The sequence below is a fragment of the Lupinus angustifolius genome, chromosome LG16 (assembly GCF_001865875.1).
Source record: "Lupinus angustifolius cultivar Tanjil chromosome LG16, LupAngTanjil_v1.0, whole genome shotgun sequence".
NCBI lineage: Eukaryota > Viridiplantae > Streptophyta > Magnoliopsida > Fabales > Fabaceae > Lupinus > Lupinus angustifolius.
This window is the reverse complement of record NC_032024.1, coordinates 15,340,690-15,412,778: the sequence shown is the minus strand read 5'-3', so window position 1 is coordinate 15,412,778 and position 72,089 is coordinate 15,340,690. Positions and strand designations below refer to the sequence as shown.

The window sequence follows — 72,089 nt, the reverse complement described above, 5'->3', positions numbered from 1 at the left end:
CACTGTCCCTTATAGCAGCCGGAGAAGGTAAAAGTGCCAGCTAGGTTTGTTTTCTTGTGGATTATTTTAGTTTGCTGGTCTGTGTGTACCATAACAATTTGGGATGTTTTTGTTTCTGATTATGCCTTCTGTAACTAATTAGTAATGTTTATGTAATTTTAAAATTAAGTGTTGAAATAAATAAAAAATCTTAAAATTGAGTATCACTATAAACAGTGGTGGGCATAAAAAATTACCCATTCTTCTTTACTTGCATTATGTAACCATTTTCTTTTGGGAAGCAGGTTATGCTTATGGTTTAAAATACCAGGATATTAATTGACAAATTTTAACATGGTACTCTCACAAAGTAGCTGGTTATGGTTGGGATGTTATTAAAAAATTAAAAATGAATAAATTTGTTTTGCTGGTTTTGCGAATGATCATGAGAATTGGGTTCTTCTAAAGTTCTACTAGGTGTTCTCCCTTGTTTTTTTTAATGTGTCTCTTTCTTGATTCTTGACTAAATTTGATTTGATAACAGAGCACAGGCATGTTGGGTCCACAAACTTCAACCTACTCAGTAGCAGGAGCCATACAATATTTACCCTGGTGGGTTTGTACTATCATAAAAGACAATTGATATTGTTCTAATCGATTAACATGTTTCTTTTATTTATTTTATGTTCTAACACCAAACCGCATCAAACATTTGTATCTATTGTGTTTATCTTAACACTTACTTTTTAGCATTTATATGTAATAAGCAGTAATTGTAGCTATGTAATTGTCAAATCAGTCCTGTAACTACCAAATGAGTTTACCTTCACTAAACTCCAAAAGAAATACTTCTTATTATTACAACAACAACCAAGACTTACTCCCACTAGTTGAAAATCAAACTATACTATAATACAAAAACCAAGCCTTAACCCAACTAGGTGGAGTTGGCTATATGGATTGAACGACGCCTTAATGCTTTATAATAAATCATGTTCATTGACAAAACATTGATCTCTAAACATTTCTTAATTGTTTCACTTACGGTTTTTCTTGGTCTCCCTTTTTTTCTCTAGAAATTGGACTAACCTCTAACCTTCTCCATAATGTATTTATTTCTAATTCTATCTTGTATAGTGTATCTACTAACTCATCCATCATAACATTCTCATCTTTGTTACATGGACTTTATTATGTTGTTGACATTTCACTGCCCAACATAATATGTTGGCCTTATGTGAAGGTTGTGTTAGATAGTCAACAACCAACATAAAACTTTGTCGAATCTGTATGAGATAGATCAATGATGAAACAATGTCTTAATGCTATATCATATATTATGATCTCTAAATCCTTCTTAATTGTTTAACCTGTGGCTTTATTGACCTCTAGAAATTGGACTAACCTACATTTGATCTACTCTCCTTAATGGGGCTCCTACTGGTTTGCTCCATGTATGCCCAAACCACCTAAGAGAAGAGTCTGCCATCTTTTCTATAATAGGAGCTACCCTTCTATCTAATGCATTCATTCCTAATCCCTAAACCTCTTATTATTAATATTCATATTTTTCATTCTAAAGATAAAAAGACCCACTAGTGATTTGGATGATTACTAAATATATCCAAAATATTTAGCTAGATCATCAATGACACAACCTCTAACTTCTTAGCAGGTTCTGGAACAAAAAATGGAACATCAGAATATAACCTATTTCTTTAAATTGCTTTTTATGCATACAATATTACTTTTACTCTTTTTAACTGCTCACTATTATGTATCAGATCATAGAGAGTAGTCCATGTGGTGAAAATAGTGAAGGAGAAGCAGTAACACTGTCACAACTGGTAGATATTTTAAACATATTTATTGCTCTTCATTTGCTTTGTACTTTAGATCTCTACGTCTAAGCTTGAAAATGTGTAATGATTTCATGTTCCTGCTTTATATTTTTCAATCGTTTCTTACATTTTTTCAATATTTTACTTATACACGCAGAATCTCATCGATCTAGCAGGTTCTGAGAGCTCCAAAGCGGGAACAACTGGAATAAGAAGGAGAGAAGGGTCATATATCAATAAAAGTCTTCTAACTCTTGGAACTGTGAGGTTTCAAACCTTTTTTATTTTATTTTAAGTACATAGGACTCTAAAGCCTAGGGTGGGGACTGGGGAGGATTTTTCTTGGGGTGGGGGTGGGAGTTTAACATTGGAATTAAGTGGTCTTCATAGGGACCAAGTGCACTGAACAGCCGATGGTCTTTATCATCGGAATTAAGTGGTCTTTATCTCAAGGCTTCAACAGCCAGTTGTGCTTTATGCTGTTATTATAATGTCCTCTCTGTTATTGATGGAATGCTTATGCATTCAGAAGATCTATGTGCAGTAGTCTTCAAGCTTAGTTTATTCAATGTGTGCTGTTGCATTCAATGGACATATGTTTCTGCCTGTTTAAGTTGGGTTATCTTTGTATGCAGGTTATTTCGAAATTGACTGAAGAGAAACCTAGTCACATACCTTATAGGGACTCCAAATTGACTAGACTACTTCAGTCTTCCCTCAGTGGTCATGGGCGTGTATCCGTAAGGCTTCACTTCTGTAGATATTTTCACGTAAATGCATTTAAAGTGAACCTGGTGCCGGGTCTGGGAAGGGTCGGACCTACATCCATGCATTTATTTGTGAAAAATAAATTTCATTTACAGATCTCTAAATTAGAAGTATCTTTAACTGGACCCTCTGGTCCCAACTAGAAACCGGAACCCTGTCCAGTTGGTCAAATAGACCATATATGCTATAGAACTGTGAGAAACCATAATGAAAACAATTGAAACTGTTGAAAACCAGCCTCAACTGCCATGAACTGGACCGGCTTAACGGCTTGCTGTTGTACTTTGCATTATTTAAAATTCTTCATTTTTACCAAAATGTTTAACCTGAGGGAGTGAGCCTAGGTTTCTAATGCACTTATGGATATAGTCACCACTAAACTACTGTGCTTTTTATGTCATGTTGCTTAATTTATTAACTAATTATCTAGTTTTTCAATTTTTATAGTATTGCTCAATCCTAATGCATTTAAAATAATGCCTATCATCTTAATATATTCATTACCTAATAATATATTTATATTATATATATTTGGCCGGTACACAGTTTAACTAGTGACCTACCAGTTGGACCAGTATCCCAGCACCCTGGTTCCACTTCGATGACCGGTCCAAGTTGAATAAAAATGGTTTGAAATGCTAAATCATAAATTAGCTGTTCTGAACTTCTGATAGTTTATTGTCATTTAATTTACAGCTCATTTGCACAGTAACTCCTTCATCTAGTAGTACTGAAGAGACACATAATACATTGAAGTTTGCTCACCGGGCAAAGCACATTGAAATACAAGCAGCACAAAACAAGGTAGGCTAAACTTTAAGACTTTGTAATTTTAATTGCAAGCTTGTTATCTGATCTTGGTAGTGGCTGGTTCCACTTTCAGCTGCCATTTGTTAAATTGCTACTTAGCTGTGTAGCTGCCTTTTTGCCTGTGAATAAATTTTTGTCCAAAGATATGCACGCACTTATGTGCAATCTTCATTCTTGGACAATGTTTATCCTTCAAATTTTAAATGAAAGAAACTTTCAAATAGTTTTCTTTTGTGTTTTGACCAAACCAGGAAGACATTGTATGAACCTCCAGATTTTAGAGGGGAAGGTGTTTTGGGAGATTATCTCGGTTTGCACAGCTAGTGATTGAAATGAGATGCTTGGATCTTTAAAGTTCACATTATATTTTTGTTGTGCACATTGAAAGCACATTGGTTTCTTGACTTCTCTTCATTCTAGTGCTCTGCCTCTTCTGTTTCTGGAGGAGCTCTACCTGTAGATATTTAGCATGACATGTTTTTCATTTTTTTGGAACCCCTTTTCTTTGAGATGTATGATCCTTTGATCTTGTAGTCTCTCCTATCCCTTCATATTATTATATTTTAATTAAAAAGTTAAATTGAAACTGCAGATAATTGATGAGAAGTCACTTATCAAGAAATACCAACAAGAGATTCAATGCTTAAAGGAAGAATTGAACCAATTGAAGAGGGGTATTGTCACAGTTCAATCAAAAGATACCGGAGAAGATGACATTGTGCTCTTAAAACAAAAGGTTTGTATTTATATATATATATATACATATATATAATAATATATGTGTGTGTGTGCCTTTTGTTTTTTGTTTTATTTGTTGGCCTTTTTTAAATGTGAATATTTCTACCATGTTTTCCTAGAGGATGGGGAAAAATTACTGAGGGCAAATGATTATAGACCTATGTATCAATTCTACTTTCATCTCTTGGTTCCTAAAAGATAGATGTATTAGAGTTAGTGATCATAGACCCATCAATAGTTTGTACAAAGTCATCACAGGTTGTCTCAGTTTAAATAAGGGGATGTGGGAAACCTTTGATGCATGGGTACCCTTAAAATGGTTGCGGTACTTTGTACTGGGTACATATCCAGTATTTGTACTGATTGGGTACAAACAGGTATTTTCCAATACTGACTTGATGAATAGGTAACCGTGTCACTCATTTACAAGTCATTTGTGTATTCATTCTCTTCAAATCATACACATCTTCTTCATATGTTTTTGTTTGGAACACTTTATAGTGTCCTGTTGAAGTCTAGTAGTTAGAATATTATGAAATTGTATTTATATTATGGGTAAATAATTTTATTGTTTACATTTTTATATTTTTATGATATATCTGCAGTACCTGTATCCTAACTTTATAAATTGCCTTATCCCTTAAAGTTAGGCCTTGGGTATCTATGTGGTGCAGAACTAGTGGCCTTTGGGGTTTCTCTAACCATATGTCAAGGGATTGGGAAGCTGTTACATCGAGTTCCTTTTTTCCTTCATGTTTGTTATATATTTTTGTTCTTTTGTTTAGGAGACTTCCTCATATTGTTCATTGTTTGAATCCAGTCATCTATATTATTCTTTTATAAAAATAAAAAATCGAAGTTAATTTTTTTAACCTCCTAAAGGCATAATGTGTGGACTCAGAAATGAGGGTAATTATTTATTGTGAATTAAGTTTACTGAACATTGAGTTTATTGTTTTTCTATGAAATTGGCATTCTGATTTTGAATGTTTGTCAATTGTTGTGATTATGTGAAGTTAGAAGATCGTCAAGTTAGGTTGCAATCCAGATTGGAACAGGAAGAAGAAGCCAAAGCTGCTTTGTTAGGCAGAATTCAACGATTGACTAAGTTGATTTTAGTCTCCACAAAAGCATCACATTCAACAAGATTTCCTGATAGGCCGGGTCCTCGTAGAAGACATTCCTTTGGGGAAGAAGAGGTATTTCTCATTTTCTATTAGCCTTCACCTAATCTCTGCCACTTCCCCTCCCCACATTTCATGGATTTTAAATTACTTGTACATATTTTGTCTCAATATAGAGTAAAGGGTTGAGGGTAAGTCTCGGCGCAATGGTAAGGTTGATGTTTCGTGACCAAGAGGTCACGAGTTCAAACCCTTGCCACATCCTTTCTACTTGTGGGGGTAAGCTTGGGTACATTTACTATTCCCAGACCCTACTAGGTGGGAACGTCGTTCATTGGGCCACCCTTTTATAGAGTGAAAGGTTAATTTTTTCTTTGCTCAACATATTTTTTAATTATAAATTCTTTTTGAAGCTCGCATATCTTCCATACAAAAGGCGGGACTTGATCTTAGACGAGGAAAATGTGGATTTATATGTTAATTTGGAGGGAAATTCTGTAACAACTAATGATTCTCTTAAGGAGGAGAAAAAGGCAAAGAAGCACGGACTACTAAATTGGTTGAAGTTACGTGTAAGTTGACCGTTGCTGTTTGCTGATGCTTAGAAATTAGGATAACATGATTGAAATGCTATATTTCAAGATATATATAGTTTACATCTACTAATTAAGATGAGGTGTTATTTAAAATGCTGTGCCTGACCATGTATGCAATCCAACAAGTAGGTTTGGGGCAATGTCCTTTTATGCATTCCTTGGTATTATGATATTATCCCTTAACTCTTGTTCTAGACTTGTGGCTTTAGAAATTAGTATACATTTTGCTTCTTCACAATAACAATCAAAGCCTTTTTCCCACTAGGTCATGTTGACTATATAGTTCAACCGACATTATGTTCTATAAAAAACTAAATGCTCCGACATGGCTTTGGGTCTAATTCCTTTTGGTTGGTTTCATCTAGTGTTTTTCTTGGTTCAGCTCTCCCTCTATTCATGCGGCTTTCTTTCATTTGATCAACTCTAATTATTCCTACATTTTAGTTTGTTAGTATATATTTAAAGTTCATTTTAATAGGAAATACTTGATACTGGAGAGTTTTAATCATCAGTCGAATAGTTAATTGACTGCATTTAACTAGACCAAAATTCAAGCTTTGTCTGGACCATGCATTTGTCACCTGATTATACTTTGTTGCACGTTTACAATCATCTTGCTCAAATAACATTTATTTTGAAGCATGCTCTGGTTGTGTTGGCTTAGGAACCTTGTCAAACATCTTATGTTTCCCAAGCTGTATAATGGCTTTTTTCATTTTGGGTATTCTTCACAGTTTAAACTCTATTTGTTTAAGATTGACTTTTTCTATTTTTATCAGAAACGAGATAATGCCTCGTCAGGCATTAGTGATAAGTCCAGCAGCACAAAATCTACTAGCATACCTTCTACACCTCATGGAGAAAGTGGTAATCATGCAGAGTCAAGATTTTCCCATTCTCTACCTGCTGAAAGCTCTCCATGTGCTGATCCTATATCAGATGCAAGGGATGATAAAGATATTCACGACGATAGTTTTTTGGGACAAGAGACATATTTGGTATGTAGTTGACTGCTTATGTTGTTTCCTTGCTAAAATGTCAAATTGTAGTTTTAGGAAAATCACATATTCATTCCCCACACTACATATATTCTATGTCAAAAGTCTCAAATGAATTGAAAATCACTATCAACAACATCAATTGTGCTAGTACTAAATATATGATTTAGTATCCAGATTTGCACTGAAGTGCAGTTTAGTGCATAAATGTCCTTGTGTCACCAGGATAGATAAAATTGAATAGAGGTGTTTTTCTGCCACTGTCTTACATTTTTTTATTCGGTTTGCTGCTAGTTATCATTTCTCTTCTGTTCTAAAATATTGCCATTACTTTTTCACCCAGTGATCAGTTTACCTGTCTGTTCAACTGTTAGGCCTAAATAGCTTTCGTGTATTACCTTTCGCTTTCAGTTTGAGAAATATCTGTTAGATTGCTGTTATTTGTGGCAAGATATCCCTGTTTTCATCTTAAAACAGAGAATATGGTGGTTAGTGGCCATTGGGCTCTAGCAAAGATGTGTGACTGATGACTCTATTTTTTGTGGACATCTATATTTCTACATTTTTTTTATCGGCATCTATATTTCTACCTTATGTCACTTTTAATTTAAATTTCGTAGACAAGCATCAAATCAGTTGACCAGATTGATCTTTTGAGAGAGCAGCATAAGATTTTATCTGGAGAAGTAGCACTTCATTCAAGTGCTTTGAAGAGGCTGTCTGAGGAAACAGCAAGAAATCCTCAGAATGGTCAGATTCATGTATGACTATTTTCTTTTTTTGATGTTTTTGTCTGTATGGTTAGAATAATAACTGTCACTGTTTTACCTGAAAGTTGCATTTTTAATTCATTCAAAGGCGGAGATAACAAGGTTGAAAGATGAAATTAAGGCGAAGAGTGAACAAATAGATTTGCTGGAGAAGCAAATTTCTCGTTCTTTAACTGCTTCAGATAACATGGATCAATCAGGAGTATCCCAGGTATGTTCACTTTACAACATTCTTGTTTTGTTTCACTTGTTAGGAGTCTTACGTAATGCTGATTGTTTTGTACAGGAGATTGTTGCTGAGATGATAGCGCAATTAAATGAGAAATCCTTTGAACTTGAGGTGATAACTGTTTACATCTTTCCAATGTTTTCCATCATATCATTGCATTAGACAGAGTCCTAATAGGATATAATTGACAAGTAGCACTCAACAGATCTTCTTGTGGAACATGTAGGAGGTTATATCCATATTTCTTCTTAAACACTATTGTATTTTTGTAGTATTTTCAAATCACAGCTTGAATAGTCAATGATTTAATATGATCGATTTTTGAAACCAATGCTTCTGTTCTGATAATGCAAGTCAATGATATTCTTATCATGTAGCGGAGACATTTCAACTGCCAAAAGTGATAGCATGAACATGTGGTCTTTCTGATGCTTGTTTTCTAATGAAGCCAGTGTTAACTATTAATGTTATTGTGCTAATTCAGGTCAAATCAGCTGATAACCGAATAATCCAAGAAAAGCTTAATCAGAAGGTAAAAAGTCTAGCTTATATTACTTTTCTGAAATTCCTATTTTTCTTATCTAAGTGAGTGATTTGGCATTATCAGGTATGTGAATGTGAAAGCCTTCAAGAAACAATTGCTTCTCTGAAACAGCAACTTGCAGATGCATTAGAGTTAAAATATTGCAGCGATGTAGTCAATCCTTCACAACCTTTCTCTCTAACCAAAGATTATAGTGGTGAACTTTACCTCGACAAAGGAAATTCGAACTTTACTAATGAAGGGACCCTTCTGCAAGCACAGGTATAATACACTGAGTGCTACTACAGTTCTTAGTATTTAATTTATCTCTACGGGTGGTTATGCTTTGTCGTTATTTCCCGCAGTTATTCTCAAGAGGGTGCCTACAATGTGCTTATAATACAGCACTTGTTTCAAACTACCTGCATTACTTTGTTATTGCTGTGCATAAGTTCTTATGAAGTGAGTGCTATCTTATTATGAGGCAAGAAAAATTTAACTACTCCATCTTACATGGATGATCAAGATTGGAAATTACTTAAAAGCCACAAATCTTTATTTTCTAATCTTAGCACACTTGCATGATGCAGTGGTCAAGATTTGCTTCCTTCTCATGATTGGACAATGTTCTCTCTCTCTCTCTCTCTCTCTCTCTCTCTCTCTCTCTCTCTCTCTCTCTCTCTCTCTCTCTCTCTCTCTCTCTCTCTCTCTCTCTCTCTCTCTCTCTCTCTCTCTCTCTCTCTCTCTCTCTCTCTCTCTCTCTCTCTCTCTCTCTCTCTCTCTCTCTCTCTCTCTCTCTCTCTCTCTCTCTCTCTCTCTCTCTCTCTCTCTCTCTCTCTCTATATATATATATATATATATATATATATATGTTGGGGATGACTCAAGTGAGAACTGAGAACATTATAAAAATTGCGAGAACAATAAATCTAGGTCATACAACTATACATGAATGAAGCTAGTTAATGGTCATCTTATCACTTATAAAAAAGTCACATGTATTTATCTTTTATTCTTGACCATTCAAATAAGAGTCAATGATCTATGTTAATTGTTTTCATTTCACACAATCACAATTTTCTCACTTGAGTCACTTATAGATGTGTATATATATATTTGCATGAAGCAATGGTCAAGTTGTTTGCTCTTTGATTGCATGCATCCAATTTTGATTCTGGAAAGCATTTATTCTCTTATTTTGATCGAGGAATAGTTCTATGCCTGCCTCATTTGGGGTTATTTTCTGTTTCTTTGTGAGCTTTTAATTTATGAAAGAAACCTTTTAAGTGGAGCGTGAGTTGTAGATATCATATGTAATGGCATCAATTTTGTATTTAGTGAAATCATTTGCACTTATTTTCTGCACTTCTTAATTAGATAAATGAGATAGAACAGCTGAAGCAGAAGGTGGCAGAAGTAACAGAATCAAAGGAGCAGCTAGAACTTCGGAATCAGAAACTGGCAGAAGAGAGTTCATATGCTAAAGGGCTAGCTTCAGCTGCTGCTGTCGAGCTTAAGGCATTATCCGAAGAAGTTGCTAAACTCATGAACCACAATGAGAGGCTTGCTGCTGAACTCGCTGCATCCAAGAATTCACCCACCCAACGTAGATCCGGTGGAACGGTCCAAAATGGACGAAGGGAAAGTCAATCTAGACTTAGACGAAATGACCAAGTTGGATCAAACTTAGATATCAAGAGAGAATTAGCTTTGAGTAAAGAAAGGGAGCTATCATATGAAGCTGTTCTTTCAGAGAAAGATCAGAAAGAGGTTGAGCTTCAAAGAAAGATTGAGGAATCTAAGCAAAGAGAAGCATACCTGGAAAATGAACTTGCTAACATGTGGGTTCTTGTAGCGAAGCTAAAAAAGAAACACGCAGCTGAAATTGATGTTTCTACTTCGACAAGAGAGAGTTCCCAATTGGATGGTTTTTAAAATTGATGTGAACTTGTAATAGTGGCATTTGAGTTGATGATTACAATTTGCCTTTAACAGGAGCAGCTTGAGAGAGAGAGGTTTGTAAAGATTGTTTTTTTTAAATAGGTGTGCTTTTCTCTTCCTCTCATCTCTGTCCTTTTTAGTGCATATTAAGGTTTTCCCATTTGTATATATCCAAATAATGGTTACTTCCTTCTCCCATCTTTCCATTCATTTGTGAGATGGCTCAGAAACCTTAATTTATGTTTAAAACCCAACTCACAAATGAATTCAAAGAGTGTTTTTTATTTGCTAAGTGATGAGTTATCAAGGGGTAGCACAAAACAATTGTAGTGCACAGGACAAAAATTTGTTCCCAGGTTTAGTGGGGGACAAAAACAAGACTTATGTGTTGTCACAGGTGACAAACATTTTTTATCAGTGTTGTGTTGCTTATTTCTTAGCAAATTAAATCTGCCCGAAGTGTTTGGTTTGGTAGAGTACTCCCTTCAATAAATTTAGAGTACTGGAGAAGTAATCCTTCTATTCATGTATTAGATGCTTTCTTAATTTAGGAAATTGATATTCAATAAGCATCAAAATTGTCTGATATACATTGAAGGCCTGATATAGATTATAAAATTATAAAAAAAAATAATTAATTCTATCAAAGGGTTAATATTGAGCTTGGTTATGGATATGTTTAAGCAAGTTATCCAATAACAGATGTCATAATTATGTTTATTATATACGATATTGGATTAACTCCGGAGAAGAATTAAATGAGAAGTTAAAGATGTAGAGACAAACTTTAGAAACACAACTTTGGTAGTCAAAGATGAAGTATATTTAGTGTAAGGTTAGTAAAAAACAAACAAATCTTGTTATATAGTTAAATATTATAGATCATATCATTCCATAATTGTAGATTATATATCTTGAGTCAATCAAATAACATGATGTAACATATGAGAATGTTAAAAGTCTAGTAAGGAGAGTTTGTCAAATGAAAGTTAGTTCATTTTTAGAGGAAGAGTGAAACTAATATGCATATGCAACCCAATTAGTAAAAATTTAGAGATTAATGTTTTGTCAATAAACATAATTTATGATAAAATATTATTTATATCATTCGATTTATTTACCAATCCCACATAATAGGGTTAAAACTTAATTATTGTTGTTGAATTAGTTAATCTAACAAATAATAAAATGTGTAAATAGTGAAATAATCTGAAATTAAAAACTAACTATGAAGTCTTCATAGTCATCTCACAAATGTATCTCATACTCTGAAACCTTCTCTCTTCCTTTCTCTCTAAAATCTAACTCACAAATAAACAAATCAGAAAGTATTCATAAATTTATCCAAGAAACAAATCAGCTGCGTGATTTGAAAAAGAATATTTTAGTTTTCTTTTTAAAATGGAGTTTATTGTGTATCCTGGATTTTTTTGGTATAATAGGGTGTCCCTCACCCTCCTATAAAACTAATCTATTTTGAAATGTGTCACTCTCTTACAATGGTGTGGCTTGGAGAAATTGAATCAACCTTTAGATAATACGATAGAGGATCTAGGATCCTAAGGAAATGAACCAGAACAATGGGACAGGTCCATTTCAAGTTCAAAACGGGGAGAGCTATTCTCATCAATTGGGATGGTCCAAAACAATGAGGGCAAACTAAGCAAAGATGAGAAAAACAAGGTGGAAGAACTAGTGATTCAAAACATTCACAAAGGGAAATAAGAAACACCATTGATCATTTTAGAAGATGAATATGAATTAGTAAAATGAAGATATGGATAGATGGATGAAGATACAAAAGTGGATTAATGCAAGAGTCACATATGAATATCAACAATCTAATATAGAGACACCATTTGAAGAATGTTATAAGTTTGCTAAGCAAATATGAGAAACGTGGAAGATATTGGAAATAATATATGATAGAGATGAAGAGGAGTTAATTGGAATGAATGATAATGATGTTCTTAATTTTCTTGAGAAATCAATGAGGATGTTCTTTCCATAAGGCTTGGTGAATTGTTAGGGGTACAATGAATGTTTTGACATGGTAGAGAATCTCAATTTTGAAGAAGATTCCTACATGTTTGGTAGAAGATCTAGAAAAAAATGTTAAGGGAAAATAACATTAACATGAATGTTAATTTGTGAAGGAAATAAGAATGTTGGATTTAAATGTGTTGAAATACAATGACACTAACCACACAATAGAAGATTGGAAGGGAAACTTTGTTATTCGTCTGGAATAAAACATGTGGCTTTTATAGCCATTACAAGATAAAAAAGGAAATGCAAAAAAAAAATACACACCTTTTGTTTTTTCATCCAACTTGCTTCTCTTTTGGTTTGGTATATAAGTATGAGCTACACATCCAAATATTGGAAAATGACCTATCAAAGGAACTTAATCAATTATAGTTATACCACGAACTTAATCAATTGAACCATGCATGACCTAGATGTATTGTCAATTTGATATTCAGTTCCATTTTCAAAAGATTGACTGAATTAAAATGTTTTAACCAGAGTGTGGAAATGTATATTGCTCGAGATTTTCACCTAGATAATCAAAATTTTATCATACAGACGAACAACTAAACAAACGTTTCATTACTTGAGATTAATCAATGATAATATTGCATTGAAATCTAGATGATCAAACTAAATGTAAGTATATCCCTAACCAGACCAAACAATACCAACATAAGTGTGACTCTATCCTAGATGCAATTATGGTGATCAATGAGGTTATTCATTTAGCTAAGAAGGACAAGAGTGATTATCTTCTCTTTAAAGTAGATTTTGAAAAGGTGTATGATTCAGTTAGCTGGGAGTTTCTCGATTATATGCTTAGGCGGTTCGGGTTTTCTGATAGGTGGAGGAGGTTTGATGTCTATCCTAATTAATGGTGCTCCTTTTGATTAGTTCTAGGTGTTTAGAGGAATCAGATAGAGAGATCCTATGGCTCCTTTCTTCTTCTTGTTGGCGGTAGAAGGTTTTGCTTGGCTGGTTAGAAAAGCTAGAGGTTGTGGTTTATTGGAAGGTTATAAAGTTGGAAGACATAGTGTGGAAATTATCGATCTTCAGTTTGCATATGATACTATTCTTGTTTGCACACCAAAATATTACCATATATAGTGTGTAAAGAGTTTTCTCAGGTGCTTTGAGATGGTTTTTAGGTTGAAGACTAATTTCAACAAAATATCTCTGATTAGTATCCAAGTGACAAATAGTCATCTATCAGTTGCAGTTACTTTCTTGTCTTGTAGAATTGGTTCAATCCCGTTTCTTTATTTCGGAATTCTGGTGGGGGCTAATCCGAGCAACTATTCCTCGTGGCAGAATATTATTGAGAATGTGTCAAATAGATTAGCAGGTTGGAAGTGCAAGCATATCTCGTTCGGTGATACAGTTGTCCTCATTAATTCAGTATTTGCCAATATGTCCATCTATATGTTCTCTCTGTTTAAGGCTCCAAAGAAGGTTATTTCTAAATTGATTTATATTTAGAGAAACTTTCTTTGGAGCAGGAAGCGTGGAGGTAGATGTATTCCTTGGGTTGCTTGGTCTGATGTGTGCAAGCCTAAAAAGCTTGGGGGCTTAGGGGTTAAGGACTTGTTCAGGTTTAATGATGATCTCTTGGGTAAATGGAAATGGAGAAGGTTTGTGGATTCTGATGCTTTGTGGGTTAGGGTGATTGATTCTAAGTATGGAACTCATGGAGTTTTTCACTCTACACCCTCGATGTCAAAATGGTGGAGAGGGATTTGGTTAAAGTTGGTTCTTCTGTGAATGATGGTTCCAACTGGTTCGATGGTAATCTTTGGAAGGGAATTGGTGATGACCTTCACACTTGTTTCTGGAAGAATATTTGGTTTGGTCAACAAAGTCTTAGAGACATTTTTCTGAGATTATTCTCTTGCTCTGGAGAATGATGCTTTAGTTTTTCAATGTGGGGCTTGGATCAATGGGAAATGGAATTGGAACATTTTGTGGAGGAGGAGGTCGTTTGACTGGGAAGAAGATGATGAGACAAGCCTTTGTGACCTTATTCAAAACCACCAGTGTACTTTTGGGGTTAGTGATAGATGGAGATGGTATCTTGACAAGTGAGGAAGCTATATGGTGAGAATGGCGTACTTGGCTCAATTACATTCCATTGCCTTGGATCCAGGTAATATTCTTAACTTATGTTGGATTAACTGTGCTCTATCAAAGGTTTGTTGTTTAATGTGGAAGGTTATGAAAGAAAGAGTTGCCACAAAAGATGAAATTCACAAAAAGAAATATAATAGGAGTGGATGATGTGAAATGTGCTTTGTGTATGGTTCATGACAAATAATTAGAGCATTTGTTTCTTTCTTACCCTTTTGTTGCTAGTGTGTGAAAATAATTTTATTCTTGGCTACAAATTCATGTTTTGATACCAAATACGATTGTGGAGGCCTTAAAGATGCATGAATCTTTTTGTTGTTTTGGTAAAGAGAACCATTTTTGGAGATTGTTATGGTTTGTGGTTATTTGGTCTATTTGGAGTATGAGAAACAATGTTATTTTTAATGGGGGAAATTCAAGCTTTATTCAGATCATGGATTCGATCAAAATTAGATCTTTGTTGTGGTTCACAAAAATTTGGGTTCCAGTTCTTACACTTTTGCACAGTGGTGTATCGATCCATTTACTTGTATTAAGCTTTTGTGTAAGTTGTAACTAGGTTGGTACCCCTTGTGCCTTATTAATACATTTGCTTATCAAAAAAATAAGTATGACTCTATCCTTAATGTTTTAAATTACACTCTACAAGTGCTATATTGTAATTTGGAGAATGTTTTTGTAATGTCATCAAGATTACAATTGTAGTGCAATGGTCACTTTTTCCCACAAGTTAAAACATTTGTGGTACACTTAATGTATTTGCAACCACGAACAACAACAACAAAGCCTTAATCATATTAGTTGAGGTCGACTATATGGATTGATCGATAGAACGATCTCATAATGCTCTAGATCATGTGCAATTACAAAACATTAATCTCTACATATTTCATAATCATTTGAGTTATGGTTTTTGTTTTGTCTCCCTCTTTATCTAAAAAGTTACACTAACCATCATTTGATTTATTCTCATTATTAGAGCTTCTAATGTTCTTCCTTGAAATCGCAACCATGACTCTAGTTTAAAATATCATTTAGGACCATATTATGATTATAGTGGACAAAGATTTGATGTTCCAGACTGTATCGTAAACCATGGCTCAAACTAATGAAATTGAAACAATAACATAAAAAATAATAAATATTTAATTTTTTTAATTCAGATGTCATGTTTTCATTTGTGTGAGTACTTCCAATCATAGTATAATGATAAGAAAGCAATAATAGAAACTCAAAGTACATACAAACAGTAGAGACCATGAGAGAGAGGTAACACTCATTGAATCCCCGTTCCTAATTGACTCAATATTAAAACCCTAGAGATACAGCTTGCTTCTTCTCTTACTTTCCTGTGAAGGACGTGGCACTATATTCACATTTTTTCCATTTAGTTTTGCTAATTGATTCTCAAGTAGACTCACAAATTAAAAGTTTTGTATGGTCCAACTGTGAAATTAGATATAAGTTTTTTTTTTTTGTGTGGAGAAGCTCCATTATTAATAGATTCGCACCAATTGACATGTTTTCCTACCCCTGGTAGGGGTGGTAATGCTTGGAGGTAACCCTTCCAACATGTTACATTCATACGTGCATAGTGTTTTAAGTTTTGGTTGAGTTCACAATATTGGTTACGTTGTATTTATTACAATTGCTGAAAATTACGACCAAATGCTGCCATAATGTCATTATAGAGACTTCCAACACCATAATATATTGCACTCACAAATTATAATTGTGGATAATAATTTAAAATACTATTATACTAGTGGTGCAGGCACAAGGCTTAGGAATCTATTTTATATGATGGTAACAACATTAGTTTGTAGTTGCTGGGTGACTACAAAAGCTAGAATGTTGCAAATCAACAAAAGCTTGAAAGTGGTAAAGAATGTTATGGTTTGCTTCTGTGTGGTCGATTTGGCTCATGAGAAATGATATAATCTTTTCTAATAAGGAGGGTTTAGTTACGTTAATATCATAGATTTGATTCATGTTAGATCTTGGACTTTGTTCTATTCTATTATTAGTCCAAACTCATTCATTTTTGGGTAGTGGAGTATAGACCCTTCAAGCTATTAGTGGAGTAGGAGGAGGAATATCTATGACTGGAAGTTTTGATGCTTGCAGTAGGTCTAGAAATGCCCAGTACCCTTATTATCAGAGGTCATTTCTTGTGCGGGCTGGGATGGGGATCACAAGTCTTCATTCATGCTTCACTTTGTATTTCAAGTCAATTAGAGAGTTACATTTAATTAAAATAAAAATAAAAAAACAGAAATTAATATTTTAAATATTATTTTGTAAAGTGCGATTAGCTAGGAACATAAAGATACGAAAATTCTGAGATGGAGAATCTTTGTTAAGGGTTGGAAATGTTTTCATAAGGACAAGGATATTGTGTCCCAAAATGATTATGTTCTCATGTGGTTAATCAACTTTCTCCAAATAACATAAAAATGTGATTTTATATTTTATAATTTTTATTTTTAATCAAATGATATTTTTCATTAGATCGAGGTAGGAAATTGAGACAGAAATGAGAACATATATTTAATTATCTATGTTCTAAAGGTGTTAGATGGACAAAGGAGAATGTGAGAAAATGAGGTAATTATAGTGACTTTGGAAATTGGAATTGCCACCATGGTTTTGATCTCAATTTTTTAAATAGATATTTTTAAATTTAATATTTTTTTTCCGTGTGTAATGAAGCTATATCTTCCTTGTAGAATTTTACCGTTCAACATGTAATCATTTCCAGAGAAATTATTCAACGATGTTATTAAATGGTATGTAATCTTGGACTATATCTATTGTAGAATTCATTAGTAAAAAATTCAATGGGAGGAGTACGAATTTAAGGGTCTAATCTTACATGAAAAAGTAGTTTTTTTTTACTCATTTAGTAATATTTTAAAAAGTAATAAAAGCGAATTAGAATAAAGAATTGATTTAATCCTTGAAAAAATATAAGGATGCATATTTTCGTGTGATTCATAGAATTACAACATATAAAGCATTCAATTCAATTTTCAGACCCTAAATTGAACGTAAATAAATAAGATGAAGCAAATAACCCCACTATATATACATGCAATTTAATGATAATGCAGCATTAGATACATTATCTATACTACTATATAAAGCTACAATATGTCTAAGATGTGTTTAGGTAATTAACCAGATGTAGTTTCTATGTTCCAATTTTGTCTTTACAATCTATACTATTATATAAAGCCAAAACATGCCTAAAGAGTGTTTAGATAATTAAACAAACATAATTTCTATATTCCAACTTTACCCTTATTATTACTAGTGTGTACAGGCATTTCATGTCTGCCGACGAATATTGTGTGATAGTACATATTCAATTTTTATATATTTCATTTTTTTGAATTAAAATATATTTGTTGTGTTCAGTGTACTTTATCTTATATTTTTTGTGTGCTTATGATAATGTTTAATTTAAGGTAAGATAAATGATTAATTAATATATGAGTAAATTACACTAACACCCTTGAATTTTAGTGAAATTACACAAACTACCCCTCACTTTTTTACACCTACACAAACCTCCCCTAATTTTGATATTTTTCATTACATTGACCACTCTTGCATAAGAAATAAGTGTAATCTTTTAAACAAAAAAAATGTGATTAATGCAATTAAGTTAAACAAAACATGATATATTGTAGAGAAAGTACACTTATTTCTTATGCAGGGGTGATCAGTATAACAAAAGTATAAAAACGATGGGAGGTTTGTGCAGGTGCAGAAAAGTGATGGGTGGTTTGTGTAATTTTACTAAAACTCAGGAGGTCTCAGTGTAATTTACTCTTAATGTATTGGTGGTAGTTGCTTAGGATTATATAGTTTTTTTGTAAAGTTAAATAATGTTAAGGGCAATATAAAAAATAAAAATTACATCATGAAGGAAATTATTTCAAATTTTGGCAAGTATAAATATAATGCAAAATATGCTTAAAGTACTTCAGTAATTAATCCTGTATAATTTCACTCAGTTGCATTTATATACTTAAATAATAATAACTGAAAACCTTTACGAAATTTTCTCCTCATTTAATTTTTATATTCCACCTGATAGATTTATGATATATTGCATTTTGAAGAAGTTATGATATATCCCCTTATACTTCCATTATAATAAAAACAAAAACACTATACTATAAAGTACAATAAAAAAACACATTCTAATCACTATAAAAATATTTAGGGTAGACGTTATGAGATCTTAATTGGCTTGGACCAATAACACTAGCTAATTAATTATACAATCTATTATGGGGAAGATTTTGAACATCCAGTATTACTAATATCATATCAGTTATCTCAACTGTAGTCTAAGTACTCATGTGATAATATAGTGGTGGTAAAATTATTCACATACACGATCCATCTGAATTCAAGAAAATTAAATTAATTCACTAGAGTTAATAAATTTAAATGAATATAATTCAATGTATAATTTTAATAATAAATTCATTCATTATATCTAATAAATATCCATAGATATATCCATTTGGCTGAATATATGATCTATCCACAAAACAAACATTCACACATAGTATTCTTTGTTTTTCAATTTTATCTCAACTTCAATTTTTTGTAATGCTTCTCACTTTGATTTATTTTATTAAGATGAAATCAATTATAAGACATGTAGATGTGATTAATATTACAAGTTTGTTCTTAAATACATACCATATATAAATATATGTTAAACAATTTACACATAAAACTGTCGTATATTTGTAGAATATTGTAAAAAATTATTAAAAGTTTAAAAAATCACTTTTAAAAAAAAATGTTTTTAATCAAATAAACACTTTTTTATTTATAGAAAATGATATTTAAAAGTGCTTTTTCTAATAAAATGGATTTAAATTTTTTATTTTTAAAAGTTTTTTTTATAAAAATAATTTAAATATGATTTATTGAAATAATGATTTTTAAAAGAATGATTTTCTTTGTGTTTCTAGTTCCAATAAAAAAATCAATTGAATTGAATATTCAATCTATTTAAATGGATGCATGAATGATTAGAAGAATTGAAATGCATCCATTAAGTTTATATATGGATGAATTATATTATTTCAAATATGATTAAATGAATTTATAGGAATTAGTAGATGACTTTCCCTTTATCCATTAGGATCTAAATCCATCCACTTATCAACCATAATATATTATACTAAACATTATACATTTATTAATATAAACTTTATTATTTGTAAGATTTATTTCAATTATTGAAATAAATCAATGACCAATTATGTTATAAAAAATATCAAATTCAAAGTTTGAATCCTTAGTTTAATTATGAAAAATAATATTCTTTTCATATACATACCGATTTAGACGTATAAGGTATGACGGACTTAAATGCATGACTGATATAATTGTAGGCATTATAATGGTATATTTTTTAGTTTATCAAATTTTTAATTGAACTAGTCAATACAATTTGATTTTTATCAATGTGAGTGATACTAATCTAACTACACCAAGGATATGTATGACATTTGAGAGGGAAAAGAAGGAGAAGGGGAATAAAAAATTGGAATGGGACTCTGTAAGGTTAAATAATAAATTTTATTTTTCTTGTCATATATATATGTATATATATATATATATATATATTAAAATTACTAAATGAATATTATTAGATTTGTTTTTTATTTTCTATCATTTTAAATTTTATTTCAAAATTAGTATTCTGGCAAACATGGTCTAAGTTTTTTACTTCAATATACCCACAATAAATATAATATATAAATTAATACTTTTATAAATCAAAATTATATTGACTAAAATTAAAACATAAAAGATATAAAAGTTATATTAATGACAATGACTGATAATAGAATGCAAATTCGAAATATAAATATAAATTATATATAAATTAATATATATAAATATTCAAGTCAGATTCTCGAATTAGTTTTTTCTCAAAAATAGGTAAACTAGGTCCAACTTCCTTGATGTTTACTAATTAATGTAATATTCCTATTTTTTTTTCTTATTAGATTAACACTCATTGTGTTGCATGAAATACATTTTGCTTATAAAAAAAATAGGAGTAATACAATTGAAATATTTTTAAACAATATAGTACATTTAAGTTTTTGTCTATTTAACTTTTTAGAAGGAGTAAAAAAAAATTTAAAATCAATGGTAAAATAGGAAAAAAATTGTTGTAGAAGTTTTTCATTTATATTGGTATAAAGATATAGACTAAAAATTTTAGAAAATGAAAATATAATGTTTATTATTAGTGATAATGTTTTAGAGAGATTATGAAAATAATATGTAAATAAATAAATTCTCAATAAAATTAAAATAGATCAAGACAAAATTACAATATTCAACTATCAATTTTAATTTTCTTATAGTTTTGATATACATAGATATATATATCTCCCTTTCAGAGTTCCCTTTATTTTTATATCTTCTCCAATGAGTTATCTAATTACAAGGTATATAGGCAATAAATAAAAATTTATAAATTTTATGAAATACAAAAAGTACATGAAATGTGTAGGTCAACTATGATAGTATATAGAGAAAAAATATATACATTAAAAATATAAGATTTTTATATATTTTTAGTTTATCATGTAGTATTTATTTGTAATTCTCATTGACTCTTAAAAAATATAAAACAAATGAATAATGGATACTGTGTAAAAATCTTTACAATGATAATGTAGAGATATTACACTATATATATATATATATATTAAAAAATAAAACTAAGCCTAGAAACATAAGTATACCTTATCATGTAGTATTTATTTGTAATTCTCATTAACTCTTAAAAAATATAAAACAAATGAATAATGGATACTGTGTAAAGATTTTTACAATGATAATGTAGAGATATTACACTCTAGTATATATATATATATATATATATTAAAAAATAAAACTAAGCCTAGAAACATAAGTATACCTTATCATAATTATTAAGTTTGTTGGGCTTCCACCCTATTATCAGAATTAAATCGAACGGGTAAATTAAACACATGAATTCCACAACAACCAGAAAATACATGAATTCCACACCAATCATAAAATACATGAATTCCACAAGAACCATAGATATTTTTTTTAATAAGGTTTGGGTGTCAAAGTACACCCAATTTCATTTATTATAGAAACAAATTACAAAAAGAAATAAAAAGGAAATTAAATTTTACACTTTTGCTCAACAAGACAAGAATGATGGTGAGCAAGAACCACTTACTAATCACTCCTTGGACAAGAAACTAAAGTGAAATTTCCATTTTCCTATTATCCAAGCTCGTTGAGCAAGGCACTCTCGATATACATATCATAATTCATATAGTTGATCCATCCAATATCCAATAATGTAAATAAATATAATTGTGATCATTAATATGAACTACCTAAACTATACAACAATTTCTCTCTTTGATACATATCATCAACAAATTGAAAGGAATTAATTACTTTTTAATACATTATTTTAAATTATGATTACTGTTATGTTGCAATTGCACTTGTGGTTCTATTGGGGGACTTCTGAAAACACAATATTATAGCCACAATTATCATTCCAAAATGCAACTTAAGACAATGTTTCATGGGAAGGAGGACTACCATACTTCATGATGAATTTCTAAGTTCTTGTTTTCTTATTCCAATGCTAATAAAACGAAAATAAAGTCCGCAATATAACACTTAAACGACAACATAAAATAACATAAAAGATAGAACCCAATGAAACTTCCCCCTTCCCATTTGACACAAAATCAAACCCTAAATCAGACTAGATTTTGAAGTCCAAGTCCATGTCCAATGGCTCCATCTCCACAGAAGGACCTGGTGCTGCATCACCACCATTCACATTGTTTCCACTTTGCTGTTCAGATTGTTGATCAATCAGGCATAGAAAATTCCGGGTTGGGTCCAATTGGGAAATCAAGTCCAAGGTTCTATTGTCAGGAGAAAAGCAATTATCATCTTCACCATAAGCAGCAGCAGCAGCAGCATCAATTGACATGATTTCCTGCATTAGGTAGGCATGGTGGTAATTTGTTGGATTCGCAGCATCACATGGTGGTGATGGCAATGGTGCTAATGCAGGTGCTAATGCAGGTGCAAAGCTTGATATGTAAGACTTAACATTTGGCAGAGATGGTTGTGGCAATGTTGGAGATGGTGCAAGGATTGATGTGTTAAGCTCAACAATTGATGGGGATAGTGGTGGAAAAGTTGGATATAGTGCAAGGTTTGTTGCGTTAGGTTCAACAGGTGATGGTGGTGGTAGTGATGATGATGGCAACATTGATGATAGTAGTTCAAGGGTTGATATGTTACGCTTGGGAATCGATGGTGGTGATGATGGTGATGGTAGCGATTGCAAAGTAGGTTGAGAAAAAGATAGTGAATTGAGAGTGTTTTTGCTTATGGCTTTGATCATTTGTGAGCTGCGACAAGCTTCATCTTCTCTTTGATGTTGGATCAACATGACACGAGTAGGGAAGGGTTTGAAACATTCAATACATTTGTAAGTTTTGGTGTTGGTTTTGCTGCTTCCAGCAGAACCAGAATCACCACTGCTTTCAGCAGGATCAGCTATTTGGAGATTCTTTGAAGCCATCTCTAGGAAGAGAATGTGTTGTATCAGAATAAAAGTGAAGAGAATAGAGAGAGATTGTGTGAAAAAGCTAAGTGATGTGTGTGGATTTATAGCGAGGGCATGGAATTAGGACACGGTTTTGATCTTAATTTTGGAAATATAAAATATAAAGAAAGATATTTTCATATATAATATGCATTTTTCTTGAAGATCTTACAATTTAACTTATAACCAAAACTTGAAAAATTAAGATAGGATTTTATTAAATGTTATTTACCTTAGACTATATAAATACATAATATTGTGATCATATTTATGAAGGAAAAAATGTATTGCTTATTTAAGTTACTAATCTCTCAAAATTACCTTTTACCTGTTGAATGAGATGATATTTCACTGCTAGCAAGGCCAAAAAGAGACACATTTAAGATAAGTTTTAGTGTATAATTCGAATATGAAAAGAAATTTACATAACCAGATGAAATCGAAAAGACCCAAAGGTTTTAATTTTATTCAATGTGAGTTTTCATTGGTAAAGTAATTTCGAAGTACTAATGTAAAGAGAAGGTGAAAAAAACAGCTGTAGGATTGAAAGAAATATATTAATTAAAGTTTAATATTTATACAAGTGAAAAGTTTATTACTCGTATATGATTCATTATTATATATATTACTTTCATTAAAGAGTTAATTATTATTATCAACACTTAAGAGATGAAATATATATTACTTGCATTGGCTGTATAAAAAACTGTGCTGTCACTGTACAAACTAATTTCTCTGTATCTACATTCACATTCATAGGTTTAGCTTAAAACATTAATTGTCTAAAACATTATATTAATTACAATAACCTCTTATATGGGTACCAGATATAATTTGAGTGATTTGTGTAGATGTGAAAAATGGAAAATACTTTAAATTATTTTATTAAATCTCATAGGTGTCAGTATAATTTAGACTTCTATTATAATATATGATATATAATATGGAAAGTTAGTATAGAAATGTTAAGTAATAAATTTCATTTTCCTTATATTGTATCCAAATTTCATTTTCCTTATCTGATTATTTAAAATCTGAATTTCCATAAGTGAGACAACTTTAAATATTTTTTTAAAAAATTAATTATTTTGGAGGTACAATTCTTTCCTTATTTTCTAATTTTTTTCAAAAAACTTCCCCTCCCAGCCTCCATTAAATCTGTTCTTTTACCCAAAATATAGAACTATCTTTTGTTTGGTGTAATAAGGATATCTCCTCAAGTAAAGAACTAATATTTTTAGTGGTGTATAATATTGTTCATATCAAAAAGTGTCACTCTAAGAAATTGAACTCTTGAGCTTTTAGTCTATCCAAAGATCAAATGAGATCTTACACGACTAGAGTTTTTAATCTCTTTCAACTTACGTACTCATATTGTTAATTGTACAAAAACAAATGATACATGCAATATTTTGTATTAAGGTGGTGTCTCCTTGTAAAAAAATACATGAAATCTAATTCAGCTTAGATTGATTTATCAGTAATAACAAAATCTGCTATAGAAACTTAGAAACAGAAATACCTTAATTACCAAAGAATGGTATTGCTCGCAATGAGAGATGGCCAATAAAAGTTTAGGAGTTATTTAGACAAGGAGACTTGTTACTTTAGGGCTTGTTTCATGTAGATGATAAGAAACACACCATAGATAGTTTGTCGGCAATATAGGATAAGGTTGTTATGTTTCTTATGTTATTATGTTTCAGTAGCTATATTTTCAATCATAGTAGTTAAGTTACAAATGCAGGATATGATAGTACAAGTTTTCACTTCATATCCTGAACACCACCAGAATATGATACTGCAACTTTTCGCTTCACATCCTGGACACAATTACACAAACAAACTCGTGAGTACCCACCGGTGAAACCTATAACAGGTTAGATTCAGGTTAATTTTTTTGAACATGTAGGTAATTGAGATGGAAGACTAACCCATTATTGAGTGGATTTAGGTATAGACAATCAGTTACCCAAACTCACATGTATCCAAACCCTCCGATTCCTAAATAAATAAATATATATATATATATATAATTAAACATATTTTCCGTGTTATAAATGTGATGTAATGTTTCTTAATCTTTAACTATGATGCAAAATTATGTTGATAGAGAGATTTGATATGTTTGATATGTTTTATTGGTGTTGTTTTAAATTATCTATTTTAGCAAAAAAATAGTTAAATTTAAGTAACAATTTAAAGTTGTGCACTTATATTTTAATTAATTTTTTGTAAGTGTTATTATAATTTTTATTCTTCTTTTGATTGCCTAAATTAACTCACATAATTATAAGAAACATGTAAACAAATGTATAAATTGTTTACAATTTTTTAAATATTTTATGAATTTCTAAGTACCATGTATTTACGTATATTTAAGAACCCACAAGTAAGAGACTCATTGAATACGTGCATAAGTGTGGAGTGGGTTCAGATTCCAAAATAGCATAATGGAGTAAGTCCTAATAACACTGAATAGAATAGTATCCAAACTTATCATCCCTAGACACTATTACTACTGTCATCACCACGCTAGTACGTCCATTACCACCATCACAAATGCCACTAATGCAAATCAAACACTAATTCAAATAAGAGCCTTTAATTTAGAATGCTACTGTGTGTGTGACTTGAAGGAATTTGTTCTAAACTTGATATTTGTATTATTATATATTTTGAAGTAATTTTTTTCATTACTAATAAATTATAATAATCCATGAACCAACCTCTCTTGGCTAAGGATTCATTGTTGTTGGTGTCTTTGTTGTGACATTTGTCGTGAAATTATCAACCTCACACTCAACATTAATGTATGAACATATTTTATTTTAAGTTCTAGATTTAATATTCATTGCTATTATTTTCATGATAATATATAATAATGTAGTATTAATCTCTAAATCTTTCATAATTCTTTCACTTATGATTTTTTTGATTTCTCATTTTTTTTAGAAATTGGACTAATATTCATATGATCTATAAGACTTCTAATATTCCTCTCCACATATATCAAATTACTTAAAGCTTGATATTACCATATTTTCCAATCTCTATGATATGAAATGTCATAAAACTAGAAAGGATGATAAAATATAGTCCTAATAATTAAGTCATCATGTTGATCATTTACTTCAATTCCACAAAATTGCAAGAAAATTTGATCATAATAGCAGTTACAATCTCATTTTATAGACTCCTAAGTAATATTGTGGTGATAATAACAATTTTGAAATACAATTTAAAATTTGTTCAAGTAGTTGCTGATCACCCTATTTTTGTGGTTATGGAAGATGTGGGGGTAAATCAGATAACATGGTCGGGGATGGACCACGTAAGGGCATCCTATAATAAGTCACGTTGTACTGTCACTATAATCAACTATAAGACTTGCATAAGTATGATATTGTGATTTTTTTGTACTACCAAAAATATCTCCTACTATTTGATCGTTCGAGGGATCTAATTAGTATGATTTTACACTTTTAAGTTGAAATATAAAATTTTATTGATTAAAATATAAAAAAGATTAATAATGGTATTAAAATTATATATACATTAATCTATTAATACTTCTTTATATATTTATTAGATATTAATTTATTACTAAAATGTCTAATAAATATTTATGAGCATACTTTATGAAATGGTTCAGGCTATTTGTTACCTTCTACAACAAGATCGAGTCGGTAAAGATAAAAAATAAGAGTAAATTACACTGACACTCCCTGAGTTTTAGTGAAATTATACAAACTACTCCTCACTTTTTTACATCTACATAAACCTCCCCTAATTTTTATACTTTCATTACATTGAACCACCCTGCATAAGAAATAAGTGTAATTTTTTAAACAAAAATGTGATAAATGCAATAAAGTTAAACAAAACATGATTTATTGTGTAGACAAGTCTAAATAATATACAAATCAATGTATCTTTATTATTTGGACTTATCTCCACAATATATCATGTTTTTTTAATTTAATTGCGTTTATCACATTTTTTGTTTAAAATATTACACTTATTTCTTATGCAGTGGTGGTCAGTGTAATGAAAGTATAAAAATTAGGGGAGATTTATGCAGATGTAAAAAAGTGAGAGTAGTTTATGTAATTTCACTAAAATTCAAGGGGTGTCAGTGTAATTTACTCTCAAAATAATTGTCATCATTCTTATAATCATCCAATGATTGAGTTTAAATTGAATTCCCTAACAACAATTGCAACAATATTATATCGCTTTGGAAATCTCTGCTAGCATCTTCACTTGTGAAAGTATTTTTCCTCAATTAAACACAGCATAACTACATCCACAACCTCAATTTAGAACATCGGATAACATGTACAATATGTGCAGTGCATTATCTGCCATTGTAAATCCACCTCTGGCAACTGTTGCCTATGCCTCAACCTGAAGTCGAACTTGATCTTCGTTAGTTGCCCTTGCACCATAACCTGATGCAGAAGAGTTGGGTGATGCAACTTTCCGAGAGATGTGGAGGGAGATTGAGATTACCGAGATTGAAAACTTTTTATAAAACATGCATGTCAAACATTGTTCAACTGATGCAAAAAGACCTAAATCTATTATTTGGATTGTCGGGTTTATTCAAGTGTGAAGTCTCACATTGGATATGAATGGATGAGTGAAAAAGTTTTTCACTTATGACTATCTACTCTTCCCATACCTCATCAACAATAGAACTCTCCAGTGGTTGGAGGCTATGAAGCACGGATACGGATACGTGTATCGGATACAATACGTATCTGATACGTCGACACACATTTTTTCTAAAATGTAGGATACGATACGTTCAGAGATACACATATAAATTAATAAAAAATACATAAAATATGATAAAATTATAAGTGTAAATTATCTTCTTCTCTCCTACCCTCTTTCTTCTCTTTTCTATTAAGAAATAAAGGTAAGCCCTTTATTTATCTTCTCTATTAATACTCACACACCCTCTTATATTTATAAACATATTAAGCGAAAAGAAACTAAGAAGTAAGAAAAGTAAGCCTTTTTCTGTTTGCTCTTTACAACATACCTATGGCGGTAGAGGCAGTAACACTATGCACCGGCCGACGACGTTATGTATCGGAAAATACCAGCTATTCGAGGGTCAATGTGGTGTGATGATAAGTTGGTATGATGTGACCTTTAAATAAGTGAGTGATTATTGAAAACAAATCTATCTTATATAAAAACGAATCTATATATCCTATATTTTATTGAAAACGAATCTATATATTATATATTAATATTTTATTGAAAACGAATCTGATACGTGTCTTGATATTTATTTTTATTTTTTTATATTTTTTATTTTTGGATACTCTATGGATACGTATCCTTCGCGAATCTGAGTGTATCTGTGTCAGATACGTATCAGACACCGACACGCAAAGGTATTTGGCGAATCCGTGCTTCATAGGTTGGAGGCTCTCTGGTCATAGTCTGGTCCAACAAGTAGTATCAAAGCTCATGGTTCGACTGAGACATAGCCAACTTGAGGGGGAGCGGACGGGAGAAGTGTGTGGTACCCATACTCAAGGGGAGATCGTAGGAAATATTCAAATGTGAAGTCACGCATTGGATATGAGGGGAGGAGTGAGTGAAAGAGTTTATAAGTGAAAAATGCTCATGAAACCTTAAGGTTTTAGTTCAAGACGTGGTGTTTCACATGTAACAATTATTTTTTTATTTTACCATATATGATAAATTTAACACATGTAAATTTTATTATTCAGGTAACAATTATTTTTTTATGTATTAAATTATTATAAAATATATAAATATATATTAAAACTTAAAAATATGTGGGTACCCAAAAATACCTGCTAACCATGCGAGTACTCGTAAATAGTTCGACTATGAGTACGGGAAAACACTACCCATACCTGTTCCGCCACATTGTCATCCTACCCAGGCCATAACAAAATACTCATGTAGAAAGGAATAATGAGACAAAACATGACAAGGATGATGGTGGATGACAATTCAAATCCAAAATATCTCTAGGATGAAGTTATATCTTATTTTCATTCTTTTGGCCGCGAATATTATATCTTAAACAATAAGGAACAACTAGGAAAATTTGATATCAAGGTGGTAAAGGTATTCTACTATGATACCAATAGTGTATAACTCTAGAATTCTTATGATAGAAGAATGTATCAATGTAAAATTTTCTAACAAAGTGCCTGATTATAATCTACCTGATAAATAATTAGATTTTGCACATGTAGAGCTCAATGAAGTTGGAACCATCCAGTACAATATGTTACTCACATTTTCTATCTCAAAATGTATATTACTTATTTGTGATTGATTGAAATATAATTGAAGCTATTTTTCTGACCAATCATACATGCTGATATATAAAGTGATACATTTTTTTTGGACAGAAGTTGTCATCAGTAAGGAAATGTACAATAACATCAATCGGAATCAAAGAATCTAGAATAGCCTCCTTCGTACAAAAGAAAAACCTGCAAACCAGCCAGAAAAGGTAACGAAGGTATTTTCCTATCACACTAAACCACTGTGATATCATCAAAGATAATATCCATCAATAAGCCACAAAACTAAATTTTCAATAACTTGCCAAATCATATAACCTAACCTCTTTTTCTTGCCTAAACTAGTAACAAGGATATATAATCATGAAGAATTATAGCAGAAGCCAAGATTCAATCTTCAGCCAAATCTCTTTAGAAACCAACAAAGCACAATAAATAATCGACATATTCTAAAGCAAAACAAAAATGGAGACAGATGTTATCCACATTCTTACGTATCCATTGTAAATTATAAACAGTTGTAACTTTATTTAAAAGTACTTGCCATGAAAACCCTAAAACCTTTGAAGGAGAAAGAATCTTCCAAGAGTTTCTAAACAAGTTTACATCACCAAAAAATGGAGGATGATAAAGAGTTATCAGAAGTCAAAAAAATAGCCTGACTGAACTGTATAGCTTCCAAAATATTATCATTAACCCATGGGAGCACATCTTCACTCCAATAATGTGTATCACTCACTCTATATGTTATGAGATGTGATTAGTTGAAAAAAAAAGTATTTAAATTAAAGCTTTAATTATTCAATATTTTTTTAACCAATAACAACTCATGATATATGTAGTGACACATATTGTGGAACATAGATGGGATAAGGATATCCAGTCTCAAATGGTGTCCCGGACCATCGACCGAATCAATTATAGTGAAACAAAAATAGAAAAAAATAATGAACATTTAATTTTATAATTGACAAACATGTTTCTATTGATCCGAGACAGAGTTTGAAACAACATTTGATGTCCTTCCAACTGTGCTCCCCTAGACCCCTACTTTCACATCAATGTTGATCTAAGACCCACCAACAGAACCTGTAATTCAGCACAATATTTCTTTTCCCAAGCAAACATACACCTCCTCCAACAGAGATTATTCCACCTCCAAAAGCTGCCATCTGAACACTAACAAGAGATAATTTCTTCTCCTTATCATTAGAAATGAGATGTAGCCTTGGGAGCAGGTCCTGAAAACTTTGAGTGGCAGTTAAGTTTGTTGGAGAATTTCTCCATCCGAAATCCATAGATTGAATGCGGAAGTCCTTATGACCATGACTTTGTTTCCATAACCTAATGTTTATGCCCATACATAAACCCGAATGGAACAACCATGGTCCAGACCGAAGAAACCCCAAATGAGTTCATGGTGAAGATGAAGAACATACATTGTTGAGCTATTTCCAGAATCTCGAAGGTATGAGGGCGCGATGATCTTCTAGATGTTAGAGCCCGAATGATTTTTCTTATGCTTCTCTAGAGGGGAATGAGAATGCCTTTTCTTGAGAGAGTCCCAAAGGTGAGAGTGTGCCTTAGTTTTCAAGAAGAAGTTCTTGAAGAGGAGAGCTTGCCTTATATCTTGATGTGGATAACTAGGATAGTGTTTTATCCCCATGGATAACACTATCCTAATCCACCTTTATTCACCTTAACCCTACACCTTAAAACCTGTTGCTCTACAAATGAAGACCATAACCCATAAAAGTAACCTCGTAGTGGTTACTACTTTAATTGCAATAATTCTGATTCAGTCCCTTCATCAAATCAGAAATTGTCTGAAGGTATCTACACTTATATTATTTCATGACACATATGCCCTTAGCCACCAAATTAATTACTGAAGACCATTTTTATATTTTGGCTAATTACATAATGGCCATAACACAATTATAGAATTATATTTGTGACTCATAAATTGTCAGAGATTCTAACAATTATTTTATATAAACCTGCAAAAAAATGCCAGCCCCTACACTCCCCAACCCTACTACACATAAATATATCATTCCAATGTTTTAAATTGTAGTGTGCAACCAACCCTAATAGTTTAAATGGTTTAGGGATCTCCGCAATGACATCTCGATCGTAGTTAGGCTGTATCGACCACATTTTCCCCAATTTTTCATTATTTGGGTAAACACAACATAATTGCAACCCTACTTTTAAACAATGTATCCCTCCACAATATGAGGCCAACCTCACCCTCTCGATGTACTCTCTAACCTTACTGCATCGAAACCACCATAGATTGCCCTCAAAATATTAACACAAACCCCACCCTCATGCTATAACAACCTCCACCCCCATTTTGCCAACAAAGCATGATACCCCTTCATCATTTTTTCATACATCTCAATCAGTTAATTTTCCTCTTATCCTCGTTCCCGTCAAAGAAAATTGAGTTGGACAGCAATTAAAATTTGTAAAACTTGTATTCGTAGCCGGAAACTGAACAAGAAGTATACTCGCAAGCAATAAAGATAGGACAAAATCTAAAGTCTCGTGAACACCCCAAATTTATAGTTTTCTTTAAACAAAAAAAAAGAATATAAAAATCATAAATTTCAAAATACCAAAAAATTAACAGATTGATATTCGGGTTATTTTTATAATTTCATCGAGTCAAATTATCCATTTATGGGCATTATGGTAAATTACAGGATTTTATGAAGTCAAAAATAATTTTTGGTCCAAAAAAGATACTCTAATATTTTTTAAAACTTCATAAAATTATTTTTTGTTTGACCAGAGAATTTTTGTAAAAAAGTTTTTACGAAATATGATTTTTTAGATATTTTGTAACTAACTTTATCTTAGAATCATAATTGCCACTTATTTAATTAGCAACAATTTTATTTCGAATTTTAAATTTGTGGTTTCAATTTTTTATTCCAAAACTAATTAATGATTTCATTTTTTAAATTCAAAAAATTTAACTGACAGTTTCATTTTTAATTGAAATAATTCATGGTTTTCAAATTTAAATTTATACAAACAATAAAAATTAAGTGGTGAGGGAATAGGTAAAGGACACCGAAAAAATAAGGAGAATGAACACAATATATAACTGAGAGAATGCATACGAAAAGTAAGGAAAACAATTTAAAGTGAAATTCTAAATTCACTACCAATCATTCACAAAATCGTTGTATAATCATTGATTGTTCTTGTAGAGTGTGAAACAATCATTACCTAGCAGAAGAGCAATTTGTCACGTGTCAAGTTATGGTTCTCCCATCGTCATTCTCGTGCAAAGGTTGCTTGACCAATGCCAGAGAGAAGCATTGTTTACAACGTTGGCTGAAATCCCGACATGTGTCCCTCTTAGTGCCGCTTTTTGCAAATTTCCCGCATCATTATTATTCAACCATTATAGTAGTCGACAACGCCAAATTTCAAGTTGGCTTTTGTCCCCTGCTGATTGTGTTGACTTCTGTTGCATTGATGCAATAAGTCCTCAATCATTATCCTATCATTTGACCACAGTCAAACACACACGGATTCTTGAGAGCCTAACAACCAATCCGAACACGCCACATGGACGTCCATTGGTCTCGTACCCTGATTTTCGATTACACGACCTTATGAAGTCACCATTATATTTTTTGTGGTTAAACATAGAAACTCTATTTTAAGCCTAATTTGGAGTAACTAGTCCATTTTGGTTAGAGATTTATATTTGGGAGTTAGTTACGATTGGAGAATGTATAACATCCTATTCACCCATACTAAAATGGGATCCTCACTAATTACATGAATAAAGTTATTCCTAGAAATTGTTTGATTATTTATTTATTTCTAAAAGGGGAACATTTTATTTTTTTGTTGTGTCTCACAAGATATGATATTTCTCTTACGTATACTTTTTGTTCAAAGATTAATGAAATAGTTAGGAAGTTAGGATGATAGATTATTGTTAGATGGTTAATGTTAGTTAACCAAAAATGGAAACTTGTATAAATGAGCATGTATAGTGGATGATTGATTGGTAACTCTGAATCACATTAATCACATACATTCTCCATTCAATTCTTCAATTCTTCTTCTGTCTTATCTCTCGTTTTCATTCTTATTCACTTCTTCTTCATTAAACATTCCAACATTTGGTATCAAGAGTCACAAAGAAAGATCCAACTAATTTCGCTGCAATCATGGCTCAACTAACTGGAAATTATGCAACGAATCTGTCTGTGTTAGATGGTAAGAACTGGACAAATGGAGCATTCAAATGAAAGTCATTTTTGGCTATCAAGATATAGATGATATTGTTAAGGAAGAGCTACCAATCTTGGAAGAAAATGCTACTGGAGCACAAAGGAATGCTCCAAACATAATAAGAAAAAAATTGTAAGGCAATTTGTCTTCTTCACTAAGCAGTAAATAATGCTCACTTTGAGAAGATTGTAGGATCTGCAACTGCAAAAGAAGCTTGGGATGTGTTGGAAAAACACTATGTTGGTGTTGGTCAATTAAAGAAGATTTATTTGCAAACAATGAGGAGACAATATGAACTCGTGTAAATGGAATAGGGTGAAAGAACTGTTGATTTCTTTACAAGAATCATAACTCACACAAATGCAATAAAGTCATGTGGTGAAAAGATGGAGGATGCTACAATTGTTGAGAAGATTCTGAGGATTGTGACTCCTAAATTCGACATGTAGTAGTAGCCATTGAAGAATCAGGAAGGGTTGAGAAGATGAAGATTGAAGAACTCCAAAGGCCCCTTGAAGTACATGAACATAGACTAAATGAAAGAATGGTTGACAGACCCTCACATCAAGCCCTTTAGACACAAACATGAGCAAAGAAAGGAAGTTTCTATGTGAGGAACTTTAGCAAAAAACAAGGGAAGAGTTCTGATTCAAAAGGTGGGATAAGGAGATTGTTTGATCAACAAGAATAATCCAACGGATGGAGTGATTGTAAACAGTCAAAGAATTGGAAAATAAAAGTTGACAAAAGGAAGGTCAGATGCTTCAATTATGAAAAATTAGGACATTTATCCTCTGAGTGTTATGCACCAAACAAATTCAAATACCAAGGAAAACAAGATTCTGAGGCAAATCTTGTTAAAGAGGAGAATGAAGGGTCTGATGATGAAGTTGTGCAACTGATGATGAGCACTAGTAGCAGCAAGAATGGAACTGATACATAGTATCTTGATTCAGGATGTTCCAATCATATGACTAGACAGAAGGATTGGTTGGTGAACTTTGATACAACTAGAATAAGCAAAGTGAAATCTGCAGACAATAGGGTTGTGGCAATAGCAGGTACATGAGACATTCCTTTGAGAATGCAAGATGGCAGAAGAACTTTGATAACTGATATTTTGTTTGTACCTAATATGAAAACAAACCTCATCAGTATAGGCCAATTACATGAAACAGGACTAAGTATGGAACTACACAATGGATGTATGGAGATCTATGACATCTTGAAAAGAAGAGTTCTCAATGCACCATTATCAAACAATAGAAGATTTCAAGTAAAGCTAGGAGTAGTGAATTCCCAATGCCTGATTGCATAAACCAATGAAGTGAGTCATGGCTTTGGCACGTGAGATATGAACATCTTAATTTCAGAGATCATAAACTGCTAAACAAGAGAAACTTGGTTATTGGCTTGCTTGAAATTAAGACTAAATTGCCAATATGTGATAGTCGCATAACTAGTAAATAAACCATAACCTCTTTTGGAAACCTACTCAAATAAGGGTTAATTATCTACTGCATATAGTTTACTCAGATGTGTGTGGATCCTTTGAGGTTCCATCACTAGGAGGAAACAAATATTTTGTCTCCTTCATTTGATGATTTTAGTAGGAAAATGTGGATATACCTCATTAAAGCCAAAAGTGAAGTGTTTAAGAACCTAATGAGGTTCAAAGCAATAGCTGAAAAGCAATTAGGAAAGTGTATAAAGATTATCAGAATTGATGGGGGGGGGGGAATTCACATCAAGAGAATTAGAGAATTTTTGCTTAGATCAAGGCATTGTTCATGAAGTGACAGCTTCATACACACCTCAACACAATGGAGTTGTTATGAGAAGTAATAGAATAGTGATGAATATGGTCAGGTGTATGCTTAAGTACAACAGGCTATCTCACTATCTATGGGTGAAGCAGTCACTACGACTACCTATGTACTAAAGAGATGTCCAACTTAAAGCTTAAATATGTTTCAAGCACATACCATATCAGAATAGAAGGAAGATGGATGATAAAAGTGAACTAAGGATCTTTGTTGGATATCACCCAACAGGATCATACAAGCTTTTGAATCCTACAACAAATCATGTTGTGTTTAGCAGAGATGTTCACTTTGATGAGATGAGTTCTTAGACTGACCTTCTCAAGGTAATTGATCAGAATAAGATAATTCCTCTAATCCCTACACTAAAAGAACAGGAAGTCTTAGATGAAGTTAATCCAACTCAAAGACCAAATGATATTGATGCTGCAACTAAACCTACAAGAATAAGACAACCACCAATGAGACTTAGTGAGTATAAATTATTTCCTGATGATCCAAGAAGTTGTGGATGACTTGGTTATCACAAGAAGTTGTGAAGCCGAGATTTTGAAGTTAAAAGGAAAGCTTAAATATGAGTTTGAGATGATAGACTTAGGTGAATTGGCTTATTTTCTGAAAACTGAAACAGGGATTGTAATGCATCAAGGAAAATATATTGCAGATGTGCTAAAAAGATTTCACGGGACTAATTGTAAACCAGTAGTAGTACCAGTTGAAGGAAAGGTGGGATCAAATGGTGCATAAATTGAAAATCCAACTTATTCAACTCTTTACAGACAGATTGTAGGTTGTCTCAAGTTTATTTGTCATAGTAGACCTGAGATAAGCTATGGTGTAGGATTTACAAGCAGACATATGGCCAATCTCAAGCAATCAAATATGGTTTCAGCCAATAGGATAATGAGATACTTAAAAGGAACTCTACATTGTGGAATTATGTTTCCCAATCAGAAATTAAAAACTGAATCATGTTTTGTTGACTACTCGGACTCAGATAGGCGTGGAGATAAGTAGGATAGAAAAAGCACTTGTGGGTATGTTTTCTCCATCTTCGATGCCCCTATATCTTGGAGTTCTAAGAAACAAGATGTGGTGGCTCTCTCTATATGTGAGGCTGAATATATTGCAGCCTACAATGCAGCATGTCAAGGTTTGTGGTTGATAACCTTGATATCAGAATTGAAGTGTGGTGAAATTGGAATGTTTGAGCTAAGAGTTGACAACAAATCAACTATAAACTTGGCCAAGAATTCGGTTACTCATGGAAGATGCAAACATATTGAAACAAGGTTTCATTTTCTAAGAGATCGGGTTGAAAAGGAGAAGGTGAAGATGGTCCATTGTGCCACATAAAATCAGATTGCAGATGTCTTGACAAAATGCTTGAAGTTTGAGAGATTTAAGAAGTTTAGAAACATGTTGAATGTCCTTAGTTTTTAACTAGGATAGAAGATTTTTCAGTTGTGTTGTGCATTTGTTGCATTGTAACTCTTTGATTAAGGAAGGGTATTGAAAATTAATCAAATAGTTAGGAAGTTAGGATAATAATTAGGAGTTTCTGTTATTGTTAGGTGGTTAATGTTACTTAACCAAAAATGGAAACTTGTATAAATGAGCATGTATAGTGACTGATTGTTTGTTAACTTTGAATCACATTTATCACATACCTTCTCCATTCAATTCTTCTTCTGTCTTCTTTCTCATTTTCATTCTTATTCACTTCTTTTTCATTAAACATTCTAACGCTTTTGAGCAATATTTGTTTTCTGCTACGTAGTTCTTAGTAGAAAAATATTTGTTGGTTGATGTGTGTTTCAATTATTTTGGAAACATAAGCAACATAGTGGGACTATCCAAATGATGAGTTGAGGACAATAAGCTAATATTTAAGACTTTTCCTCCATCCTAGTTGTAATTATTATTTGTTGTTATTACTTAAAAAATATTCATTTTTTATGTTTTCGGGAACAGAAATAGCGTAGCACAACCGTCCAAATGATGAGTTGAGGAAAATATGTAAGTAATTGTGACATTACCTCTATCCTTGATGTGATTATATTTTGGTTCAAAATCTCTACATCTTTTAATCTTTTCTATTTGGAAAATATTTATTTTGTTATTTTTTACAACTAAAATAATTATGGTCAGACACTATTTATTGGTGAAGATATTTATTTTATTTTGCTATTATTTTTTATTAAGGGGAAATTTTGTTAATGTTATTATAACACCAATCATTCCTTAAGAAAATATTAATTAATTGTTTTTATAATTAGACATATTAATTATCCTGCCTTTACCAACATAAATACACTAATATTTATGAGTAATGTTGTTTAAAAAAATTCATAACATCATAAAAATAAATAAATGGAGTAAATATGGTACTTGTTGTGGATTGTCATGTCAACCCTTGTGCGGAAACCGGATGTAAGGACCATAGCTAGAGGTTGTGTGGTCACATGCTAAGACAGGGTTGGGATGCATAAAATGAAGGCATTTATTGCAAGGTAGTGAGAGACCGCCAACGTGCAATCATGTGGGTCATGCAGTATTAACGCATTGGAGTCTAAAGTGCAGGCAGGTGATGTCGGCACACGAATCGGCGAAGGACGTGTGTTCTGATCAAACCTAGGATGTATGAACCTCGTCCAATTTTGGATAGACATATGGCAATGCTGAATGTGACACCCTCTACCAATGGAAATTTGGCCAATAATGGTATATGATCCTAGGCTCGTGGCACAATGTCAAAGGATTGACACAAATTTCTAGAGAATTCTTATGCTATTTTGGGATTACTTTAGGGTTTGTTGCGTAATTTTTGAGTGCCCAATCCCCAATTTAGAGTGGGAGATTGAAACATGGATTTTTAAGAATCAAATCTCCCCCCCTTAATTTTTCGATACAATCAAGGGAATATGTTCCCTTTCCAATAAATTCAGATTTTTTGAATTTTATAAATGCACGTCAAAATTTGAATTCGAATTTAATTATGACTATAAATTTGAAAATTTTAGTTGAGTATTTTTTATTTTAGGATAATTTAAAAATGCAAGTTTTTGTGATAAAATATCTCAATTTTTTATAAAGTTCAAAACTATTATAATACTCTTAAGGGAGTAAAAATAATTACTCGGCCTTAAAAAATAAAAAAGTAGTTGAAAACTTTTTTTTGGGTACAATTTTATAGCGACTTTACAAAAATTCCAAAATTATTGCCACACCTACAAATAGGTAAGAACAATTTCTAGATTTTATAAAATTGTAAAAAGATATTATATGGTCAATTTTTAATTAATTAGAAAATGAAAATAAAAGGAATTTTGGGATATAATATTTTTACAAATTGGAATCTTGCTACTAATAATTATTAAGTCAATAATTACTCATTAAACTTTTCCAACACATTTTTTTTTATTTTTTTTATGAGGGATTCACTTACTCCAAGAATTCTAACCATCAATTTTAGGAAAATCCAATGGTTTCAATTAATGAGTAGATCTAAACCATTAGATGTCTGTAAATTTAAAAAACTTACTCTTGAAGTAAGTGGATCTCCACTCTTATTTTTTGAGAGAAATTGAAAATTAGGAGATAACTAATTTGAAATTTAATCCCCATAATAATTAGTCAATTAAGTGGTCAATTAAAATATATTTTTATTTTTAAAAGACATTTGTATTGAAATTTGTAATAAGTTTTAAAACATTATTTTAGCCTTTTTGGACATGACAAAATTGAATGTTCACAATACGATAAATACTTTGTTAAATTTTTTGTTTTGTTAAATGATTATTAAAGTAAATAGAAATGATTAGTCAGAGTAAATAAAAAATGATTAATTATAATTAAAAATAAAAAAGTTTAAAACAATTATAGTTAAATATTTTATGATTTGATAGTACAATTATAGTTTTTGTCTTTTGTTCCTTACTGCTCTAAGCGATAATGTGATAATGTGGTGTATGACTATTGTCAAATATTTACTATTAATTTCATCTTTTATTAATAAAAATTAAAACTAAAATAGTTTTTAGGATGTTATAATACCTGGTATCATCTTTTCCTTCTAACTACAAGCAAGAATGTGTTGTATGGCTAGTGCCAAATATTTGCTATTAATTTCATCTTTTATTTATAAATATTAAAAGTTTAAATATTTTTCATGAGATTTCAAATCAAATTGGTCGACTAATATTTTACTCAGACATTTGTAGTTTTGATTTCCTTATTGCACCTAGGGATACATAGTAGTAAGATGAACTAATGTCATACACAAAAATAAAATATAAAATATTTTGGTTCAATGATTAAACGCTTAAAAAATAAATTAAGTTTATAAAAGTCCATGAAATTAGCGAGAGTATCGTTTTATTACAATAATACCTTCTTAGATCTATAATTGACTTCTAAGCTCATAAATTATGTTCAAATTACCATTTTATCCAATCAGCTCAATACAGAATTTTCTGCATTTTAACCACAAATGTAGTGATGACTCCAAATCATTTGGAAGATGTCAAAATCAATTTCACATCTTCCTAAATCGTAGAGTTAGTTTCTTACCGAAAATCGAGTTACAACAAGTTCCATCCCTTGACTACTTGTTCTGTGTTGTTTAAGTCCTATCTTCATTCGAAGAAAAAATCATATTTTTTTAAAACAAAACCACTTTATGAAAATATCTTTTTGGAATAATAAATTTAATGTTCATTCTTTTAAAAAGAGCTTTTCAATTTTGTTAAGAAACAATTTTGAAAAAAAAATGATTCTATGAACTTTTTAAAAAAGCATTTTTTTTAAATATTCTTGAAGAATGCAATGTTTAAGTTTTATCATATATTTAAATATGTTATGTATTTAAGATTTTTTTTAAATATTAACCATATTCACATATCCTATATTTATTAGGGGTATAAGCGATTTCAGTTTAAACCGTCAAGTCGATGATATTAGACCAAATCAAAACAAAAAACATGTTTCGGTTTCGCGATTCAATTCTTCTTTTATGAAACCATTTATGATCGATTTTATTCGTGATTCTAGATATTCAAGAACCACTCAAACCAATTTAGAATTTAACTCATTTAAATGTATACATCTTATTATCAATACACTAAATAAAAGTTGTATTTAGTTATACTATTAGTGTGCTCACTTCCTAAAAAGTAGACATGATTGATTTAATATGTTACATAACGTTTTTCCTATAAAACAAGATGGGTTAGTCTTCTTTACCCTTAACAAATTATTGTTACTTTGATTTTTAATTGTGATAGGGGAAAACTTGAATAAAAAAATTTAGCATGTTTAGAATTAATATGAAACATATTAATCAAATATATCAATAACTAGTGTACCTTATAATCAATAATGTCTTAGGTATATTAATAATTAAAGGTCCCCTTTTATTAGCATGAGATCTTAATAGAATTAATTCTTTAACATTTGCTGCTTTCTTCCCAAAACATATATTTATCCTCATAAAAGATCACTAATGATAATATACTTGAGATGTTGTAAATGTGGTCTACCATTTTTTCTTTTAGACAATTGAAGAAGTAAAAACGTATTAATAGTAAAAAGGATGTTACAATGATAATCAAGCATATAAGAAAATCCTATTGGCATTTTAATATTATCTCATCATTTTCATTGCAATATCTTTTGTCAAGTTTTCTAATATGACTTATTCTAATTTGTATTATTCAATTATGCATATGAATTGTATTCTAAACTTTGGAGTATGTATGTTAGTTTGTTCACTAAAATGATAGTTAAAGTTGACAAACGATGATGCTTTGTGGAATACAATTTGAAGTATTGCAAGTCTTAAAAAAAGCAAACTGTGAGACTGAACCAAATCGTTCATGGTCAATTCAGTTTGGTTCCTACAATAAATTTTAACATTAACCGAACTAAACTGAATTGTATCCTTATATTCGGCTTGTTTCATAAATTGCACAAAAAATGAACTTTTACACCCCTATAGTTGATCTCATCATCATCTGAGCAATTTCTACCTAGAAGGTCCTATGAGAATCTAATTTAATAAAAAAATCATAGCAGGAGTGAAAATGAGAAGCATGTACGAGAAAGTGAGAGTTGAGATAATGAACAAAATTAAAAAACAAAGACAATGTTTTTGTGAATGTTTATTTTTCGAATGGATTGGATATTCATAAAATATAATGAATGGATTTGAATTCATCCATCATTAAAATATATTGCATTATGTCAATTTAAATCTACTAACTTCCATGGATGAATTTATATGAATTTAATTTTACTTGATTTGGATAGATTGTGGGTCATAGGTAATTTTTCTACCTCTAACACTAACCAAATGATAATACTACACTAAAATATAGATAAATACACTAGAATACATGCTAGATTCAAAATCACACCATAGTAGACTTAACTAATAGAATACATGCAAGACAACATAAAAGAAAGATAGCACCAAGTTAAACCAATAATTGACCTATGATTTAAATCTTAGACCAATAATTGAAACCTTAGAATAACTTAAATCTTAAATTTTAAATCAACTTGTCCTTTCTCATTAAAAGGCTTTAAACTGATAATAAACACTGTTATTATATAGTCATTATTATTCATGTCAATTCATCGAAAGTGAATGTAGAGAGAGGTCGTGAAGGAGACATGATTATATTAATAAACAATATGTTGAATGAACTTATATGTCCTTTATTTTGTATCCAACTCTATGTCCATAATCCAACATGTATATTCTTTGGTCTTCCAAGTCATTATATGCAAATGGTCCACATGACTAGCAAGTCTTTTAGTTCTAATAATGTGATGTTAGAATAGAAAATTAGTGATTTATTAGAACATATGACTAGGGGTCTGTAACATCATTTATAATAAGTGCATAATCGTTCATGGAGATTAGCATCCCTTTGAATTTACACTTTTTCTTGAAGAGTGATTTCCTTTAAATTCAAACTCTTTATGAAAGATGATGTTCCATACTTTTCTTATTTCTAATTTTGCACACCCATAAAAATAGTAATAAATTTATCAATATATGCATAATAATTTTCATGACAATTATATCCATAATTATAAAATTTACTTGAACTAGATCAATTTACTTTGACTAATTATAATGTTAGCTCAAACACCTTTAAGCATTACATGTATGAGCCAAAATTTCTAACAATCTTCAATTGGTCACATATGTAACTTTACAAATATGTTAGACTTTATGAGCTCAAAAATTAGTCATTATAAAACTTAGACATATATTTATCTTCGTGCATTAGTTATATTAATATATAAAACTTAAGCGACTTTCGTTATATCAATAATCACTAATATAAATGAACCAAATGATATAGATTAATCATGAAATGTGCAACAATAAAATCACAAGGAGATTTACACATGTCAATTTTTAAGTGGTATAAATTACTTCAAGGAGATCAACATAAATAAATTTCATACTGTAACTGAATTATAAACCATATTTTGCAGAAAAAGATATATATAAATATGTTTATACTGAATGAACACTCGAATAGAAACTCTCACTGGATCGCCATATCATCAAATGATACAATACTCATATGATCATTATGCTTATAAAAGACCTTAGATGATAGATTTTTAAAAGAACACATATGCAACCATGTAGTTTATGTCAATATGCTCTTTAGACATTTCTTTAAGTGGGATATAATGATGCTAATCTTTTGTCACAAGATACTCTTAGTGGCCTTTCAATATATGTATCAGTCAAACAATAATTTTATAGTCATATCTCATAATTAGATGTGTTATAATAAGTTATGAAAACCCCTACCATAGTGGAAAAGCTATAAGTGTGTTTACCACTTGCTAAAATAGCTTTTTATCCACCTAATATGTAGATAAACTATTGGGAAAAAAATGTTGGGATTGGACTTTATTATTGACTATCCATACACACTTGATTCAACAACACTTATTCATCAACTACGATTCTTTCACAAACAAAGGGACCTCAATGGTATTAATTATTAATGTCTTAGTCATGTTAATAGCTTATGAATAAAGCTCTATGTCTTGTAACTCTACTCACAAGATGAAGAAATATGATCCACAAAACATACTTTTACGTCTAGCAACTATACTTGTGAAATTGATATTTTAATGCACCACCTCAATGGTATTAATCATTGATGTATTAGTCTTATTAGTAGCTTATTAATATAACATATGTCTAGCAACTATACTAACCATATGAAGACTTATGAATCGTTAACACAACTCTATGTCTGGCAACTGTGTTAACAAAATTAAGAGGTATTTAGTGTTCATATGGCTCCATGTCTAGTAACCATATCAACAACATGCAAAATATGACAAATCGATAAATCTATGTCTAGCAATTATACCAATATGATGAGCTGTTATAATTACATTCTAGAATGAGAATTTCTTTATGCATTCACAAGCACAAAATCATACAAAAATGGTATCAATGTTAAAGTAAGCGTTAAGCACAAAAGATAACTCATAAGAATTAAAGTATAATGAATAAGCGTAAATCCGACTCAAAGTGTATACATCAAGTAAATATTACATCCAATCCCAACAAGGAAGAGGTTTAGTTACACATTGTCATGGTAACTAAAGAAAAAGATACAAAAAGAGAAATAAAGCTCATAGGAGAATAAATTACTTCCTCAATGAACATAAATTAGCTTCTCCCACCTTTCATCTTTGCTTCTACACCATAATTCGAGCTAAATTATCCTAAAAACTTAGGAAATTTTGAGTATTATAAGTGTTGCCCAAATGTATCTAAAATGCTAAATTTGATCCCATTTTAAAGAGTCTGAATACTATTGATTTCGCCCAGTGCAGGAAATTCACTAAGCGCGACGCTTCGTTTGGTCGAGCCTCAACCTTTCACCTAGATAATTGCGCTAGCGAAATTGCCCAATTACACTGGGCACATGTGATTCATTGGACGAATCCAGAACAACTACACCAAAATTCCTCCTAATTTCGCTTAGCAAAATTTCTTAAATAGTCTTAAACAATCTCATATTTTGCTCACCCTAGAGGATACCAATAATCTCATATTGAACAAATTAATACTTAGAGCGATAATAATGGATGAAAAACTAATTTAAAAATAATGAGAAAATTCCCCATAAATTGTGCACCATGTGGTGCCTACTTGCATGACACCCTAAAGGCTGACAATGAGTGTCCTAGCTAACTAACAGAATTAGCTACTAGTTTTTATAAAAAGAGTAACTAATGAAGGGTAATTAAGCCCTTTTACAAGTATATTAAGACCTTTAAAACCATGTTTTCATTATTATAACTCAGTTTCACGTTGTTTAAACATGTTTGGCAAAATCAATTATTCTTGCATGCAAAAGTGACAAATTTTCACTTTCCATTCATAAAAAGTCATGTGTAGCATTCAACTACTACTCTGAGCACAGTAACCTTGCAAAACTGAATGTATCCGAACACTTCATTATCTTCTACAAAAATCACTTTGAAGAAAGAAAGAAGTATATAAACATGAATTATATTACTGTAAATCCACTTTTTATATATATCAAAACCAAGCCTATGAAACAAAGTTCATCAAAACTAAGTTTTGCAAACTATAAAGCCAAAGACACACTTAATAGTTACATTTAAAAAAATTGCAACATATTGTATCAAACTAGATGAGTTTTCTTAATGCACCATATGTAACTCAATAATCTTGCCTCTTTTCAAACTCATCTCAGTGCTCTCACCATGCTTTGTTCTATTTAATATTTTTTATTCATATGTAGGTGGATGAGTGATTATCAGTCACCCCCATTGGAGAAAAATACTAGAATAGCAACGATAACAGTACCCTGCTATAGTAGTTTCTGAGCTTCATGATCAAACAAATTTACAATGGGTTGAAGCTGCTCGTTCTTTTTATGTGGCTGAATTTATGGATGAACATATCCTTTATTTGGCTGTTTTTATTATATCAAGGGCTTAAAAACTAGATAAGGTACATTTTAGCTCACAACTTGATTGGAGTTCTGATATTGTATTTTGCTTTATGACTGGAAATTTTGGATGAACGCTGAGATTATAAAACAGTTCGATTTGGTTGACATGTGAGGTTTTTCCTGGAATTTGTGAAAGCTACTACACTAAGATGATATCCTTAATTTTGGAGGTTTATATTAATAAAGTAATTGTCTTTATTAAAATTATATTTCTCTGATAGCCAACATCATTAGTGAGATTAGTTTTATTATTGATGTACGAAACAACATTTGTCGTTACAAGTAAGTTGATAGTGCGGCCAACTTCGTATCAATGTTTTGTTTTGCACCTGGTATGCACTGCATGTTAAGATTTAGCTAGTCTAAAATGAGGAGTGCTCCCTACCTCAGTGAATTGAATTACTAGTGCACTTTTCAACTGAATGATAAAAACCATCAAACCCTTGTCAAGCAAAATGCTTTTTAATCATATAACTAATATGTCCGCTCAGAATTCGCAATACTTTCACTATGAAGACTGCTTTGGTTCCAGCATAACAGAAAATGTAAAGAAAAATTGTTTCTCACTGAAACAAGGAAATTATGACCTCAAAAAAATCTTCAAAATACTAGCACTCTCAATCTTTCCACAACAAAAAAAGAACAAATTGGGCAACAATCAACTAATCAAGCTATAGATAAATCGGAAGTTGCTGAAGGAAGCTTATTGTTTACCAAATTGAAGTACTCAAACCTCCATCATCATTGGTATATGAAGATAGGGACTGGAATCCAAAACAGCCACCTGATACTTCTCACTTCATCATTCTAAAAAATTGAAAAACTTAAGCTATTAGTTGCTGTAAACAAACTGTATTCCTCCATGCTGGTAGTCTCATTCTTGTTGTGAGTACGGACTTTCTCAGTAAGATCTGCTGAACCTTTTGAGTTAAAATCTCCAACAGTACCAACACTTGAAGGTGCAGAATTCGGTTTACATCCAGCTGAAAGGGCAAAAGGCCCATCAGAATGAAACAATGAAAAACCACTGTTATTCTCTGGTTTTTTGGAATTACTTCCAATTGAATGGCCCCTTTCTGCAGCAGATTCATTCAAATGCCCATGTATAGAATCTGGCTTGGAAACACGAGTCTGTTGCTCCTCTGCATTTGCGACATTAGCTCTGGTAACTGGTTGATAAAGTGGTACAGCAGGATATAAGGGAGTTGGTTGTTGTAAGGCACCATACTGCAAGCAGAAGCATGGGTCCTCATTTAAGCCATATCCAAGAGAGCCAGCATATACAAAGTGATTCGGATGGGGGAAGGGCATTAATCCATTTGTGGGAGCTGCAGGCCACGAAACTGGATTGTGATGGAAATAACCCATTGTTGAAGGAGCTTGGAACATTGGAAATTGTATATTTTGGTTCGTCACCAGGGGAAGCATACTTTGAGGTTGGGAACAAACATTAACAGTGGAAAAACCATTATCAATTTTTTTGGCAATTTCCACCACACAACTCCCCAATGCATCACTTCCTTTACCATTGAGGGATGGACTAAATAACGAACTCGACCTTTTTGTCAAACCCTCGGCATTCTGATTATTCTTCATACCAACTTCGGGACAGTTAGACATGCCTTCAATGCAAGCTGAATTATCCCTTAAATCACATTGTTGGTTACCATCTTCTGAATCTGATGTAGTTGAGGATTCGGCATTTTCATGGTTTGAAGAGGATGTATTATTATCACCCTCACTCAGGCATGATGAGCAATTATCAGAACTAAAAGTGCTGCTTTTATTGGGATGAGAAAAATTATTCAAGGCAGAGTCTCTGGTTGGAGATATCACAGGTTCCTCAGAAGCAATATATGTAGAGCTACAAGAGCCTTCAGCTTCCACAAGAAAACCATTTTCACAGCCTTCGTCCTTTCCATTTGACCTCTTCACATTACAATCAACATCATCATTTTCACCCAAATGAATGGCTTCTTCACCAACAGATGACTTGATTAAATCAGACTGAACTTCTTGAACCTTAGTGGACCTCGATATAACATCAGAGTCTGAATTACGACGAGGATACTTCTTTTGAGAATCTGTAGGCTCCCAAACTTTCTTCGATTGAACCAAATCCCTGGTAGAATAGTTCCCCAGGGTGATTTTGCTTTTGGATCTCCCATTAACTCTAGCCGTAGGAGATTGTTGCTCAACCCTTATTCTATATTCATTATTCAGGTTACAACTGCAAGAATTGGAATCATATCTGTCATTAATCTGGTTGCTGGAACTATATGACTTCTCATTATACTTAGGACCAACATTTCGACCATTGGGTTTGGTTGGAACATTCATTCTTGATTGCTTATTCAATCCATTGACTACCCTGGATGAAGCTACAAAAATCTCTCCATAATGTCTTGGCTCAGATCTGCCAATCATCACACCATTTTCTGAACCAGTTGCACAACGGCGTTTGTCAGACAACTTCATAGGCATATCAGGTTGAAATTCTTTCCTTAACTTTGGTCTTCGACGAGAAAGCATTGATTGTTCAGTGGTGAACTGACCTGTCCCATCTTTTGTATAGGAATTTTCTTCATCATAACAGTGGTCTTGTGTTCTCAAAGTACTATAGTCACTAATGATTTCTTCATCTTCGATGTTAGGAGAATCACTCCTCAATAGATTTGAATCATCTGTTTCAATAACTGAATTCTGGCAGCTTGTAGGATTATTTTCCTCTGTATCAACAACTTCAGACAATTCTTCCTTTGAGACTTCAGGAGAAACAAGAACATCATTTGATTCAGAACACTCCTTTTCTTTATCTTTCTCCTTTCCTTTTAGTCTTTCCTTCCTCCGGAGTTTTTTCTCCCTTTCCTTTGTCCTTTTCCTCTCTTTCCGTTCTTCTTCATCCCGTTTTTCCTTTTCTTCTTCTTCAAGAAGTTTCATCTGTAGACAAAATCATCTGATCAGGATTTGAGAAGTATAATTTCAGAACAGAAGCAAGAGTTCTGTTTTTACTTCTTTTCTCATCCCTGGACTTTTTCCCTAGAGGCACAATAGGTAATAACTCACACCTGCTTTTCTAATGTGACGATTTCTTTGCACGCGACATGCACTCGTTCCTCTAGCAGCTTTAGTGCAAGGCAAACAAATATGCTGTGTGCATTTTGGCGTGCTGTCCCTTCTCTGAAAGCCTTTTCCACCTGAAAGGACAAGACATAATTAGTAGTCGAACAAGGGTACAAGACAGACAGACACGGAAATATAATGTTAATGTTAAACGTGCCTGCTCTTTAAAAATAACAGTGGCGGCATCTAGAAGAAATTCTCGAGCAAGTTCAGGGCTCTTAGCATGTTTTTGAGGACGGGAGCATTCTCCATCAACTTCATTCCCATCCTTGTCCACTGAATCATCATCCTAAAGGTACATTGTATATAACATATGAAACTCAACCAGACAAATTCCTAATAAATAGCAATTATGACCATGACAGAACACCATGAATTACGGAAAATAGCAAGGGAGTTTATTTCCATAGTGAAACTTGTATTACCTCTTCTTCCTCTGCCTCTTCAGCATGCTCAAAGAATCTTTTGATATTTTCACCTTTTGTGATTGAAATATAACCATCTCCTACAATTAACCTGCAATGTACACATTGCTGACCCTTCAATGAATGAGCTTTAACAGTGAATTCAGTACAGCGCCCATCTAGTTTCCAAGCTCGGAGGGTGATGAAACATGCACCGAAACCACCAAGATCCAGCCCACTAACCTGAACACATCCATTCTTTCCAACATTTTCAAATTCCAAAATGTCAGATTTCCCTTCAGTTGTTCCCACAGCCCACTCAAAGTGATGATAAGATCCCGAAGCATCAGCAAATGTCTGACGCCAATCAGCTTGAATTGAGTCATCAGATACCTGATAAAAGCAGATGAATAAATATTATTGTTGGTAGAATATCTACACCGGTTGTCACTGAAGCTTGATAAAATGACCTTTTTTCATAACACCATAGAGTATAGCCTCTAAGCACTGAAATCCCAATCACAACAGGTTTACAGCATAGAAATATGAAAGCCACACCTCATACTGAAAGGCTGTGTCTGCAGCACAAAACCAGCTGGTGCAACGAGGTTCTCTGCGCATGCGCTTCAGTTCTTTTAGTTCCTTGAATTCTCTAATAACATTTCGTCTACAATCTCTACAAAACCTTTTGCTATCAAACCTGATAGAAGAATGGAAACTTATCAGTAAAAACTAAATAGATAATCTTTGTAAAATAACATCTGTAAGGGGAAGGGAAATCATAACAGATATTATAACACTGCTTTGAATTATGCTAGAAATTAAGGAGTGGAAAAAGAAACAGCTACAGAATCAAAGAAATTCAATTCTCTAGTCTAATAGCATGAAGATCCACACGATGATAAAAAGCAACAGGTGCTTTGACCAAGTACAACAAGCTAGCTGCAGAGAAAATGTTAGAAATCTTAAAAAAACGGCATGGAGCATAAGCCTTCACCAAGTATCTTTTTCTTACACCTCATTCAACTCAAGAGGCACCAACATTAGTAGAAAACACTAAATAAATTATTGGTGCATCAAACAGCGTTGGCCACGAGCAATCAAATAAAGCATAGAGAATAAATAAAAGAGAATAAATAGAAGAGAAGAAAATTGAGAATTTATTAGCAGAGTTTGATAAATTGCGTCTATGTCTCTGGGAGTGTTGAGCGGCTACCAAGATATTATTAGAGAATAATGATTAAAAGCTCTAGCACATCCATGGGCCCAAGACTCATGGGGTAGTTATAATTAGTGGTTATATTTAGTGTTTATTATAACAAGGGAATTGAGTCTAATATATAACATTCGTTTCTCTCCTTCATTCTAATACTGGGCAATATGGGACTTCAATAATATATTTCAAGCATCTCCAACAATCTTCACCTTAATTGAAATAGATGTATACCTCGCTCTTTGGGAAATTATATAACATTCTCTACCTTAGCAAATATTCAGCTTCATCTTGTTCATCTCTAACTCTCTTTACAAGATCCTATACATGAAAGTCTGCTCCTTATTCAGCATAAGCATTTCCGAGTATTTTTTTTATGGTGTTACTAACAGCCTAACTCTCCAAAATTTGTAGTACAGATTCTCGTACAGACATCCAGGGGAATACGCTGCCTAGCTCTCTATTGCTAGGAAGTATTTCAATATTATGGAAACTCAATACCAAAGTTCACCAATAACTGCCCTCTACGACACTTAGCTCAACTGAACCATGTAGCTTCCTTGGAAGGTCTCAACTGTTACCACCATTGTCTACATCAATAATCATAGTTCAAAAAAACTATCATACTCCACCTTAAGGAGTATACCCACAGCTCATGTCAATGTTTGTGTTACGTCCTTGCATCCAACCAATGTTCATACCACATCTTTGCATCCAAGTCAATGCTCCTGCCACGCCATGCATCTATCAATGTTTGTGCTACACCTTCATCAAAGTCGATGTTCGTATTATATCCTACATCAAGGTCAATCAACACTCGTGTACTTTTGTGAACACGCTACCAATTAATATTATTCACTATGATATCGCGGACATGTCATAAGAATATTTCACAGGGATATTGTCAGCACATGTCTCAGAGCCTGACTCAACACCTGAATCTCTATCTCCATCTTGATCCTAATCCAATACATGGACTTTTGAGGTTCTAAAGCCAATATAGTTGTGGTCCCCATAATGGTCCCGTCATGATTCATTCTCCTTCAACTTATCTAGTTTATTCTCGCATGATGTCTTTTACAAAGCTTGTCCAACCAACACATTTTTTACTCTCCTTTGTTACAATCCAAAGTTAGTAATTTCATTAAACTTCTCTATTATGAATCTCACGCACGGGTTAAGAGAAGTTTACAAATTAGCTCTGATACCAATTGTTGGTGCAGCAAAAGTGATTGTTGTGCAACGTTGGGCAAAAGCAACCAAATAAGGGGCATAGAATAAATTGAAGATAAGACAATAAAATTTGTTAATGAGGTACGGTCAATTGGACCTACATCCCTGGAAGCATTGAGCGGCTACCAATATATTATTAGACACTAACGATTATAAGCTCTTGCACATCGATGGACCCAAGGCCCATAAAGTGTTTCTAATTTGTGTTTATTGTAACAAGCAACTTGAACTCAATACATAATATTAGTTTATCTCCTTTGTTTTAATAATAGGCAATGTGAGACTATATACAATAATATAATTTAAACATCCCCAACAATCTCAACCTTGATTGAAATGGACAAATACCTCAGTCCATAGAAAATCTACATAACAGTCTCCACCTTAGCGAATATATGGTTCCACCTTAGCGAATACATGGTTCCACCTTAGCGAATATATGGTTCCACCTTAGCGAATATATGGATCCACCTTGCTCAATTTGTAACTCTCTAACAATAAGAGCATGCTCTCCTTCAGCATAAGCCTTTTCGTGCATCCTTGATGATGTTACCGAGAGCCAAGCTCCCAAACTTGTAATGCATCTTCATGTACCGCCATCCAACGGAACACACCGCCTAGCTCTATACTGCTAGGGATGTATTTCGATGATATGGAAACTCTATATCAAAGTTTACCAACAATGGTCCTCTTCAATACTTGGTCAGCTAATCAATGGACCCTCCTTGAAAAGTCTCAACCATCCATCATTGTCTACTTCGATAATCATAATTCAAAAGAGTTATCATACTCCGTCATAAGGAGTATACCCACGACACATGCCTTGCATCCATGTCAGCCAATATTTGTGTCACGCCCTGTATCTCTATAATGATTGTGTTACACCTTGCATATCTATAATGCTTGTGTTATAACTTTCATCTCTACTAATGTTTGTGTTACACCTTGCATCAAAGTCAATGTCTGTTCTATACTCTGCATAAAAGTCTGTCATGTGTTTTTGTGGATCCTTTAGCAATTAACATCATTCACCTTGACATCGCAAACACACCATAAGGATATTTCATTTCTTATCTCAAATGAGATTATCTTCTCCAATATCTAGAGATATATTTTCAACACTTATCTCAAAGTCTGACTCAACACCTACATTCTTACATCCACCTTGGTCATAATCCAATACATGGACTTCTAAGATTCTAAATCCAACACAGTTGTGATCTCCGCCACAATCTCGTCATGTTTCATTCTCCTTCAAACTCATCTAATTTATCATCACATAGTGCTTACAATAGACTTTGTCCAGACAACATGTCATTTGTCCTCCTTCTCCATCATGACTGTAACGTCTGGGTTGAGAGCCTTCTACCAATTGGCTATGATATCAATTGTTAATGCAGCGGAAATGATGGTTGCGCAAAGTTGGCCACAAGTAATCAAATAAAGCACAGAGAAAAAATAGAAGATAAGAAGACAAAAGAAATTATTAACGGGGTTCAATAAATTTTACCTATGTCCCTGGGAGCATTAAGCAATTATAAGATATTATTAGATAATAAAGATTACAAGCTCTAGCACACTCATGGACCCAAGGCCCGTGGGGTGCTTCTAATTGATGCTTATATTTGATGTCTATTATAACAAGGGACTTGACTTCAATATATAACATTAATTTTTCTCCTTCATTCTAATACTAGGCAATATGGGACTTCGATAATATATTTCAAGCATTCACAATATAAACAAGTAATAACATGCAAACAGCAAATGTTCCAGAAACTCTACACTAATATTTTCCTACATATATCAGTAAGGTAAGAAATTGTCAATATTCTAACCTACCAAGGTGCCTACATCAAAATCTCTGAGAGTGCAGAAGCCTAATCCATTGATGTACTTCTTAATATATATCTATTGAACAAATGGTTATCCACGTTCTTTTCATGTTCTTTTTTGTCGTTCTTAACTCACATGATTTAAGTATCTAATTATACATGCTCCACTTTGTTACCTTTCAACATATCTCATTACAAAAAGAACAACCATACTCTCAAAATGCATCAGTGGAAATAAGTGTTAAACCCTTCATATTAATGTCTGAGATTCTCATTCTTTGTATATTACATGGATAACAATCAGTCACAAATCTAAGGAACATCACAGTGTGAGGAATGTAAAAATAGATAGACACCTGTGCATAAGTCTCTCAATAAAATCCTCTTCCTTCATCCTTAGAAGAGAATGCCGAGTCTCCTCTCCCAGTGCTGACCAAAAATCCACCAGAGTATCACATGAAAGCCTGGCATTGTGCAAGGCACATGTTTCTCTTGTCCCAAGTCCTCTGCCGTAACTCGCAACTCCTTGACTTATCCAACCACGTCCTCCCCCACCACAAGCATCAGGATAAAGCAGTTCTCTTTCCCGCTCCCTTGCACGTGCCCCATCAAAGACCTAATATGAGCAAAAGATTAGATACCAAACAGGGAAGATAATTGGATGAGGGTCCAATATAATGTGATGCACTTACAATTTGCAGTCCTTTCAAGGATTTCGAATACAGGTAGCAGTCCAGTACTGTCAATAAACTGTCACGTGTTGTGGTCAAACCTCCCCAAGGATGAATAGATGGATCTTGAATTTCATCTTGGCACCCACTGATTATGCTTGATCCATCATTATTTTGTTTTTTCAAACCCCCAGTTCTGTTGCAAGGAAGGTGAGCACCCACCCCTTCCTGTTGCAAAGATTTCCCATACATAACAATCTGCAAAAAACCTTCAAGAAGCAACCCATTGCACCTAGAGCAGTACATATTTTTACGAGCTTGCTCAAAAAGGAATTGCTTGTCTATCCTCAAGAGTTCTTTCCGAGCTTGTGGTGACAGCTCAATCCAGAACTGTGTCACAAGAACACAAACACCCAATAAGATACATGTTATGCGAGTTACAAATTGTAATACTATCCAGCAAACAAGGTAATTGCACTACTGGTTGTTAAATCAGAAGTCAATCTCCATGACCTAATATTGATTCCGATAGATGTTTTTTTCCTTTTCCGTAACCTATATGTACACAATTCGGTAGGTTCTTGATAAGCTAGAACGCATGAATACGATAGGGGACAATAAATTTGGTACAAGTAAAATTGCATATATTACAAAATTATAGGAATCAACTTGGGAAGGTTTGAAAGCTCTAGCAATGTACAGGGTTCAGGGGAAGATGGCCCACTATGTGGGTCTATAGTAGGCAGTCTTAACTTGCATTCGTGAGAAGCTAATCCCAAGTTTCGAACCACTACGCCAAGCATAAATTAAACGATGCAAACACAAATCCTATAAAAAAATTAGTATATTACAAATATAATATTAACACAAAATTACAAACCCTAGATTAATATGCAGATTTATCTTTCAAAAGTCAACATTAGTATTTAAGGATACAATAATAAAATATCATTTATCCCATTATTTTGTTATCCCATTTGTACTAGTATAAACATTAAAAATAAAAGTTGAGTATCAAACAGTGTCTAAAAATGTCCAACACCGACACATGACAAACGATTACCATTTTGAAGTGTCCATACTTCAGACTTAGGTAAGTAGCTACGTTAGTTGGAAACTTACCATGAATCACAACCTTCAGCGGATTATTAGTAAGTCTTCATGCCAGCTAGAAGATTTCCAAGGATGACAACTCTTGAGCAGGCAATGCTCACAAAAGTTGTAGATATTCACGGTCCTTCTCTAGCTGACGTAACCACTTACCAAGATTGAAGCATGGAATACATTTATAAAATCAGTAGTTTCTAACAACTTTCGCAGCACTGATATGAAGATACAAAACAGATAATAAAATCTCATTTATCAAATAAGAAAAACTCTCACTTAGATAGTTATACATAAGAATTACATATACATATTATACATCCAAAAAAAACCCACAAAGCAATCAAAAACATGTTTCACCTCTAAGATCAAATACAAAATTCAAATAAGCAATCACTAGTAACACAGTAACCAATTCAATTGGGGCAATACAAAAATAAATTAAACGACAAAACAAATTAACAAATACACACTACCTTCTGAAGCTGATTATAACTAACATCATTACCGTTCTTGGACCAGAATCCATTGGCAGATAGCGTTGTCGTTGTCGTCGTCGATGTTCCATTGCTGAATTGTTCATTCGATTGCGCTAATCCAGGCATTTTATTTAGAACTTCCAATTCCAATATTCATTCAACAATGCTTATTGGCGGCTTCGGTAAAGTGATTTTAATTAATTTAAATCGGATTCTTAAAAATTCATATGAATCAAAAACGAAAGCAAATAAGCATAAAGTAACGAAATGAAACCAGATAGATCGAAACGATTGTCGTTTTGAATGAAACTGAATAAGAGAATGATAGGAATATGAAGATGCAAGAATCGATCGTTCAATAGGAGCGAAAATTGGGATAAATAGAGAGAGAAAGGGTTTTTGGTTGATGAAGATAAATTGAAGAAAAATAAAACGCAGACGATGAGATTTGGTGGTGTGTGCGACTGCGTGTGTGAATCTGTTTTTTGTGAAGAAAGAAAATGAGAGAAACACAGAGTAATGAAGCAGATAAAAACTAAAAAGGCTTGTTGTTATATGTATGGTGGGGTTAAAATGACAAAGAAAGGCCCATTGTTGCTTATGTCAACACCTTAACCTCATCAGTCATAATAATAAAAAATATAAATGGAGAAAAAAACATATGAATCAATAGTATATGAGTTTTATATATTATGACATATTATTTATCATTCATGTTTAATTATTATTGGGTTTTCAAAAAGTTTAGTACAAATAAATGGTGAAGAATATATCAAAATATATAAATTTTTACATTAATAATATGTAGATATTTACTCATATAAATATGAAGTTTAATATTTATGCATTATTAGTATTCAGTTTTTTAGTTGGTATATCATTAATTTATATTATTTTAATTTTAAGAGTCAATGATGATTAACAGATAAATAATTAATAATAAATTAACAATGTAAAAAATCATACATTATTAATGCATAAATAAACTATAATTTAATGAATTACTTTAGTGGTATAAAAGTGATGTATTTTTGTATGATGACAGATGACAACTATTTTGTATTCATTGTTATATCAATGATATGTAAAAGGTTGATTATATATTTTACTTGATAATTGATATTTTGGTGTAAGACTAAATTAAATTCATATTAAAATTTAATATTTCATATATAAGTGAGATACAATTAGATATTGTCTGGATGTATTATTGTTGTCATTGTTAAAATAATACTCAATTAAAGATATTTGAGGATAGTGTTTTAATTTCACCGAATAGGATCTCACAATTCCGTCATTAGACATGATATTGTTAAGACCTCATAAGTTTGGAATGCATTTATGTTGTAAATCTTCTAACCTTTGATAATTCTAAATAGATCATGTTTCTGTTCGGCAAAATTATCTTGTAATTTATAGTTGTGAGCTTATAGTTGTAAACGTAGCTTATTAAATTAGGGTTGTTCGGTAAAACAAGTTTTGTAACTAATTTAAATTTAAAAAATGATATACATTTGTTTATTTATTATTTATTTTTATATTTTAGTTATAATTGGATACGTAATATTTTATTTATTTTTTTGTTTTATTTTATTTTTTTTCCAAAAATACAATTAAGTTACACAAATTTTATAATATTCTTTCATAATTGACCCTATATATCTTTAAAAGATATAATGCAAAAATATTTCATATATTTATCTAACAATCAAATGCAAGAATAATGTATACATCACACAAAAATTCAATGGAAAATAATTTATTCATTGCAAAAGATTCTGAAAAGAAAATAATTTAATTCATTAACTCTCATAATAAGCGAGAAATTTTGTCAGGTTCTTCCTCATTCCAGAATTTGTCTGATTTGAAGTTTCACAATTGATATCAGATTGGAATATTAGTTGAGTTCATACAAATATAATTATACAATGTAAAGGTAGCCATAATAATATTGATTTGGGTCTTCACACTATATTGTGGCATTTGACTATAAAAAATTCATCTTTTCTTGAGGACTCCAAATGATCACAATAAACTGCAAAGTGATGAATGTGTAAGATTAAAAGCTTCTTCAATATTATTAGGTGTCTTCTTTTTAAATTGTGATTGATGGTACCCTATTTTTGGATATTGTCTTCTTATCCTCATCACTCGGTAAATTTAGATTTAACCTCCCTTACACTATTGATTAGGATAAAAGGTTCATAAGGTTTTTCCTCATGTTCCATTTGTCAAGATCTTAAGATTCTATAGAGATTTTCATCCTTATTTTCCAAAAAATAGTTCCATTCTCCAACAAAACTTAGAGGACGATTGATGTTGGAACCTTTTCTCATAAAGGATCTAAAAGTCATCAAAAAGTTTAGGATCTTTGGGTTTAACTTACCCAAACTAGTACTAATTGTTAATTTGAAATTTCTGAATAAGTTTCTTAACATTTTTCAAAGTCTTAAATACACTTACTTTGATTAATTTTAATTTTGTTTTAAGAAAGGATTTTTTTTATTTTAATATTTCATTGTTAGCTGTTGAGATGTTTTCATTTTTCCCATAAGATAATAGAATGGGACATAGTAAGCAATTAGATTATACGAAAACATATCTTTACAAATAAATTGGCATTTTGATCAATAAAAATAATTTGTATTTTTTAGCTTAAAACTTGAATCAAATCATTTTTTATCGAATACAGTTAAGTGAAACTCGATTCAACCCATTTGAATCCTTATAAATAATCGATTAAATATTAAATTAAAAATAAATAACTATTGTGTATTGCATGATTCAATTACAAATTTACAGGTATTAACTCATTAAATAGGACATTTTCAACTTATAGGCATTTTGAAATTTCTTTTTTCATTCCTTTGATTCTCATAGGCTAAATCATGCATAATGCAAGAATACAGATATTCCTAATCCCATAGGAGAACAAGGATACAACATCATTGACTTAGCTTAATTCATTCTCTAGAACATTGGAAACAAGATTAGAAATAGCTTCTTCATTGTGTTACAAATTGCACAAAAATCTTATCACTTGATAATTTGTTAAGATCAAATTGTCAAACATTGGATTCAGGGCCAGGTGGTTTTGCATTCAGAAGTGGCTGGAGAGCTTTGACAACAATGGTCATGTTTGGTCGGAAATCAGCTTCATACTGAACACAAAGTGCTGCAACAGCTGCCAACTACATATACAAGTGAAATTATCAGGCACAACCATATGTTATCTTAGATATTAGCTAAATTAGTAACTTGTCTTTTAATTATGTCGTTTAACATTACTAACTACTTTTATACTAGAAAAGATAATTAGTGAAGTGATATTAGGACTAAATGGTAGATATAAAAAAAACTTATGCCAGTTAATTATATTAATTAAGTATATTGGTTTAGTGTTTATATCCTAAGGAATGGAAGAGTAATCAATCTTGAAAAAAATAATATCACCACTTCCTGTGTATATATAGGGAGTGACTAAAGTAGGAATCATTCTCACATAAAAATTGTGAGAACAATAAATTTGGATCTTACAATCGTACATGGATGATTATTATTAAAATGTTATTGGTCACATAATCATTTTAAAAGATCATGTGCATATATCTTTAATCTTAATCATTCAAATAAAACTCAATAGTCTATATTAATTATTATTAATTCATACAATAAAAATTGTTCTAGTGTAGCATGTTCATACCTAAGATCAACCTGAGTGAAAGAATAAAGAAGCAAACCTTAGCAATTGCCTTTGGCGGATAGTCATTGTTTAGCTTAGGATCCACACATTGTTTCACTTTATCCTCACTCAGCCTTGGAGTTGCCTGAATAATTAGAAATCATATTAGCACAAGAGTAACCAATAATGAAAAAATCATTCTGGTCTAGAGCTATAAGGCCCCAATAGATCGTAAGATAGATCAAATGTTCAATTAGTAAAAGTATACTTATTAGGGAGAGGTAGTCACACATCTTTAAATAGATTAATTTTTTGTACTACTAATGGTATCTTGGAACGAATCCTTTTCGGGGTTCATGGTTGACCCTACCAAAAAGTGTCGCTCCCAAGAATTAAATTTTTACCTTTTGATCTTACCAATGATCTAACGGAACTTTACAACATTAAACCAACACATTATTAATCTTTATACTCAGGTGACAAAAAACAATAATAATAATAATAATAATGGAACAAAAACAAAAGCCAAGTCACATTTAAACAAGGATAATTAAGTTAAGGGTAGACATACCCAAGTTACAAGACTTTGTTGCCCTTTAGGCATTGTGTGATCTACTGGCTTTCTTCCGGTCAAAAGTTCTAAAAGCACAACCCCAAAACTGTATACATCACTTTTTTGAGTTATTTGCCCAGTCATGGCATACCTGAAGATGAAGTTAATCATTTCATAAACAAAATGATAACTATTATTGACTAATTATTTATGGGAAAAAAGATGGATACACAAACTACAGAACCCTCACAAGGGTCTAACATATGTGGATAAAAACTATTGTATAGAGTGAAAAATGAAAAGTAGTTATTGGAATTTTTATAACAACAAACTTAAATTGTATTATTTGGTGTTAGTTGTGTTATATCGGTTGTATCAAATTGTGGGCCATATGGTGATCTCTACCATGACATCACTTTGTAATTGAGGAGTGACACCAAATCAAAGTGCTACAATTAGATCGAGATATAATGTAACCGCATTAGACCGTATTTGGTTTGTATTAGATTGTATTAAACCACATCCAAATTCAAAAACATTTATTTAATTAAAAAAATTCACTTTGTCACAACCACACGGCATCGCAAGGACCACAATCACTGCACTCACAGTTTAAAACAAGAAAATTCTTCCATTTTCATAAAAAAAACATGTTCGGTCATTAACTCTGCTTCATTTTAAACTGGATCAGTATAAATGTAAGTTATATATAAACTCAATTCTTTTCTAAGCCATGCACAATTCACCAAAACAAAATCTCAATTCTCAAGTCAGGAAGTAGAATTGAGAGGACATACTCTGGAGCATGATAACCAAATGTTCCTAAGACTCTTGTTGAATGTAGCCGAGCTGCGGTATCAGAAGACTGATTTGTCAAGCTGAAATCAGCAATCTTGGCCTCATATTCATTGAACAATAAGACATTGCTCGATCTAACATCGCGATGAACTATCGGAGGCTGCGCCTTTTCGTGAAGAAACTCGAGTCCTTTTGCTGCACCAAATGCAATTTTGGCTCTTTGATTCCAACTTAAAACTGGACCAGGTTCAGCACCTTGTACACCTTTTCTTCCTGTTATAGCAAAACCTTGTAGTGTTAGGCCAAAGAAAAAAGAACTACAATTTCTTCAATAGAAAAGTTTGATTGTTTCGCTAACCGTGTAATACATCATGCAATGATCCCATACTTGCATATTGATAAACCAAAATTCTGTTGTTTGCCTCAAGGCAATACCCAATCAACTCCACAAAGTGATCATGCTTCAGTCTTGAAACAATTGATAGCTGCATTACCAATGTAGCATAAAGCATAGTGAGTGAGACAATATAGCTAAAATATTGCTTTGATGTGTTTACAATCTCAACTTTATATATACAACAACAACCAAGTTTTTATCTCATGAATCTGGATCCTCTCCGGTACGGAGGGTCCAATCCAGTACCGGATGAAATGATGATATGTGTTATTTAAAAAGTTTCAATGGCTAAGATTTTAAGTTATTTTTAATTAAAGTTTATTTTTTAAAATCATTAAATGAATCTGACCCTCATATTTCTGTATCTAGTAAAGGAGAGGACCTCAACTTTTATCCGATAGGTGGGGTCAACTACATAGGTCAAGACATCACAATGCTCTATAATAAATCATTTAGGAATAACGTCCACGTATATATAAACTTACTTGATTAGCAAAATCGTCTTCGGGTTCGGGGGAAGAAGTATCTAGCTTCTTGATTGCAGCATCAGTACCAGTGCTCAATTTTGCAAAGAAAACTTTTCCATAGGAACCTTCTCCAATAAAAGCCTTATTACCAAAGTTTCCTGTTAACCTATTTAACTCATCCAATTGCATAGCAGGTATCTCAATTGGTAATACTTTCTGTGGGCCACCACTTTTGACAACATTGCTCCTTGGCTCTGCTCTATCATTGCCTATATTCAAAGAAGGTTGATGTAAACTTTACACACTAGGAAAACACATAAGTAATAGTTGATGATGGATGCTACTAAAAATTGATTACAAACGTTTAAGGGGACAACTTAATTGAGGTGTTTGTGGTAGTGTTTCCCATGAAAACATAACATATATAACATGTCAACAATAAAATCATACATATTAATAGGCATGGCCATTACATGTGTTATGCCTTTTATAGAAAAAGAGTGTCACACCCACCTAAAGATTTGTATCTAAGTTTTAGTTGATGGTAAAATGTTAACATGAGAATAAAATTAATGCCTAAAGATAAGAATGTTAAAGTTGGATGAGTGAGTAAGATAGGATTATGAATGAATGCAAAAGTTGGGTAGCTCCTATTATAGAAAGTAATTTTAAGTGGTGGTTTGGGCATGTGTAAAAAAAAAAAAAAAACAGTTAGAAGTCTCCATAAAGAAAAACATAAATAAAACAATTATGAAAGATTTAGATATTAATATTTTGTAAGTGTTTTATATGTTGAATCCATATATCAAGAATACAGAACTTTTTCTTCCAATAAGACAAAAAGTTGAAACATCATATTTTACAAGCCAAAAAACAAATGAAAAAGAAGCATACATATGAATGATAAATGGATAAAATGAAGATGTTACCTCCTCCACCACCATATGTACTACCCCCTCTAGCCGGTGCAGTGTATTGGCTGGCCGGAGGGCCGCTGCTCTCCTCCTCTGCACCTCCGCAGCACAACATACTTCAACAAATCCAAGCTGACCCTCAATAAGCCATTCACAGAAAAGGGTATGGAATGAATCACCTGAAAGTATTTAAAGGCTAAAAAATCTACCTCCATACACACAAAAATCTATCATTATTTTATCTTCAAGAATTCATACAATTATTGTAGACTCAAGTACCTGAACTACAAGATTATAAATGTGTTATGACCCATTTGACAAGAGAAACCATGATGTAAAAAGTGCAATTACCATCATGTTGTGATTACGTTTAACATTTCTATAATAGTAAGAAATTGTAAGGTATTGTTATCCCAAAAACTATAATATTAGGATCACAATTACGATTCAAAACCAAATCATGTACAAAATAATATTGACCAGGATATACTACATAAGAAATTCCAAGCCTCTTTTGTTAATATTGAAATATAAAAGTATAACCTAATCCTTTAGCCAATTTAGCTCTTAATACAAGATCACTTAAGTCAAAAAAATTTGTTATTGGGATAGGTGAAATCTTATAGATACATCCTCCAAAAGAACCGAAAAAAATGGTCAGAACATGTTAAAAGACATTAAAACTAACCTCTTCCTGATCAGATCAGGAAGTTGAATGAGACAAAATGTGATGAAGAAAAATGGCAAGAGAGAAAATGTGGTGGACAAAGAAGGGATATAATGTTATTAAAAGAAAATTATATAAAGTAACTTTAGGGAATGATGCAGAAGAAGAAAGGTGAGGAGAAGAAGCATAGTTGGCGAAAAACAAGAATGATATTATTGTGTTATGTTGGGTTCCTACGTGCTCCCACGATGCACGTTTTTCGCATGTTACATACTATTTTAATGCATTTTTTTATGTGTTGTTCTAAACATACAACAAGACAACGTGCAAAACATATGTTGTTTGATTACAACGTACTAATTATTATGTGGTTCCTTAATAATAACATTTCATGCAAGGACTTTAGTTCTTATGAGTGAAAATGAATTTCTCTAACTAAAAAATGTCTCTATAAATATCACATTTACCTCTAGAAATATCATATTTAGTATATTCAATGTATAGTCACATTCATAAAAAAATTCGTTTAAATTTAATAGAACTGAAGTACTATATAAAAATTCTAATAAATATAGAAAGCTTTATCCGATAGCAATATTTAATTAAACAATTCCGAATGAGTTGATAAATTTTTGTATTGTTTTCACATTCTATCCCATTGTATAAAATCGTCATTAAACCAGTTTTCACAATTATTCAGTAGAGATTTCTCAATGTGATCCTATATATTATAACTTTAGAATATAAACTTATTTTTAAGTTAACTAAGATATCTCTCATCTATAGATAAGAAATTAATGTATAGATAAGAAATTAATCTTGAAATATATAAGTGTATTTCTGAAAAAGTATGGTTCAAGCATACCAAACTTTAACATTTGATCTCGGATGAGAACTTAATAGAGACTTATAATACTAAATCACCCCTTACGAGTTAGAACACACTCTTTTGAAAATGACTTCTTTTACTGTAATCTCCTAGAAACATTTTTTTCTTTTAAAATTTAAAATCATTTAAATTAATGCACATTTTGAAGTAATACACTCTTTTAAATTTTAAATATTAATTTGCTCTCTTTTAATAACCTTTATCAAAGTTCTAGCTTAGTAAATAAATAATGCAATTTTTTTATTTTTAACAATTTTCCTTTTAGGCCACATTCTTATCTAAATTTAAAAATCATTGAAAGGCAAAGACACTCCCAAGATTCTTTTACTTCCAAATTAGAAAAAAAAAATTAGAATAAATACTCATTTCAATCTATCATATTTTTTATCTTACTAATTTAGTTCCTCAAAAATTATAAAACCCAAAATAATCATCAAAAGTTTTAAATATGTATCAAATTAGTTCTTCTTATGATTAAATTAGTCTCAATCAAGTATTGTAAAACATGCTAAAATAACTAATTTGACTCAGATTTAAAAGTTTTAGAGACATTTAGGTTTTTCAATTTTTGATAAAACAAAATGATAAAGTCAAAAAACACGAAGAACTGAAATGAATATTTGCTCCGAAATTTAAAATACCACAACTTTCCGTGCACAATTTCACTGTCTAGAGTCCTAAATATACCCAAATGTATAGTTTTATTCCCAATATTCAGAAGCACCTAAGTTCTAAGGTACTAGCTGTGGGATTTAAATTTGAAAGAGAACCCCGTTGAGAAATAAATAGTGCATTAGTGAGCAAAAAAACGTCATAAACAATGGTTACAAGTTCAATATTCCTCCCATGTACAATAATCACTGAGACATTCCTAATACATTAGATATTATATTTACATCTCTTAAGTCTCAACCTTCTTTCCATATACGACCAGTGATCCTCAACTTTAACTCTTTTCTGTCCCCACCCGAAAAATAAAGAGCAAGTTTCCTCTGAATGATGAGTCCATCTTGATTGTCTCTAACTTTTCTATGATGGTCACGAATGCTCCTCGGAATTCCTTGCCATGTAAGTTTACGGCCATTTGCACCAACTTCCAAGCTGTAGCCAAATTTCTTTGCTTCACTTTCATTGCCCATAAACCGCAAAAAGGCCATATAAACTGGAGCTGTGTCAAGCTGGAACGCCTCAAAGTGCAAGCAGAAATGCCTTCCGAAACTATTAAAAAGCTGCAAACAAGAGACTTCATTGTATATTTGATTGGATTAGCTTTGAAATTATTTCAATAATCGCTTACATGTAGATTTATATAATCGATTATAATAGATTCGGTTTTATATTTGTATGTGTAACACCAGTAGGTCACAATAAAATTTGTGATTGCTTGTATTCAGAAGAAAGAAAAAGGCTAAACCCGTGATTTAGCATAGACTTGAAGTAATATACTTAGATGTAACTCAAAGAGGGAAAATTTCCCCTCGCGTTTAAACTCGATGTGTTCAAATTATTCATCAAAAGTGAAAAGACCTCATGCCTATGTGTAGGTCATGTTATCTATGATGCAATACTTTGAAAGATGCTTCTCAGAAAGAAAGACTATGGTACTAATTCCCATCAAAACGTCGAGAGAATTAAAAATAATGCAGAAGTATATTTCTATATTCAAACCGAAACAAGAGTGCCCATGTGCGCACACAAAAAAAATGTTGTATATTACAGAAGATATGACTGGAATTGAAGGATTACATATTAAAAACATACAAAATGCCAATCTACGAAAAATAGTACATCAAATCATCATACAAACCATTTAATATAATTCATTAAATAACTTACAGTTAGCATCCATGTGGCATTTTCAACTTCGAACGGATTTGCTTCTTTAATATATCGATGACTGAAGGTGCATCCATCATGCATGTCAACATTGTGATCGTCCTTGAGATGGGATACGAGAGTTGGAATGTCACCGAACACAGAGCATTCGGATCCAGCATAGGGGCAATTGTATGGGCGAAATCCACAATTCTGCTCATGCTTAAGCTTTGAGTAGTATGGGAATATAGCGTGACAGCCTAGGGTCTGATATCTGCAAGGAAGATCCAATGATTCTGCTACTTTCTCCAAAGCCAAACACCTTATATTCCGAAGATCATGGTGACAAGTTGGGCAAATATTATGGACTTCAATCTTGCAATTTGAACATAATGTATGGCCATTTGGGCACTGAAACACACAATGCAGCAATAAATGAAATATTAGAATTTTGAAGAAAATTAGAAGACCCGAAGGCATGGGGTGCAAGTTGCTGTGATGAATGAACCAAAATGTATCATGATAGGATCAATGGAGTGACATGGGTGCAATTTTATATAACCAGGGGTGCAAAACTATTAGTGTATACAACTTTTTTCCAAGGTGTGCATATGCACACCCTAAGCTGCAAGTGACTCCGCCACTGATCTCAATCAACATTTACAAAAATAAGCTTAAAATCTGCTAGTCTCACTCCTGACTTTCCTTTTGTAGTATATCCAAAATTCTGAATCATGCTCGCCATTGAAAGTGATTATAAAAGCCTATTAACTAAAGGTTTTATCTGTTTGTTATTTCCCAGTATTGCTCCAAAACACTCACTTATGTCACACAAAAATTAATAACAATGGATGTGAAACAAATTTGCAAAATTTGGACAACTGTCATGCAACAGACTTTACAAATAAGTTGATTAGATAAACTGATAATTTGATGAAATCCCATGGATTCAAACTATTGAATTTGTTCACCTCACTCGACACATCTCTCCATTCGTCATTCTCACTCAAGATCAATAACTAAACTAATTCCACATTTCCATAAATTAAGGAGGTTAACAAAAATGAAGTTTAATATTGAGCTGCATGGTGCAGCCTTCGCAACGTAATGGAGGGATAAGTAAAGAAGCGCGATAGTCTCAGATCCCTAATTAAACATGTTTCTAACAGAAGAGATGAGAGAGGCGGAAAAGGAATTTACGTAAGAGGTGGTAAGCAAAAGTGGAACTGGAGTGAGTAAAGAGGGCTGTAAAGGGCATTTACCACTAGTTGGAGTGGACACTTAAGAGGGCAGAAATTAGTATTTACCTAAGGGGGTTATGGAAAATGTACATGTTAGTGAAGAAAATAAATAAGGAAGTGTGGGGATTAATGGAGATATTCTGGAACTAGGAGAGGTGTTGAAGGTAGCTAAGACCATAAGGCAGAGACTGCACTTGCAGGCTGCAGCTCCTATTTTCTTTCTTATCTTCTACTGATTTATGATAGAACATTATGGTGTTGACCAATCCATATAGCCGAACCCGGTTTGGTTGTTGTTGTCTTTTTTAACTTCCACATCTATACTTTTGTGCCATTCACTATGTACTTATCCTATATGGACTATGGAGAAAAAGGATTCAATGCCACTATTTGAACGCCTATATCTATTTCATGTCTTCATGCATGGCAAGAAAAAGGTTTTTCAAACACACACCGAAACATAAACAAGAAAATGCAAGCATTTTACCTGGTGAATTGGGGGATACATCAAATTCTTGCAAACAGGGCACACAAGTAAGTCATGCACACCATTCTTTGAGCTAATTACATTCTTTCTGTTCAACCCAACAACCGATTTTGTCATTGTAATGTTACTCTTGGCCTCAGACTTAGCCTTGCCTGTTTCATAATCTGAAGATATCAGGTGAGATACAATAACTTCTTTGAAAGCACTGCCTCCAGGAGCCATTGCATCTACAGTATTCCTTTTTGAATGACTACCACCAAGAAATGCAATCTAGTCCAGTTTCTTCTGCTTTGAGTTATTTTTTACAGCACGCTACGTCTGTTAAATAGTAAACTTGTCAATGCATAAGAAATTAAGAACAGACATAGTAAATGCGATTCAAATTTAATATTCTTCAGTCCAAAATATGGATGGAAAAAATTGAGAAAAGGACAAGTCCTTTTCAGTCAGAAATCAGAATAATGGCCTTATATACAATTTTCCTGATAATTTAACATGTCAAATTTCATTCACATGAAACAGTAAACAAATTAACTTAAAGGTTGACTTCCCAACTCCCAAGTGTTTCTGGACCACAACTACCATGTCGACAGTAATCTTCTTTTGGAAGTACTCTCACTTGATCGATAAATTTATCAGTAAATTAACTTTCATATATGATGAAAATTTTAAGTTGAAGTCACTATCAATAGTCATTATAGCATAGCAGAAAGCCAGAATCATAATAGTTGCCATTCACAATTTCACATCTTTCGAGCAAATTTTACCATTCAATATGACTCACTAGTAGTTACATGCTTCCTGGAAGATAAGTAGAGCATATATTTGTTAATAAAACAATATCCCATTGTAACCTCTAAACTAAGATGAAATTGTTAAATTGATATTTGATATTCATTTTAAAACAACCTATGTTCGAGGATGATAAATAGAACAAATAACATAGCCAAAGCAAAAAATGGTTACAATATTTCATTCCAGAATCCAGAACACCCTCATCATTTTACTGCATATCTGGGAAAACTGAAACCCAGATCGATTTTGAGACAGACATTCCTCATGAAAGTTCTTTATCTTTGAATATAACAACATGGAAATAAAAAAATGCTACTTCATAAGAGCAACCTGCCTTCAATTTCACATGAAAAATTTATGCTAGGGATCACCATTGAACAACCCCAAATTCTTCCGAAATTTAAATTATCAATCCATTAATTAAAGAGAAAAAGTGTGAAACTCAACCGAGCCCCATAATTCTGGTTGACTTTGCCATAACTTATCCATCAAACAAATCAAAATGATAGCGAAAACTACCGAAACAAATGAAGCGCTCAGAAATTCAATCAAGCAATACATTTTCCTACTCAATCCAAGCAATCACAACTGGAACAAACAGGAAGTCATGAACATGACAAGAAATCAAAGAAAATCAATTTAATGTAATACCTGAAACAACCATCCATTTAACACTTCATGATATACAAGTATGCAACAATGCAATCTAATGCCTATATATAGAAAATTACAAGTAAGTAAGAGTGCATATATCTAACCTCCTCGGACCCCACTATGAGCCGAGTTTTTTTAGCAACATTTTTTCTTCCCTCTTTATTATTAGATGAATTTCACAAACCACTAAATCACATCGGTCCAAATTATAACTAGTGTGTTGAATAGAACTTATTGCTAATTTCTCAAGTTATTATAATAAACATTAAACACAATGCAATTAAAATAAGGTACATTGCAGGCAAATGAAAACAAATCTGAACTTTCAAAAACATTACCAAACAGAGGGAGAGAAAAACAAAAACAATGAGATGTGAACAAAGAGAAAAAAACAAAACATAACTTTAAAACAAGCAAAATTTTACAGAAGTAAATAGAGTAAAAGGGTAATGGAAATGGAAATAGAGACAAGAAAATGTTTCGTACAACGTGTTCCGTAAGTTGCGGAAAATGCCACCCAAATATTGAGTTATGGAGATTGAAGAAAAAAATGAGTCCTTTGTTGATTTCGATATAGATGCTGGCCACCATTCAATAATGTTGGTTCTTGTCTTTCTTCTTTACTTCGAAATCGTAGTCCCGGGATTTATTTGTACTGTGCTTTGTTTCTTTTTGTCATCTATTTGTTTTTTTCTTTCTACTATAAGTTAGGCTTCGTGTCTAATATTTTGTGATACTACATATTTAATTTTTAATTTTTATATATTATATTTTTTTGTTTATGATAATGTTTAATTTAAGGTGAGATATGTGGTTAATTAATGTATTGATGGTGGTTGCTTAGGATTTATAGTTTTTTATAAAAAATAAATAATGTCAAGGGCAATATAGGAAATGAAAATTACACCATGAAATAAGTTATTTCAAGTTTTAGCTTTATATATAGTATAGATGGATATTTATGGTGTTTTTCACCTAGACAAATATATTGTGGTAAGAACCAAAAAGATTTATTTGTTTATTATGTGGTACCAAAAAAATTAAATTTGTTTTCGAAAATCTATACTACTTATAAAGGGAAAATCCAAAATAACCACCTATCATGGTGTAATTTGTGGTTCTCCCTATTTTGCCCTCATATTTTCTAATTTTTACCAAAAAAAACCATATATAACCTAATATTTCCTTTCTACCCAATATATGTTCTATATTATGTGGTTAACTATTTTTTCATTGTTACATTATTACTATTAGTTTTTTAATGTAGAACATCAATGTTCAATTTAAATTCAACTATAAATTATAAATATTTAACACAAAATATTATATTTGATATTTATGATATATAAACTACACATTATAAATTATAGGAAAGCGAGTTGACAGGCCTGTCAACACGCTAGTAGTAATAATGTTAGAACTTTGTTAAAGCATCAATTTGTATGAATGTTATTCTATTATTTGATATTGGTTGTTGTTAGATTCTTATTTGGGAAAAAGATATTTTTGTACAATAATTATAAGAAAATGTGGGATCAAAAGCAAAAGTAATGTAGAAAAAAAAAGTTATTATTATAAAATACTTGCATATTGATAGATACTTCGTGTCTATTGACCCACATTCTTATTTTTTATATATATATATCATTTTTGTGTTAGATTCTTTAAAGAAAAATAATTTAATATAAGAAATGTTACATAGAAACTCAACAAAGACCAAAGAGGTAAGAAGATTAATCAAATATAGAGTTGAAGAAGAAAAGATAAAAAATAAGAAAATATGTGGAACAATAGTGATAGTATTGTGAAAAAGAATAAAAGTAATATTTGGAAGTTTATAGCAGTTATTAACGGATGAGTTACAAAAAGGTAATTTTGGAATGTGAAAAATTATGTCATAGTAGTTATTTGTAGTTTTGGCTTTATATATAGTACTAACATGTTGACAGTCACTGTCGTGCTTGTCAACCCGCTTTTCTATCATTTGTAACATGTAGTTTGTACGTTATAAATGACAAATATAGTATTTTGTGTTAAATATTTGTAATTTGTAGTTGAATTTATTCGATTGACATAATGTTCAACTTTTTTAAATACACTTTCAAAATAAGAAGATAATGATAGCAAAACAGGGAATCACAACTTACACCATGGTGGGATGGTTATTTTGTGTTTTCCTTTTATTAAGTAGTAAGAATAAATATATATAGATAAAAGTGTCATGGTAAGTTATGAAATCTAAATAAAAATAATATTTGTTATTATGAAAAAATAGATGTTATTTGTTCCCGAGGAAGTAATCCAAGTCATGTGAGACCCGTCTAGAGTCTCCCAACATGCTCGCCCAGCATCTAGGCAGACTGGGGGCAACTGTTCCTATCCGGCGATCCAAAGACCCACATGCTTGGTCGCCGAGGTAGGTCTCGCGTGTTTGGCCCACCAGAGTTGACCTTGGAAACATTTCCTGGCACGCCATCTGTACCTCACCAACCCACCTGCCAAAACGACAGGCAGACTGCAGAACGGTTACCAAACCGGCCATAGGCTAAAAGACAAGGTAGCGCAGAGTACGGTCCTGGCAGACCGCTTGACACGGGAAAAGCAGCCCCCGACAATACTCTTGGTCGGCTACGTACTACACTACCTGTCAAAATCCCAAAGTCAACTCTCCCCCCAATAAATAGAAGCCCCTACCAACAGGAAGTATCTTAATCTCTCTACTCTCTAGCATTACTTATTTTATTACTCTCTCTCCTCATATTCTCATACTCCCATACACTAATCACCAAGTTCATATACTGACTTGATCATCGGAGAACCTTTTCAGGTACCTTCACCGGCGGGTCCAACTCTTCTACATCATCCTGTTACATCGACGTTCTTCCTCCTCTCCATCCTCAGCAACCGATCCACTACCGATTTTGTAGCTTTGTGTTCTAGGAAAGAACATTGGCGCCGTCTGTGGGAAACTCACACCATGGTGACTACCAGAAACCGAGCCCTATCTACCAGCCAAGTTGACCCTACCCCAAGTACCCTTCCCCCACCAAGACAACCATCCCATCAGGCCAGCCGAAGTCACCATACC

The 72,089-nt window shown here is 32.1% G+C and overlaps 4 protein-coding genes across 11 annotated transcripts in view; 1 reads left to right on the top strand and 3 right to left on the bottom strand.

The window, feature by feature from the left end:
* Nucleotides 1-10,512, top strand: part of LOC109330011 (kinesin-like protein KIN-7K, chloroplastic) — a 15,177-nt gene extending 4,665 nt beyond the window's left edge. For 2 of the 4 annotated variants that reach the window (XM_019563962.1, XM_019563963.1), the window contains exons 9-24: nucleotides 1-27; nucleotides 524-591; nucleotides 1,764-1,826; nucleotides 1,978-2,082; nucleotides 2,456-2,560; nucleotides 3,285-3,392; nucleotides 3,991-4,134; nucleotides 5,153-5,335; nucleotides 5,674-5,832; nucleotides 6,636-6,854; nucleotides 7,475-7,615; nucleotides 7,713-7,835; nucleotides 7,911-7,964; nucleotides 8,338-8,385; nucleotides 8,461-8,658; nucleotides 9,754-10,512. The exon at nucleotides 1-27 is cut by the window's left edge and continues 52 nt beyond it. In XM_019563962.1, the coding sequence (XP_019419507.1) occupies nucleotides 1-27; nucleotides 524-591; nucleotides 1,764-1,826; nucleotides 1,978-2,082; nucleotides 2,456-2,560; nucleotides 3,285-3,392; nucleotides 3,991-4,134; nucleotides 5,153-5,335; nucleotides 5,674-5,832; nucleotides 6,636-6,854; nucleotides 7,475-7,615; nucleotides 7,713-7,835; nucleotides 7,911-7,964; nucleotides 8,338-8,385; nucleotides 8,461-8,658; nucleotides 9,754-10,311 (2,303 nt within the window). In that variant the 3' untranslated portion in view covers nucleotides 10,312-10,512. The remainder of the gene's footprint in view (nucleotides 28-523; nucleotides 592-1,763; nucleotides 1,827-1,977; nucleotides 2,083-2,455; nucleotides 2,561-3,284; nucleotides 3,393-3,990; nucleotides 4,135-5,152; nucleotides 5,336-5,673; nucleotides 5,833-6,635; nucleotides 6,855-7,474; nucleotides 7,616-7,712; nucleotides 7,836-7,910; nucleotides 7,965-8,337; nucleotides 8,386-8,460; nucleotides 8,659-9,753) is intronic. The other 2 variants (XM_019563964.1, XM_019563965.1) reach the window with 2 other exon arrangements.
* LOC109330002 lies at nucleotides 46,024-56,168 on the bottom strand. Of its 3 annotated transcripts, none has more exons than XM_019563946.1 (9): nucleotides 55,640-56,168; nucleotides 54,081-54,449; nucleotides 53,745-54,004; nucleotides 49,666-49,807; nucleotides 49,129-49,500; nucleotides 48,861-48,992; nucleotides 48,649-48,777; nucleotides 46,569-48,520; nucleotides 46,024-46,538 (listed from the first exon to the last, which is right to left on the bottom strand). In XM_019563946.1, exons 1-9 carry the CDS (start codon nucleotides 55,766-55,768, stop codon nucleotides 46,388-46,390), a joined length of 3,636 nt encoding a protein of 1,211 aa, XP_019419491.1. In that variant the 5' UTR covers nucleotides 55,769-56,168; the 3' UTR covers nucleotides 46,024-46,387. The 3 variants fall into 3 exon arrangements, with proteins under 3 accessions (XP_019419491.1, XP_019419490.1, XP_019419489.1); XM_019563945.1 differs by having other exon boundaries at nucleotides 46,024-48,520; nucleotides 54,081-54,247; nucleotides 54,278-54,449; XM_019563944.1 differs by having other exon boundaries at nucleotides 46,024-48,520.
* LOC109328904 (probable protein kinase At2g41970) lies at nucleotides 58,485-63,278 on the bottom strand. Of its 2 annotated transcripts, none has more exons than XM_019562545.1 (8): nucleotides 63,142-63,278; nucleotides 62,469-62,632; nucleotides 61,558-61,808; nucleotides 61,034-61,160; nucleotides 60,675-60,948; nucleotides 59,896-60,028; nucleotides 59,383-59,469; nucleotides 58,485-58,833 (listed from the first exon to the last, which is right to left on the bottom strand). In XM_019562545.1, exons 2-8 carry the CDS (start codon nucleotides 62,566-62,568, stop codon nucleotides 58,708-58,710), a joined length of 1,098 nt encoding a protein of 365 aa, XP_019418090.1. In that variant the 5' UTR covers nucleotides 62,569-62,632; nucleotides 63,142-63,278; the 3' UTR covers nucleotides 58,485-58,707. The 2 variants fall into 2 exon arrangements, with proteins under 2 accessions (XP_019418090.1, XP_019418091.1); XM_019562546.1 differs by having other exon boundaries at nucleotides 62,472-62,632.
* On the bottom strand, nucleotides 64,809-69,595 carry LOC109329026 (E3 ubiquitin-protein ligase SINAT2-like). Of its 2 annotated transcripts, XM_019562686.1 has the most exons (4): nucleotides 69,488-69,595; nucleotides 67,553-67,870; nucleotides 65,846-66,235; nucleotides 64,809-65,238 (listed from the first exon to the last, which is right to left on the bottom strand). In XM_019562686.1, the coding sequence occupies exons 2-4, from the start codon at nucleotides 67,772-67,774 to the stop codon at nucleotides 64,918-64,920; spliced, it is 933 nt and encodes a 310-aa protein (XP_019418231.1). In that variant the 5' UTR covers nucleotides 67,775-67,870; nucleotides 69,488-69,595; the 3' UTR covers nucleotides 64,809-64,917. The 2 variants fall into 2 exon arrangements, with proteins under 2 accessions (XP_019418231.1, XP_019418230.1); XM_019562685.1 differs by lacking the exon at nucleotides 69,488-69,595 and having other exon boundaries at nucleotides 67,553-68,553.

What these genes read in the sequence shown, in the direction of transcription:
- LOC109330002 (XM_019563944.1), bottom strand. Translation starts at nt 55,768, where the DNA reads ATGCCTGGATTAGCGCAATCGAATGAACAATTCAGCAATGGAACATCG. An exon ending in ACACAGCCTTTCAGTATGAG is followed by an intron (nt 49,501 to 49,665) that starts GTGTGGCTTTCA and finishes TGCTTTTATCAG; the next exon opens with GTATCTGATGACTCAATTCA. An exon ending in AAGAGGCAGAGGAAGAAGAG is followed by an intron (nt 48,993 to 49,128) that starts GTAATACAAGTT and finishes ATGTACCTTTAG; the next exon opens with GATGATGATTCAGTGGACAA.
- LOC109328904 (XM_019562545.1), bottom strand. Translation starts at nt 62,568, where the DNA reads ATGTTGTGCTGCGGAGGTGCAGAGGAGGAGAGCAGCGGCCCTCCGGCC. An exon ending in AAGACGATTTTGCTAATCAA is followed by an intron (nt 61,161 to 61,557) that starts GTAAGTTTATAT and finishes TTGGTAATGCAG; the next exon opens with CTATCAATTGTTTCAAGACT. An exon ending in CGCCAAAGGCAATTGCTAAG is followed by an intron (nt 58,834 to 59,382) that starts GTTTGCTTCTTT and finishes TTGTATATGTAG; the next exon opens with TTGGCAGCTGTTGCAGCACT.
- LOC109329026 (XM_019562686.1), bottom strand. Translation starts at nt 67,774, where the DNA reads ATGGCTCCTGGAGGCAGTGCTTTCAAAGAAGTTATTGTATCTCACCTG. An exon ending in TGTATCCCCCAATTCACCAG is followed by an intron (nt 66,236 to 67,552) that starts GTAAAATGCTTG and finishes TGTGTGTTTCAG; the next exon opens with TGCCCAAATGGCCATACATT. An exon ending in ATGCCACATGGATGCTAACT is followed by an intron (nt 65,239 to 65,845) that starts GTAAGTTATTTA and finishes TCTTGTTTGCAG; the next exon opens with CTTTTTAATAGTTTCGGAAG.